Here is a 72,089-nt window from a genome sequence, read left to right as displayed (position 1 = left end):
GGCCTGGGTTCACGCTTCCCATGTAAAACCTATAGAAACTCCCACTCCCCAGAGATCCCTGCTGGACAATACAGAAGACAGACAATCTGCTCAAGCTCAAGATCACTTGACCTTGATCATGATTGTCTGGTGGTGCCCCTAGATTCTGGTTCCTTCCCCCATCTTATGTGCCAGTCTGCCAAACCTGTCACAGTACTCACTGTCTCCCTTCTGTTGGGGTTGGGGGTGGCTGAGACAGTCACTGGGACCTCCACTTTGGTCTTTCAAGGAAAAAATTATGATAGTCTGAGGGCAGCCACTGATTTAGATATAGAGAAAATAGAAACTTCTATCAGTCACCTTCAAGAATCATTGACTTCATTATTAGAAGTAGTACTGCAGAATAGGAGGGCTATGGCCGCCTTAGCTGAGTGGTGTTGCTTTTATATAGGTCATTCCAGGGTTGTTAAAGAGTCAGTGGCCAAGGCGAGGAAAGGGCTAGCCAAGCAGGAGAAAGCAAACAAGCCCAAGGTTGTTTAAATCCTGGTTAAACAATTCTCCTCAGTTTACCACCCTCATTTCCTTCCTGTTATGTCCCTTAATCATCTTGCTTTTACTTTTGACTTCTGGCCCCTATATTTTGAATAGCTTGGTCACTATTGTTGAGAAACACATAGGTTCAGTACAGCTAATGATCTAAAAGCAGAGATACAAAGAACTAGATACAGAAGACCAGAAGTATGAGCTATCAAAATACCAGCAATAGCTTCAGAATTGAAGCATGCACAAAGAAAAGGGGGAAATGACGAAGTCAGGTCAGGGCATTTGGAAAATTCCACCAGACCCCAGCGCATAAACACCTCTCCTTTTCTGGATTACATTCTTCAGAAAAACCATAGGGTGGGCTGACAGTTGGCCCCCTACATACAAGGGAAGTTCTTGCCACTTCATTTTCAAAGGACCAATCAGTTTAAAAGTCACACTGTTCTGCCAACACATTGTGTCTAGTGGCTGTTGCTCTAATTACCCCTGAAAACTGTATAAAAACTGGCTGAATGGGCTGCCTGGGGTCAACACCTCTCCTTCTTGGGCAGGATAACCCCAGCACACGGGAACAATAAATTCCTCTTGCTTTTACATCGATCCCTGGCTCTATGTGGTTCACTCAGAGAGTCCTGGCAGCTAAGGCTTGTCAGAGTCTTACACATTTACTATCTCTGGCATTATTTAACTATTTAGTTACATTTTTGCTCGTGTGCACTGCCTCCATCTGGAATTCCTGCTGAATGTTGAATGAATTCCTTCCATCAGGAATTCCATTCCTGCTGTATGCTCTGTTGACCTAAACACAGCACCTGGCCTCATTATCTTCCCCCCAAGGTCAGTATTTGCTGAGTAATCAGAAAGTTTCAAGGCTACTTTTATGCTGTCATTGTTTAAAGTCTGAGTGAACACGTCTGTCCTGTGCTAAGATGGAGAAGACTCTCTCATGTGGGCTCCAAATGTGGGCTGTTGTGCAGTGAACCAGAAGAGGATGAGACATCAGAGTCCTGGGCGAGCCGAGAGAGGGGAGACCTCAGGGTGGGAAACATTAACATCATAAACTGAGCCTTTAAGTTCTCATAAAGACGATGCTGGAGAAATGCAGTTAGCCTTCTACACGGTGGCTCCCACCTTAGTCTAGTACGTTAGAGTATTTACTTATACACAGTGTCTTTTTGATTAACTCCAAAAATTAAACCCCAATCAATGCAGTGGGAAGAAAGACAGAGTAACGGGAACTGTCATACCGGAGGGCACAGGAATGAAGAAAATGACCTCATGGCAGTGAAGGCCAGAGGCAGAGATGACGATGACAAAAGGCAGACCAGCTCCTGCTGTAAGGGTCCATGATTCGCAGAAGAATGACACCCCAGACTTACACAGTACATAAACGCAGAGTGTTTTATTCTGCAGAAGCCCAGCGTGTTGGGGTCTCCTGTTACCCAGACAGAGAGCTCATGGAAGTGAGTTTGGAGGTTCAATTTAAAGCACCTTTGGGGAATCCTGGGTAGGTGGGCTTTGCCTTACCCTAAGGACATGTTATTCCTGGGGCGTGAGGGCTGGCTGGACACTGCCGACCTGTTGTCCTTGTCTTAGACCAGGTGGTGGGGCAGTTTCTGATTAGCTACCTGAAGCCTGGGTTCGTAAGTCTAGTCTCCTTAACTGTTCAATTGAAGCCTGTTGTGGAATCAGCCTAGCCTTCTGTGTTTGCTGTGGATGCAGCGGGCAGCCCAGTCCTAGGTCAGGTTAGCAGAGGGATGGGAAGGCAAAAACTCACAGCTGCTCGAAATGAGGACAAATGATCTCACAAGCATGTGCCAAATGTTTATGCTAAACAGTTTTCATTTGTTTATTTGTGATGGGGTCTCACACAGCCCAGGATGGCTTCAAATCTGCTATGTATTAGCCAGAGGCCTGAACCTCCTCCTTGGTCTCCTGAGTTCTGGGCATAGAGGCAGATTAACATTTTACATAGAATATCTTCTAACCGCTGATTATTAAATAGGGAGCTTGGGACAACTCCATTAGCCCAAAGGGCTGCTGTTAGTTCTGAGCAGTAACTGGGCTGCTTAACACTGGGGGCCCTGGGCCCTTCCCATGAGCCAACCCAGCTCTCAAGCTGTGGAGCATGGGCCTTCTTTTAGGACTAAGAATGTCTGAGGATACGAATATCAAGTTTCCTGTGTGCTGCACATGCTTCTTAGCACGAGCAGAGACTCTATGTGTATATAAAAAACTGTGTTATAGTCTCAGAGATAAGCAGGAGGGAACCGCAGTCCCCAGCGCAGCTCAGCTGTGGTAGACATACCCCGGGCTGATCTCTCTCAGCTAATGGGTTCCCTTTCTTCTTACACTAATCTGGATAGGCTCCCTGACCGTCCTTCTGAGTGTCCTGCTGATGGTCAGAGAGCATTCTCAGCGCGCAGATCCGCTCACTAAGGGATGAGAGAGTGTGAATCAATGCAGCAGCACAGACACAGCCTGGGTCTGGAACTCAGTGCGGACCGGACCTGTCGCTCTGCAGTTCCACTGCTCGGACAGCGTGGGTCCCCCCACAGCAGGGGGGGTCCCCCCACAGCGGGGTCCGCAGCGGCTGGTTATCTGCATGAGCTGGGTGCTGGGTTCCTTCCTTAGCTCCGTCCTAGCGATCAGATACCTGAGAAGGAGCAGCTCAGGGGAGGAGGGGCTTATTTTGGCTCCGGGTCAGAGGATGCAGCCCCCTGAGGCGGCCAGGACAAGGGAAGAGTGGCCTCCAGCTGCCGCCCCAGGGTCACCTTGCTTCTGTAGGCAGGAGGGGGAGGGGCCACTCACACTGCTCTGCTCAGCTTCCCCCGCCCCCGCCCTTTTGTATTTAGCCTGTGACCCCCGGTCGGTCCTCAGACAGGTGCTGCACTGTTTGGAGGTGGGTCTTTTTTATTAACCCTCTCTGCAAGCCCTCTCCTCCTACACGATTCCAGTCAGGCTGACAGCTCAGGCTGAGGGCAAAGGCGAGCCTTCACCTCGGTCTTTCTTGGTTCTCATCTAAGGAATTCCGTAGGCACATTGTTAAAAAAGATGGGAAATAAACGGATGCTGTCCCGGAAGTGTGAAGGGCTGGGAAAAAACATTTTCCTAGTTGCTTGGCTCCCTGAAAGCTCCTCATGGGCGGGCGTGGGGTCCTCAAGGGTGCCTGTAAGAGCTTTGGGCCACTAACTGGCTCCCTCTCGGGTCTCCTTTCTCTCCCATAGCTTGCCACAGAGCTATAATGAAGTGGCCCGGGTCCTTGAGGCACAGGCGTCTCCTCGCTGCATGGCTTCCTTAGAACAGAGTCAATTACTGGCCTTTATTTCATTCTATCTTTACAGTTAGCAGTGGGATAATGCTTCTCTGGGGAGGGAGAGGGAGTCCCCACATGAGGAGACTAGACTGATGGAGAGCAGAAAACCTAAGTCAACACCTATTTATGATGCAGATGGACACTCAAAGACTTACTGTGGGCTCCACAGCTTGGAGGATTCAGGTGCATCCTTCTAAACCCAGGATTTGGACTGTGGAGGCAAGGAAATCAAGGGCATCCTTCACGACACGAAGAACTTGACCTGGGTTACAAGAGTCCTTGTCACAAAGGTAAACAAACATGAGGCTAAGGCGTGGCTCAGTGGTTAAGAGCACTTGTTGCTCTTGCACCGAGACTCAGGCTTTTGATTTGTATAGGTACCACATGCATGTGGTAAAACATTCATATACCATACCCAGGACACATAATATAAACCAGGTATGCTGACACACATCTGCAATCCCAGCACCCAAGACATGGAGGCAGAAGGATCAGAAGTTCAGGATAGGAGGCTGGAGAGATGGCTCAGTGGTAAGAGCTGGCTGCTCTTCCAGAGGACTCAGGTTCAATCCCCAGCAGCGACAGAGCAGCTCAGAACTGTCTGTGACTTCAGCTCCCAGGGATCTAACACCCGCACACACAGAGACATCCACATGACACACCAATGCATAGAAAATAAAATCACTGACACAGAAGTCCAAGGTCAACACTGACTACATAACAACCTGCAGGCTACCCTGTGTTACTTGAAACCTTGTTTTAAAAAACAAACTAACAAAAAGTTAGTTACTACTACTTTTTCTACTCCCATAGAGTTTTCCTAGGAGTTTTAGAGGTAAGGCAGGGGCAGGGAAGCAGTGGTGGCCATTGGCAGAGGTGATGAAGAAAGCTCATTTTGCAGACAAAGACAGTCTTGTGCCCTTGAGACAGGAAGTGCAAAGCTGTGGGGGGGGGGGCGGCTGTGTTTGCAGGTACGGCACCCACAAACCCCAACCTCAGATCATAAGCACTCAGAAAATGAGCTCAGGCCTGCAGTTCTAGCCACCAGGGAGGCGGAGGCAGGAGGCCCTGTGCTGAGGTTGGCTGATCGACATAGTGAGTGTCAGACTAGCTATACAGCAAGTCCCAGCCACCAAAAACGAACAAACACCGGCAAACAAAAAAAAATCAACCCAGAAAAAGAAAACTATGCTTTTATGTGTAGATCTCCCTCTTCTTATTTTTCCTAAACAAGGCTGCATAGCAAGTACTTGTGTGTTTACCATATGAAGTTGAGTATTGTCCTTTCATGATTTGTAAAGCATTGAATCTGTAGATTGCATTTGATAGGATGGCCATTTTTACTATGTTAATCCTACCAATCCATGAGCATGGGAGATCTTTCCATCTTCTGAGATCTTCTTCGATTTCTTTTTTCAGAGACTTGAAGTTTTTATTGTACAAGTTTTTCACTTGCTTGGTTAGAGTTAGTTACCCTAAATATTTGAGGCTATTGTAAGGGATGCCTTTTTTAAAAATCTTTTTCAGCCTATTTGTTATTTGTATATAGAAGGGCTACTGATTATTATTATTATTTGAGGTAATCTTGTATCCAAGTACTTCACTAAGGTGTCTTCTATCAGCTGTAGGAGTTCTCTGGTAGAATTTTTGGGATCACTTATGTGTACTATCTTATCATCTGCAAATAATGATATATTGACCTCTTCCTTTCCAATCTGCAGCCCTTTGATCCCCTTTAGTTGTGTTATTGTTCTAGCTAGGACTTCAAGTACTATGTTGAATAGACATGGAGAGAGTGGACAGTCTTATCTTATTCTTGATTTTAGTGAAATCACTTTGAGTTTCTTTCCATTTAATTTGATGTTGGCTATTGGCTTGCTGTAATTTGCCTCCTACTATAAATTGCCATGTCCAGCCGTGCAGGCTATGAGGGTCAGTGCTACTCTTATTGTATCTTGTAATAAGATGACTGTATTAAGGGGACATCCCTAGGAGGCCTGACCTTTGTTTGTTTGCTTGGTTTTGAAGGGAAGAGGAGAGGGACTGGGAGGAATGGAGGGAGGGGAAACTGAGGTTGGGATGTGACATATGAGAGAAGAATAAAAGTTCAAAATAATTTTACTTAGCTGGGCGGTGGTGGCAGATGCCTTTAATCCTGGCACTCAGGAGGCAGAGGCAGGCAGATCTCTGACTTCAGGTCAGCCTGTTCTACAGAGTAAGTTCCAGGACAGCAAGACATACATAAAGAAACTCTGTGTCAACAAACAAGCAAAATTATTTATGTAGTGTTTATATTCTGTTCATCATTTTATGTATTCTAGAGATGATTTAGAGAATACAGGAGCGGGGCTGGTAAGATGGCTCAGTAAGTAAAGGCGCTTGCCACCAAGCCTGGCACCCCGAGTTCAGTCCCCAGGTCCCACATGGTGGAAGGAGAGAAGTAACTCCTAAAAGCCATCCATGTGTACCGTGTAACACCCCCCAGCACCCAAACAAAGGGACACAATCCATTTAAGGATACAGGAAGATGTGCATGAGTGACTTACAGACCCTCGGTACCTGTCTGAGGGTCTTGAGATCCCAGATTCTGGCAACCTGGTGTGTGTGGGTGAGGGGGGATGGGGGGAGGGGGGACGGGGACTGGAGGGGGGTTGTTCTAGAACAGAAGCAACTGAGGGCGATGATCCCTTGTGGGATGCTGATCTGCCCTTGAATGTAATACAGACACACACACGGTCTCTTTAAGCTCCCGTGGGACTGAGAATTGTTACAGCACCAGGGAACTGATGTCATCCTAGCAGGACCAAGTGAACAGGCTCTTTAGAAAACCCATCCAGATCGTTTCTTGACCTTTTGGCTAAGATCAAGTGTAGAAAACTCATCCAGGTTCCAAACCTTCAAAGGCTACTTGGGTGGGTCAAAAGGGAAGGTGGGGTGTGGGTGGGCGGGGTCAACACTGAAGGGAAGGTGGGGTATAAGTGTGAGTGTGGGTGTGGGCGGGGTCAACACTGAAGGTGCAGGGCCTCAGCAGTCCCAACAATTCAGCTTCATTCCAGACACAAGCCCACAGGGCTCAGCGTGGGGCTGTGGACACATGTTTGGTTGTTTGTTTTGCTTCCTGTTAAACAGGGTCTCACTATTTATGTGGCCCAGCCTGTCTTGAAATTCACATTGTAGATCAGGCTGGCCTAAACTCAGAGCGCCATTTGCTTGTGCCTCCTGGGATTAAAAGTGTTCAACACCTGACTTGTTTGGTTTCTATTTTGGGGGGTGGGGTTGGGGTGGGCGTGGGGAATAGGTTCCCACTGTATAGCTGAGGCTGGCCTACAATGCTTTATGTAGATACTGCTAGCCTCAAACCTGTGATCCTCCTGTCTCAGTTTCCTGAGTTCTGGGATTGCCTGTACCATGTCAGTAATCACAGCTACATTCAGAGGTTCTTAGGGGATTACCCCATTGATCTAATAGAACAAAAAGGAGGGGGCATTTATTTCACCTTTCCAAACACGAAGTGTAGATGATTTACAGGAGAACCACAGCCAGTCCCCTGTATCAGACACCACAGCTCCAAGCAAAGCCTCCACCCTTGCCATGGCTATTGGCACCTGCTGGAACCATGTGGTTTAATGCCACACGGAACCTTACAGCCAACAGGCAGGGTCAGTGCTAACATCACAAAGTCCGGCACCGAAACATTTTGTGTCTCTAAAAGGCCCAAAGCAGCTCACAGCACCACGTACAAAGTATTTCTCAGAACAGGGCCCCATACCCAGCTCTTGAGAGGAGCTTCAGGCCTGGCCCCTGCTGTGACTTTGCTGCTTCCAAGACTGGTGGTGGAAGGCACTGAAGGCCCCTGGGAAGATGGGCTCAAGGGAGGTGGCTGGATTAAAGTTATCAGAGTGGGACTTCCATGAATGAATCCCAGTGGCTTTATAAAAAACAGACCAGAGGGCACACATACAAACACACACATACACATAAAAAAATACATACATATGCACAAATATGTGTGCACACACAACATATACATACTTGTCATACATACACACTCACATACAACCTCAACACCCTAGGTCACTCTGCTACTGTCAGCCACAAGGCTGTCAATTGTGAGTGCTGAACCTTGGATTAGAACTATACACCTAAGCAAGCCTCTCTCTTTAATAATGCACCCAGCCAGCGGCACTATTTTATTAGTGACAGCAAATTAACTAAGAGAGAAACTTCATGCCAAGGAATGGGGTTGCCGCTCTAACTGTCCCTGCAAACCTGAAGTGGCTGCCCTCCCCACCCTGTCTGTGGGAAGGCCCCTCTGCACCCAGCACGCTCAGTACCTAAACCCATCTCATATTGGAGACCCTTGTTCTCTGATGCACTGTTCCAACCCACAGAGCTGGTAGGGAAGTTCAGTGGTCCTGCCAGGGAGCATGGAGCACAAGAAAGATCTCGAGGCTGTGGTGGCTCCTACAATGGTTTTAAGAGGACATCTTACTGTGGTGTTGGAGCCCATGAGGAGCTGAGACAGAGAGAGAGAGAGAGAGAGAGAGAAGAGCCGGAGCTGCAGGAGCAGGCTATCCACTGCTTCAGAGCATGTAGGGCTGGGGACTTGTGCATTCCAGTCAGAGGGGCTGGAGAGATGGCTCTGGGATAACTCCAGGCCTGTCAAGCTGACACACAAACTAGCCAGTATGGCGCTGTTAGTCTCCAAGGCCAGAAGCTAGACAAACCTGTGATCTTTAATACGTCGTCCAGCTTACCTCAGGTACTTCCTTGTGGTAAAAGGTAAAATAGTGTTGTCTAGGATTTGCGTGGACACTTTCAAGGCAGAGGCGTGTGTAGCAGCTCTGAGGGTAAAGACATCTGCTGCCTGACACTTGGGACTGACTCCCAAACACCACACAGTAGACAGAGACCGACCCTCAAGTTGTTCTCTGCCCTCTATAAGCATATACCTCTCACCACACACCCCATGCACACTGTGGCGTGTGCACCCTCACACATGCCAGATAAAATCAACAAGAACATGTATGCTGGAGATCTGTCAGGCTCAGTGGGCAGTGCTTGCATGTCTGTGTGACCCCAGAGCCCACAGAAGTGCCAGGTTGGCGTGGCAGCCTGCTTGTGACTTCATCGATGGCTCAGAAGATGGAAACGGGGTCCCAGGAGCAAGGCGGCTGGCTGGCCAGAGTAGGTATGCCACTGAGCTCAGGGTTCAAGTGAGAGACTCTGCCTCCAGGAGTGACACTAAAGAGCAACTGAGGAAAACTGTGGATGTTAGCCTGAGGCCTTCACATGTGTTCCCACATATGAGCATACACGCATCCCTCAGACACAAAAATGTTAAGATGTTTCACTAAAACAACAACAACAAAACAAAAAACTACAACAAATAGGTTGGAGGTGTCAGCGGTAGAATGGCTGACTGGTATTTACAAGGTCCTGGGTTCACTCTTTGGCTGGTGGGGGGGGGGGGATGGGGAGGGAGGAAAACAGGACTGAGTATATAGTTTAGTGCCTAAGATTGAGAACCTGAGTTCAAATCCCCAACACATAAAAACCAGGCATGGGGCTGGGGCTGGGGCTGGGGCTGGGTGTGGTGGCAAACTCTTTTAATCTAGTGCTGTGGAGGAACAAGTAGGTGACCTGAGTTTAGTGTCACCCTGATGATCTCTGAGTTTAGTGTCACGCTGGTGATCTCTATAAGGCCTACATAGAGAGTTCCAGGCCAGCCAGGGGCACTGTGAGAGACCTTGTCTCAAGCAAACAAACAAACAAACAACAAACAAAACAGCAAACCACAACCGAAAACCTAGCCAGGTAGTGGTGGTATACACCTATAATCCCAGCACTTGGGAGACAGAGGCAGGGGGATAACTGTCTGTTCACTGCAGGTCAGTCTAGTCTACAAGCGAGTTCTAGGATAGCAGAGTTACACCGAGAAACCCTGTCTCAAAAATTCAACAACAACAACAACAACAATAATACAAAACCTAAAAAACTAGGCAAAGAAGCAAGCACCTGTAAGCCCAGAGACAGGTAGAAACAGGGGCTCTACCAGGGGCTCGCTGGCCTGCCAGCTTCTGACTCATTAAGAGACCCTGTCTCACAGAAAGAAAAAAAGGAGGCGGAGGGGGTTGGAGGAGAGATATCTGGCTTGTACCTGCACAGCACCCACACAAATACACATGCCTCCTCCCTTCTATCACACACACACACACACACACACACACAGACACGCACGAGATGGGAGGGACAGAGCACGAGAATGAGATAACTCATTGTGACTATGGTAGTTGTTTGAGGTTTTGAGAATCTTGGTCATGTAACTTTCTCTAACCCTGCTTTAGTTTTCTGTGAAGTGTTCCCGACCTCGGGGGTGGGGGTTGGGGGGGTGGGGGTGGTGGGGAGGGCAGGGTGGTGCATGTCTTTCTTCATCATGGCGAGTCACACACTTGGCAGAATTCTGTTAGGTCAAGTCTAGGTGGAGCCTGGGATGCTGGGGGTTAACTTCTTGTCCCTGGTAGCCGAGCTTTCCCACAGCTGCCAGCAATTAGGCTAGCTGGCAGCCCCCTAGGAAAATCCTGCTGCCTGATTAGGACTAATTGCTAGCCAGCATCTGAGTCCCCAATCGATAGAAATGGAAATCCATTAGGGAGAGCCTGGGCAGGCAGTGAGGCTGCCTCCAGAGAGTGTGTGGAGGATTCGTGCACCAGTCAACCAGGCTCCTACCCGGCCCGATTCCAAAGGCACCCACCCTGCCAGCTTTGCTGGAGCCAAACTGTGACACACTCTCAAGGTTCCCCTTGACCCCCAATTAGGGTTCGAATAAAGAGGCCTGTTTCTGTCCCCAAATGACACAGTGACCTGTCTTCCCTTAGCCCCTTCATTTAACATTTTATGTGCATGCATTTTTGGTATTTTGTCTACACATGTCTGTGCAGAGACCAAAAGAAGGCATCTGATCCCCTGGGACTGGAGTTACAGATAGTTGTGGGCCATCATGTGGGTGCCGGGAATGACCCAGGGACTCTGGAAGAGTAGCCAGTGCTCTTAACTGCTGAGCCATCGCTCCAGCTCTGTTCCTTTAGTCTTGCTATATGTATATATGTATATATGTATATGTGTATATGTGTATATGTGTATATGTGTATATGTGTATATGTGTATATTTGTATATATGTATGTGTGTATATGTGTGTATATGTATACATGTATATATGTATACATGTATATATGTATATGTGTATATGTGTATGTGTGTATATGTGTATACATGTATACATGTATACATGTATATATGTATATGCATATATGTATATATGTATATGTGTATATATGTATATGCATATATATGTGTATGTGTATATATGTATGTATATGTATGTATATGTATATGTACATGTGTATGCATATGCGTATGCGTATGCATATGTATATGTATATAGCTCAGCTTGTCCTTACACTTGCTGTAATCCTTTTGCCTCAGCTGGAATGTGGCAGGGACAAAGATGGTGCCCCAGTACCATCCCCCTCCCCCTCCTGAGCCCAGACTGGCCTTGAACTCTTGACCTTCCTGTCCCAGCCTATGTGCTAGAATTACAGGTGTGCACTACCACACCAGCCTCATTAAACATAATTTTTGTTAAAATGTACTAATGTGTATTTTCCCCAAGTTAGTACTGTCCACTTTGGACTTGTACCGCCCTGAAGGTGTTGCAGGGACCCTTGGACACCCTGGAGGGCTGCCCCTGCCTGTGTCTGGAAGGTGGTTGGGAGCAGGTGCCTACTGTTCTTCCTACCTGCTGAACTGGACTGAGGATGTGCAAAAGCATGGAAGCAAAAAGACCCAAGAATTAGTGGCTAATCTCAGGATGCTGTCAGGAGAAAAACGTGCCAGCAACTCAACCCCTTCCTTTTTCCTTCCTTCCTTCCTTCCTTCCTTCCTTCCTTCCTTCCTTCCTTCCTTCCTTCCTTCCTTCCTTCCTTCCTTCCTTCCTTCTTCCTTCCTTCCTTCCTTCCTTCCTTTCTTCCTTCCTCCTTCCTTCTTCCTTCCTTCCTTCTTTCCTTCCTTCCTTCCTTCCTCCTTCCTTCCTTCCTTCCTTCCTTCCTTCCTTCCTTCCTTCCTTCCTTCCTTCCTTCCTTCTAGCTGTAGTTTGAATACGAAAGGTTCCCCATGGACCACTGTGTTTGAAAGCCTGCTTCCGGCCTGTGGTACGGTTTTGGGAGAGTGCCTTTAGAACTTTGAGAAGGTAGAGCCAGTCTCAAACAACAACAACAACACAACACAAAAACCTAAACAACTTGGCAGAGAAGCCAACGCCTGTAACCCCAGCACACAGGTAGAAACAGGTGCCTGGCTAAGTGCTGGTCAGGAGGTTTACAGGCGGTTTGCCAGGGTGCGCGCGCCTGCCCGCCCGCCTTCCTCATCGTAGTGGATGGGGCCCCCTCTAACCACGAGCCACAGTGAGCTTCCCTTGTCAGTTGCTTCGTCCAGTCACTGGCCAAGTCTGGAAACCAGCATGTTCTCTTCACCCTGCTGCTTCCTACACTTCTCTTCTCATCTGTTTCCAACATCGCGGATTTCCTGCAGACAAGGTGTAACACCGTTCATTTCCCCCAGCTGGGACCCTAGGTCTCGGGGAACAGCGACAGCAGTGCCAGCCAGGCACCTGAAAGGTAATTGTGCCAGCTTCATCTGTGCTGTGGTGATAAACAATGACTCAGAGCGGCGTGGGGAGGAAAGGGTTTATCAGGGCTGGCAGTTTACAGTCCATCCTTGAGGGAAGTCAAGGTAGGAGCTGATGGAGAGGCCTCAGAGGAAGGCTGGCTTGCCTTAGGCTTGATCAGCCTGTCTTCATACACAGACCAAGGCCGCCAGCCCAGGGGTGGCCCCCACACCAATCATGACAATGCCACTCGCACTTGCCCACAGGCCAGTGTGATGGAGACATTTCCTCAACTGAGGTTCCCTCTTCCCGGACGACTCCAGCTTGTGTCAAGCTGACAGATAACTATCCAGGTCAGAAGCCAGGTCAGGACCCTGGAGCAGAGCCCGCCGAGGGAGGGACTCTGCGCACTGGCTCGCTGTCCGCTCTTCCTCAGCTACTGTTCTCATACAGAGCAGGTCCACCAAGCCCCCCAGTCAGATAGCAATTCAGAAAACACCCTACAGCCGGGCGGTGGCTGCACACACCTGTAATCCCAGCACTCTGGGAGGCAGAAGCAGGCAGATTTCTGAGTTCGAGGCCAGCCTGGTCTACAGAGTGAGTTCCAGGACAGTCAGGGCTACACAGTGAAACCCTGTCTTGAAAAAAAAAAACCAAATCCAAAAAAAGAAAAAGAAAAAGAAAAAGAAAAAGAAAAAGAAAACACCCTACAGACATGCCCACGGGCCTGATGGAGGTGAGGCAGGGCAGCTCAGGGGGCTGGAGTGACAGGTGACCTGATGGCTCCCAGCCTTGCCTCTCCTTGGTGGGACACCGCTGCCTGACTGTTTTCTCACTCTCCTGTGGGGCACGCTCCCCGACTAGTTTTCTGCTCAGCACTGACTCCAGTGAACACAGAATCTTCTTAAAAAACCATGGTTTCAAGCTAGAGAGATGACTGGGTGGCTAAGGGCACTTGTTGCTGGGGCAGAGGGTCAAAGTGCCACTGCGAGCATCCACGTTGCGGCTCACAAGCACTCTCAGCTCCAGTTCCAGGGACTCTGACAACCTCTTCTCTCACCAGGCACAAACATGGCACATATATGCATATACACACGTGCAGGTAGAACACTCATGCACATACAAAAAGAAATGAAACGACACCCAAAAGCCATGGTTTCTTTTGCAGTGAAGTGGGTTCTAGGTTGGAAGATGCTCAACGCACCCCGTGAGGAGAAGTGACACCAGACTGAAGAATGGTAAACAATATTACAAGAGCGGGGGACAGCTCGGTGAACAAAGGCACTTGCCGTGCAAGTGTGGGACCTGAGTTCTAATCTCCAGAGCCCACAGATGCTGGGACAAGAGCATCTGCGATCGCAGTGCTGTTGTGGGGAGATGGGAGTCTGAGGAGAGTCCTTGGAAGACCGGGGCCAGCTTGAAAACAGCCTGTCTCAAACAAAATGGAAGGCTGTCCTTGGGTCTGCACACAAGTGCTATGGCATGTATGCTGCCACATTCACACAGGAATGCGTGTGCGTGCACACACACACATCATGTACACATACTCCTCTCTCTCCATGTACACACACACACACATACACACACACACACATACACACGCACATGCACGCGCATACACACACATCATGTACACATACTACTCTCTCTCCATGTACACACACACACACACACGCACATGCGCATGCATACACAGACATCATGTACACATGCTCCTCTCCATGTATGCACCCACATACACACACATACACACACATCATGTACACATGCTCCTCTCTCTCCATGTACACATGCACACACACACACGTGCGCACACATACACACACATCATGTACACATGCTCCTCTCCATGTATGCACATACACATACACACACACATCATGTATACATGCTTCTCTCTCTCTATGTATGCACATACACATCATGTACACATGCTCCTTTCCATGTATGCACACACACATACATACACACATCACGTACACATGCTCCTCTCCATGTATGCACACACACACATACACACATCATGTACACATATTTCTCTTTCTCCATGTATGCACACACACATACACACACATCATGTACACATGCTCCTCTCCATGTATGCACACACACATACACACACATCATGTACACATGCTTCTCTCTTTTCATGTATGCACACATACATACACACACACACAGTGTACACATGCTCCTTTCTCCATGTATGCACACACACACATCATGTACACATGCTCGTCTCCATATATGCACGCACACACACACACACACAGACAGTGTACACATGCTTCTCTCTCTCCATGTATGCACACACAGACACTATTTATATACACATTTGTTCACACACACCATGTACACACGGACACAGATCCTTGAGAGGCTGAGGCAGGATGATTGCCACAAATCTGAGGCAAGGCTGGGCCACGTAGTAAGTTTCAGGCCATCTTGGACTACAGTGTAATACCTTGTGTAAAAAGGTGGTTGAGGCCAAGGATGTAGAGGACCTGAATTCAGATCCTAGAACTCTTATTAAAAAGCTGGGCATGGTAGTGTGTGATTATAACTCCAGCATTGGTGACACAGGTAGTGGTTGGATCTCTAGCCAGGCAGCCCAGCCTAAATAGTGAGCCCAAGTGAGAGAGACCCTGGTTTTCTCTTAGGGAAAATACACACACACACACACACACACACAAACAAACAAACAAACCTCAGAATTAAACAAACAAGATGAATGGCTGCTGAGAAGACTGACCTGAGCTCTTGGCTCCACCACACACAGGTGCACCTCACCACAGGAACACACACACACACACACACACACACACACACACACACACACACACACACACAGAGAGAGAGAGAGAGAGAGAGAGAGAGAGAGAGAGAGAGAGGTGGTGCTGGGCATACTTAGAGGACTTCATTCTTCCTACCCAGAGGGCAACTTCAAAACAACCTTTTAAATTGTGGCACAGGACTCCTCTACATTTAACTGAAGACAAGTGTTACAGAAATTCCTTCCAGGTCCCCTGTACCTCGCAAAAATTCATTGTGGGCCACCAGTGAGTCCCCTGGGCTTCCTAAAGAAGCACAGGTGAACGTTACTTCCGGGTGTCTGTGTGTCACACTGTAGTCTTTACCCAGCAGGGATAAGGGCTTCCCCACAGCGCATAGACAGGCCCGTGCTGGTGTTTCTAGCCTATGCACTCTAGCCCTTTCCGGAATAAGGTCAATTTGTGTTTTCTTGATTGAGACAGGGTCTTACCCTGTAGTGCGTGTTGTCTTGGAACTAACTATGTAGACCAGGCTTGCCTCATGCTCAGTGATCTGCCTGTATCTGCCTCCGGAATGCTGGGATTAAGGTGTGTACCACCCTTCCCAGCCTTATGATGTGGGTTTTCAACATCTGAGGGAACACTGCTTACTTCATGTGGTCACACCTTCTCCATAACATCGTGTGTTTAGGGTTAGCTCTCACATGTAGGATCTGAATCACCCTCACAATTTCAATCTCAGAAAGGAGGGTGTTTCTTGCTGCAGAAATGTGATTCTCAGTAGGTCATGTGAATCCTTGCCTGTGAAGTGACAGTTAAAAATCAATGCTCACTGGTTTGACTAGTTTCCTTCCTATATCTATCTATCTATCTATCTATCTATCTATCTATCTATCTATCTATCTATCATCTATCTATCTATATATCTACCATCTATCTATCTATCATCTATCTATCTATCTATCATCTATCTATCTATCTATCATCTATCTATCTATTATCTATCTATCTATCTATCTATCTATCTATCTATCTATCTATCTAATCTATCATCTATCAGTTTTTTGAGACAGGGTTTCCCTGTGTAGCCCTGGCTGTCCTGAAACTCACTCTGTAGACCAGGCTGGCCTCAAACTCAGAAATCTGCCTGCCTCTGCCTCCCAAGTGCTGGGATTAAAGGCGTGCACCACCACTGCCAGGCTTCCTTTTTATTTTTAACTATGGATGTGTGTGTGTGCTATGTACGCATGTGTGCAGGTGCTGGCAGAGGTCAGAAGAGAGCGCTGGAGTCCCTGGAACTGGAGTTAAGGGTGGTCACAGTGAGCCTCTCCACATGGGTACTAGGAGCCAAGCCTGGGTCCTCTGCAAAAGCAGTGTTCTTCCACAGTCTCCAGCCCCCAGTTTGACTCATTTCAAATGAGGTGAATTTGTTTCTGCAGAGAAGCTAAGAATCCCTTTTCTAATGGTGATCTGCTTGACCATTACAACACCTTACTATTCTAGAGGAAGGTGGCTGAATCCTATTTTGTGTGGTAAATTAACAGGGCTCCCCCAGCAGGAGAAGGCATAGCAGCCCTGTGGGCTAGCACAGGAATCAAGAGGCATCCCTAGAAGAGATCTCAGAGTCCGGGGCACCACATTCCCCGTGGAATCTTTAGGAGCCATCAGAGCGATTCCAGAGCACCATCCAGGAGCCTGGTCGAAAGGCCGAGTCCCCCTCATCTACAAGGAATCCCTGCTCATCTACAAGGCCACTGAGCTTAGTAAGACTGCTGCAAACCATCAAGACCTGAATCCCACGTGCCCAAGTGGTCATGAGTACTCTGTCCTAGGAAGTACTTGGATAGGGATTCATGGTCATGTAGGACAAGGCAATTCCTTGTGGTCTGTTAGTTCACAGTGACTCTAACTACTCAGTCAAGGGCCACTTAGTGTACTCTTCTGAGCCAGGTTCCAAGACATATGTTACATATATGAAGATGTGTATTTTACCCTTAGTTTCTACGACTGGGTGACAGGCTGGCCTGGAGAGAGGACATGGTTCCAGATACCGTATTGGGCTTGTCCTTCTGTGCTGAAGTTCCGCGCTGTGCTGCCTGCCCGCCCACCCGCCGTGCACCGCCACGCCAGCTTCCCCTGAATGCCGAGGATGGACCCCAGGGCCCCCAGCACCGAGTCATAGCCCGGGCCCCTAATGCTTTAATTTAATATTTAATTTAATAGACCTTATTAGATTTTACCATGAAGAATAGGACATGTTGCTTTAATAAGCCTCTCACTCACCCAAATGTGAAATGCATGTTCTCATATGAAACCAGGTTTGCTCTTTCTCTCCACACACCCTGCTCTTCATTAGATGAGTCCAATTTAAACGGCCCATTGAGCGTTTAGGAACAGTTCCAGAAGCGGCCTGCTAAACAAACGCAGCCACAAAGCTGAGCGGAACGCTTAGCATAGGGGAACAACAGTCACGGCTGTGGACAGCTGAAGACCCTGCTCGGAGGACCCACTCATGACCTCAGGACAAGCTAACGGTGTCACTGGCCAGAAATCCAACCCCCCCCCCCCCACCACACACACACACTGCAGTTGTTTTCTACCTACACTGGCCAGGAACAATTTGCTTCCTAATTCTCCAGTCAACAGCCATTGATTACTGAGCGTCTCCTATGCAATAAAGCAACAAACTCGGTGGCAGCTATAAAAGTATAGGATTGAAAACTAGTTCTAGCTGTGGTGGGGCACGCCTGTAATCTCAGCACTCTGGGAGGCAGAGGCAGGCAGATTTCTGAGTTCGCAGCCAGCCTGGTCTACAGAGTGAGTTCCAGGACAGTCAGGGCTACACAGAGAAACCCTGTCTCGAAAAAACCAAATCCAAAAATCAAAAAAAAAAAAAAAAAAAAAAAAAAAAGGAAAAAAGAAAACTAGTTCTCTGGGAACCAACTGGGAGGTTAGCCAACACAGTATGGCCAAGTCTCAAATGGAGATACTGTAAGTCTGCAGATGTTAGCTCTGGCCAAGGAGGACCAGAGAGGCCTCAAAGGACTTTAAGGATTTGAGCCAGGACGTTTATTTAGTTTTGTTTATTGAGTAGGGTCTCAGATAGCTGGGGCTGGCCCTGAACTTGCTATGTACCAGAGGATGACCCTGAGTACTAGGTCCTCATGCCTCTCTCTCTCAAGTGCTGGGATTCAGCCTTGAACAGCTTAGACTAAGCTAAATACAATCAGAGTCAATGTCAGTCCTGAGGGAGATAGGCTTTCTCAAGGCACCGCTCATGGCCGTCCCCTTAAATGTTTTCTTGTGAGTTCAGGGTATCTGGGACTTGGGTCTGAGGTGGAGATCTGTCACTGTCCTACTCAGGCATTAGCTGCCACATAAGACCCCACGCTTGCGTGCTAAGCTGATCAAGGCTTGGGAGCTTTCTCCACTTCCTGGGGAGATGCTAGTGAATTAGCTCAATGCCTCACCCTGGGCTCCTCCCTCGCGCCTCTGGTCAGGAGGAATGCTAGTTGAAAATGTCCTGGAGGTGTGCTGACCACTCCACAAATCGTCTTGGTTCACTGTGCCCTCTGGGGTTTGCTCTTCCCACAGAGGGAGGGCCTAATGAACACTGCTGGCAGACAGACTATCTAAAGCTATTGAGCAGAGCTCTCTGGCCCATCTTGTTCTAGACTGCCAACAGAATAAATACACAATAGTGACAGATGAAAAATAAAGAAGTAGAGATTCGGGAGCAGCACGGGCATAGTGTAACAGTAGCAGGCTGTGCTCCTGTCCAGCAGCAACCTGACTTGGAAGCAAAAGTTGAAGGAAGGGTAAAAGAATAATTTTGTTGGGGTTTTCCTACTTATTTATTTGAGATAGGGCCTCACTATGAAGCCTTGGCTGTCCTGGGACTGGTCTAGACCATGGCTGCACTCAGACTAATAGGGATCTGGCTTCCTCGGCCTTCTGGGTGCTGGGATTAAAAGCATGTGTCACCACGCCCAGCTAATTTTTTATTTTCAATTTTATGTGTATGGGTGTTTTGCCTGCATGCATGTCTGTCATATGAATGCAGTACCCAGAGGCCAGAGGAGAGCTTTGGGTCCCTAGAACTGGAGTCCCAGATGGCTACAGATCATCTGTGATTTTGAGAATTGAAGCCAGGTCTTTTGCAAGAGCAAGAACTGTTAACCACTAAGCCAACTCCCTAACCTGTTAAGATATTTTAAGATTTTTTTTTAATATTATACATTTAGTGTGTGCCTGTGTGTGTGTGTGTGTGTGTGTGTGACCCACCCACCATCCACGCATGGTGGTCAGAGTGATAGAGTTGGGCCTTGAGGGTCAGACTTGGGGAATCAGGCTTGCCTGTTAAACCACCTTGCAGGCATTTAATATAAGAAAATCTGCATGCAAACCCAAGTGCTCACATGGGGACACAGGAAAGCTGGATGGCTGGGTCAGGCTTGAGTTAGGGAAGCCAGCTCTTTGCAGAAAGGGACTGTAGTGGTTATTCCTGGTTGTCAACTTGACTATATCTGGAATGAACTACAATCGAGAATTGGAAGGTTCACCTATGATCCTAATGTGGAGGCTGAGATACAAGTTTCTGACCTAGATCTTGGCATGGAGATCTTGAAGCATAGTGACTATGGATTCCAGAAGATTAAGACAAGGAGATCTCCGTGTCTTCCGGAAGAAGACTGACTTACTCTCTCTCTCTCCCTTGCCTGTTTGCCTCGTGGGGCTGAGCAACTGCTAGATCCTTGGACTTCCATCCACAGCTGCCGCTCGCTGACTGTTGTCGAGTTGGACTACAGATTGTAAGTCATCAACAAATTCCCTAACTACATAGAGACTGCCCATACGTCTGTGACTCTAGAGAACCCAGACTAATACAGGGACATGCCGGTTGGGTCTAAGGACTCTATACAGGCTTGACTTGAAATCACCCTTAAGGAATGACTGCAAATAGATGAAGGACTGATGTCTGATATTTTTCTCAAAATGATTCCATTTAGATAGAAAAATGCATGCTAACTTACAAGATGTGACAGACTGAGGTGTTTTGTTTGTCTTCTATTTTTTTTATTTTTGACTTAACACAGGGATTCACATAGCCCAGGCTGGCCTGGATTTTACTCTTCTGCTTCCACACCTGCGGAGTGTGGGGCTGCTGCCCTTGCTTTATGCTGTGTTGAAGACGGAATTCAAGCCTGGGCAAGCTAGGAATGAATTCTACCAACTCAGCCACACATGCTTGTCTTAGTCAGGATTTACTGCTGTGAACAAACACCATGACCAAGAGAACTCTTATAATGGACAACATGTCATTGGGGCTGGCTCCCAGTCTCAGAGGTTCGTCCATTCTCATCATGGCGGGAAGCATGGCAGCAGACAGGCAGACATGGCGCTGGAGAAGGAGCTGAGAGTTCTGTATCCTGATCTGCAGGCAGCAGGAAGGGAGGAACTAGACACTGGGACAGGCTTAAGCATCTGAAACTTCAAAGCACACTTCTTCCTTAAGGCCACACTCACTCCAACAAGGCCACACCTCCTGATAGTGCCACTCTTTAAGAGTTTATGGGGGCCATTTTCTTTCTATCACGAACTTGATATAGTATTTTGGAAATTACTTATTTGTGTATGTGTGTGTCGCACATGCGTGAGTACTTTCAGTCTGTCTCCATATTTAACACTGATATAATTCCAGGCTAGTACAAAGCTCCCTGTAACATTAACTAGCACAGAGAAGTGAGCATTCCTACACCAAACAGCTAATGTCCTGTCAGAATATGACAGAACTGGACCTGACCTATTGTTTTGTTCTCTTATGAGAAATTCTGGAAACAGCCAGTGAAATAATTGTTTTTAATGAGTCTAAAAGAGTTATTTTTAATTATGTGGCTGTGGGTAGATTGGTGTGCACGTGTGGGGCGCCTGTGGAGGGCAGTCATGAGCTGCCTGTGTGGGTACTGAAGACTGAGCCTGGGACCTGTGAGAGCAGGGTCACTCTCTCCAACACTCCCCAGAGGGCTTAACCATTATAATGTTTAAGAAAACCGGAAAGATATAACAATAGAGTTAATATCATTTACATTTTTCTTTGTTCTTTAAAATGCCTTCAGTTAACATGCATACAGAGTAGTTACAAGTTGGAAAAAAAAAAGGTCTTGGTTTGTTCATTTAAGAGAGGGTGTCACTGTGTAGCCTGGTCTAGACTGGAATTTGTGTCACCTCCTTATCTCCCCTCCCAAGTGTTGACATTGCAGGCATGTGACACTGTGCCTGGCTAAAATGAGCTTAAGTAGCAGAAACAGTTCTGGGAATTTAATCTAAGGAGTTAAACATGGTTCTATGTAGACATGTTTACATGAGTTGTTCTGACCCGTATCATCCAGAAAATAATACAAGATGCTTCCGGGTGAGCAATGTGGGAAGTGGGAAGTCGTGCGGGAGAAGGGAGACAGCTCCCATGAGCCTCATCCAGGTTCGACCCTGTCCTGTCGGCAAGAAGGGGAGGCAGCCCACCATGTCTGGCCCAGCCTCAAAGGCTTTCTAGAAGCATGGTGCAAACCTCCACAACTCCATAACTTGCAAAGCCAGCACCGTGTGGACGAGGCTGCCACGTCCCGTGGCGAGCTTCAGACATGTTCTAGCTCCCACCCACCACGGCTGGAAAGGCCTTCATGTGCTTTGGTGGCTGAACCTGGGGACACATTCACAAGCAGGGAACACCTTCCGTGGTATTTGAGCTCTCTCTGCCCCATTTAGATGACTGTGCATATTTATAAGTGAGGTCATGGCGGAGGTCCTATGGTCCCGCGCTTGGCTGCCTCTCCCTGTGTACCTCTGGAAGCTCACTCTCCCTTCAGGCTGAGCTGCAGGCTTCCCTCCTCTTTCTGCCCCACCTGCTGCTCTATGGAGACCAGGAAAGCTCGAGTGGGGGCCACACCACAGCCTTCCTTCGCACTGTGCTGTCTTGGGATTTCCTCCCACAAACAAATGAATCCCTCACCTCTGAATTCCGCCTTCCTCGAGTGCTCATGGCTCCGGCAGAATGCAACACCTGAGGCCTCCAGTCCCTGGGGGAGCTCAGGGTCTCCTCCGCTGCCTCTGAGCTGGGAATTCACGAGCTGGGAATTCACGGGCTGCGTTTCTCTTGGCATTCTGGGCTTTCCTTCCCCACCAGGATGGTACTCTTATTTCCTAGCCCTTAGTAAGAATCTGTCAAAATGCCCCTAAAGACCAGCTCAGAGGCCACAGCCACACGAGTGGTCTCATTTCTTGGTCCAACGTGTAGGAGTTACTTTCTCAACCTTGACCAAATACCCCCAAAAATCAACACAAGGACGCCGGTGCAGTGGTGGTGCATGCCTGTAATCCCAGCACTCTGGGAGGCAGAGGCAGGCGGATTTCTGAGTTCGAGGCCAGCCTGGTCTACAGAGTGAGTTCCAGGACAGCCAGGACTATACAGAGAAACCCTGTCTCGAAAAACAAAAACTAAAAACAAAAAATCAAAAAACAAAACAAAAAAATCAACACAAGGGAAGAACGGTTTATTGAATTTATGGTTTGAAGGACTAATCCTTCATAAATAGTGTCTGTCAGTCAGGGGCTGGGGAGAAATGGATGTTCCTGGAGCCAGGTCTCTCCCTCTTTTTGTTTGTTTGTTTGTTTGTTTGTTTTTTCAATTCAGTCCATGCACTGCCCTGGGGTGCCCTGAGGGGTTCACCCCTCAGTTAGAACGCTCTGGAAACATCCCGATAGATACATCCACAGTATCTGAGGTGATTCTAAATTCTTCCAAATGCTGGGATTCCAAATCTTACCAAGTTAGTAATCAAAGCCAACCATTGCATCTACTTTCATCAACAACCTAAATATTTAGGTTGCTTTCAACAGTAGTGATGTGATCATGTTTCTTTATTTGCGACAGGGTCTCACGGGTCCTAAGCTGGACCTGGATTTGTTATGGAGCCAAAGATGACACTGAACTCCTCACGTCCTGTGTCCTACCTCCAGTGTGCTGGGATTACCGGAGTGTAACAGGCTTATGTAAGACTAGAACCCAGGGCTTCGTGCATGGGAGGCATGCAGTTCTGTTCCAGCTGAACTGCATCCCCTACTGAACCTCAGAGCTTTTTACGTTAATTATTAAATACTTGGTGCTGTGAGGTCACAGGGGAAAACTGACTCAAATTTAAACTTATATGTACACATTTGTTACAAATATGTGATTTGGCAAAAACCAATAAAATATGATCAAAGAAGTAGTAGAGATTAGATTAAAATTTCATGGGGAGGAATAGAAATAAAAACCAGAACTAATATAAAATTCTGACTGTTAAACACAAGCTTTACTTTCAAAATTTACTTTGTTTTTTACATGTGTGTTTATTGTGTTAATTATACTAAATGTGGTAAGTACACACACATCATGGTACAGACAACTTAAGACCCTTTTCATCTTGTAAAGCTGGAAACATACACCCACCACACAGTTCCTCATTTGCCCTCCTCCAGTTTGTGGCAATCACCTTTATTTTCCACTTCAAGCTTCAAGGTAGGACTTGAAGGGCATATTTCATAAATATTTTATTTTAAAATGTTAGTATCGGGTCTGGAGGGCGGCTCTGTGGCGAACAGCGCTTGCCTCATAAGCAGCTGAGCTAGAGTGTGGGGTCTGCTCTCTCCCACACCTATAACTGCAGCTCCAAAGAGAAGACAGGCAGGAGGGCTGCTGGGGCGTGCTGGCTCCCAGCCTGGGACACAAAATGCAAGCCCTAGATCCAGGGACAGACCTGGCTAAGCACATGTGGGGAGAGGCAGAGAAGGACCATGGTGCCTTCCGGCTTCCAGGCCATAGAGGCACAGATACACGCACACGCACATGCGCGCACGCACAGAAACACATTCACACAATAAACAAATATGCTACTATGCCAGGAGTTAAGTAACTTGGGAGTGGCACTATTAGGAGGTGTGGTCTTGTTGGAGGAAGTGTGTCACTGTCGGGGTGGGCTTTGAGAGAACTTCCTTCTAGGGACCTAGAACTCAGTCTTCTCCTGTTTGCCTTGGGAACAGGATGTAGAACTCTCAGCAACTCCAGTGCCACGCCTGCCTGGACACTGCCCTGCTTCTCGCCATGATGATAATGGATGACCTCCGAACCTGTGAGCCAGCCCCAGTTAAATATTGTCCTTATAAGAGTTGCCTTGGTCATGGTGCCCCTTCACAGAAAGGAAACCCTAAGACAGGGAGTAATAGATCTCAAGATCTTAACTCGGTTTCTGCTTTACACATGGGATTAAATGATACTCATTGTAGTGCATCAGTAAGAATCAAAGGGTCCTGGTATCAGCCCTGGCTGGCTGACCTCCAACTCAAGGCAATCCTCCTACCTTAGCCTCCCACATGCTGAGATCACAGGCGCCCATCACAGTGTTCAACTCAAGAACGGTACACTACTGATACCCAAGTATGCATTCCAACCATACCCTCCCTTGCCTACAAATCTTATACATGAATCTTAGTGTTCTATTGCTGTGAAGAGACATGAGTACAGCAACTCTTTTTTATAATTATTTATTTATTTAATTAATTTACGTATTTTTAATTTATTCACATTTCAAGTGTTATCTCCTTACCCAGTTTCCCCCCTCCTGGAAACACCTTATCCAATCCCCCCTCCCCCTGCTTCTATGAGGATGTTCCTCCACCCACCCACTCCCACTTCCCCGCCCTATAGTCCTCTATACTGGGGCATCTATCGAACCTTCATAGGACCAAGAACCTCCCTCCCATTGAGGTCTGACATATGCAGCTGGAGCCATGTGTACTCCTTGGTTGATGACTTAGTGCCTGGGAACTCTGGGGCTCTGGTTGGTTGATATTGTTGTTCTTCCTATGCGGTTACAAACCCCTTCAGCTCCTTCAGTCCGTTCTCTAACTCCTCCTTTGGGGACCCCACACTCAGTGCAATGGTTGGCTGCAAGCATCCGACTCTGTATTTGTAAGGCTCTGGCAGGGCCTCTCAGGAGATAGCCATATCAGGTTCCTTTCAGCAAGCCTTTCTTAGCATCCACAATAGTGCCGGGGTTTGGGGGCTGTATCTGGGATGAATTCCCAGGTGGGACAGTCTCAGGATGGCCTTTCCTTCAGTCTTTGCTCTGCAATTTGTTTCCATATTTGCTCCTCTGAGTATTTTGTTCCCCTTTCTAAGAAGGACCGAAGCACCCACACTTAGGTCTTCCTTCTTCTTGAGCTTCATTTGGTCTGTGAGTTGTATCTTGGGTATTCCAAGCTTTTGGGCTAATAACCACTTATCAGTGAGTGCATACCATGTGTGTTCTTTTGTGATTGGGTTACCTCACTAAGGATATTTTCTAGGTCCATCCATTTGCCTAAGAATTTCATGGATTCATCATTTTTAATAGCTGAGCAGTACTCCATTGTGCAAATGTACCACACTTTCTGTATCCATTCATCTGTTGAGGGACATTTGGGTTGCTTCTAGCTTCTGGTTATGATAAACATGGATGCTATGAACATAGTGGAGCATATGTCCTTAGTACATGTTAGAGCATCTTCTGGGTATATGACAAGGAGTCATATAGCTGGGTTTTTAGGTACTACATGTTCAATTTTCTGAGGAATCACCAGACTGATTTCCAGAGTGGTTTTACTAGCTTGTAATGCCACCAACAATAGAGGAGTGTTCCTCTTTCTCCACATCCTTGACAGCATCTGCTGTCACCTGAGTTTTTCATCTTAGTCATTCTGACTGGTGTGAGGTGGAATCTCAGGGTTGTTTTGATTTGCATTTCCTTGATGATGGATGTTGAACATGTCTTTAGTTGCTTCTCAGCCATTTGAGTTTCCTCAGTTGAGAATTCTCTATTTAGCTCTGTACCCCATTTTTTTATAGGGTTATTTGGTTCTCTGGAGTCTACCTCATTAAGTTCTTTGTATATATTGGATATTAGCCCTCTATCAGATGTAGGGTTGTTAAAGATCTTTTCCCAATCTGTTGGTTGCTGTTTTGTCCTATTGACAGTGTCCTTTGTCTTATAGAAGCTTTGCATTTTTATGAGGTTCCATTTGTCCATTCTTGATCTTAGAGCATAAGCCATTGGTGTTCAGCTCGGGAATTTTCCCCTTGTGCCCATGTGTTCGAGACTTTCCCCCACGTTCTCTTTAGTTTTGGTGAATTTGGTTTTATGTGGAGGTCCTTGATCTACCTGGACTTGAACTTTGTACAGATCCTTGATCTACCTGGACTTGAACTTTGTACAGGGAGATAAGAATAGATAAATGTTCATTCTTCTACATGTTGGACACCAGTTGAACCAGCACCATTTGTTGAAAATGCTGTCTTTTTTCCACTGGATGGTTTTAGCTCCTTTGTCAAAGATTCAGTGCCCATAGGTATATAGGTTTGTTGATCTTCCTGCCTGTCTCTGTACCAAGTCCATGCAGTTTTTATCACTATTGCTCTGTAGTATAGCTTGAGGTCAGGGATGGTGATTCCCCCAGAAGTTCTTTTATTGTTGAGAATAGTTTTTGCTATCCTGGGTTTTTTCTTATTCCAAATGAGTTTGAGAATTGCTCTTTCTAGCTCTATGAAGAATCAAGTTGGAATTTTGATAGGGATTGCATTGAATCTGTAGATTGCTTTCGGCAAGATGGCCATTTTTACTATATTAATACTACCAATCCATGAGCATGGGCGATCTTTCTTCTGAGGTCTTCTTTGATTTCTTTCGTCAGAGACTTGAAATTCTTGTCATATAGATCTTTCACTTGTTTGGTTGGAGTCATACCATGACCACAGAAACTTTTATAAAGGAAAACATTTAACTGAGGCTTGCTTACAGTTAGAGAAGTTCAGTTTATCATTGTCATGATGAGGAGCAGGCAGGCAGGCAGACATGGTGCTGGAGAAGTAGCGGAGAGGCCCACATCTGTATCTGTAGGCAGCAGGAAGAGAGCCATACTGGGCCTGGCTTAGGCTATTGAAACCTCAAAGCCCACCCTCCAGTGACATAGTTTCTCCAACAAGGCCACACCTACTCCAACAAGGCCACACCTACCCCAACAAGGCCACACCTACTCCAACAAGGCCACACCTCCTGTTCCACTCTGATGTCTAAGTATGCAAATATATGAGCCTATGGGGCCATTGTTTTTCAAACCACTACAACCTATACTTAGATTTTCTTTTTTTTCCCCCCAAAATTTACTTAACCTTTTATTTTTAACTTAGTTTTAGACTTATTGTGTATGTGGCCATATATAAGTGTGTGTGTGTGTGTGTGTGTGTGTGTGTGTGTAAGCCACAGGTAACACTGGGTATCTTTTATTTTGCCCTTTATTTTTTAATCAATAATCAATTAATCAATAAATTCATTAAATTTATATGTATGAATGTTTTGCCTGCATATTTGTCTAGATGGCATTGGGTCCCTGGAACTGGGGTTATAGCTGGTTGTGAGCTACCATATGTATGCTAGCAGTTGAACCCTGATCCTCTGTAAGGACAACTATTGAGCCATCTCTCTAGCGCCTCTACTTTACTTTAGAGACAAAGTCTCTCACTAAACCCGAGCTCAACATTTTGGCCAGACAACATTTGTCTCCCTCTACTTCCACAGCTGGGATACAGAGGTGTGCCATTGTGCCCAGCTTTGAAGTGGGTGTTGGGCACCAAACTCAGGTCCTTTGCTCGCACGGCAAGTACTTTACCCACGGAGCCTCCTCCCCCAACCTTACTCATTTCGATTTTCAATACTGCATTGATAACCTTATCAGGCATATTATGTACACTATAATTTTTCTGTGGTATGTTAGATTTTTGTACAATGGATTCAAACAGATAAGCCTTACTCAATAATATAACTGCTGTTTTAAGTAAGATAAACTGTATCACTTATAAGTGACACTAATAAGGACTTACAGAGGAAAGGAGTCTTTGGAGGTCATCTAGTCAGAAGAATTGAGAAGAATAACTCAGGGCACAGTAATGACCTTCCAACAAGGCTCCAGGAATTAGGAATTACATTGTAGATGTTAAAGACACAGACTAAACAGCCATTCACAAACATTTCCTTTATCTTTCACAGGGATCCCTTAAGAGTTTCTGAAATAAATTAATGGAACCCAGTAATATAAACCTCAAGTACTGTTATTTCTACATCATCCTGGATTACATGTTCATTTGCTCCTCAGAAGAAAAATCACATTTTCATTTCTTATATTTTATTTATATTAGAGTGGGCACTTTGATATTAATTCAAATATCTACCTACTAAATGCAAAAATGTTAATGTAATATTAAAATAGAAATTTAAATGAAAGCAAGGGAATATTACATTAAGGTTTCCATGGAAACATTTATTATACTTGCCAGCTTCTGAACTGCAATAAGGTAGTTTAGTATTAAACTCATATCAAGTACAATTTTGAAAAAGTTAGAAGATGTATAGGTTAATGTGTATCAACTTGAGACTTCAGATGAAATGTGATATAAAGCATCAGACTGAAGATACGAAAAAATTATCCTGTTTTCTTAATTTAGACAAACTGACCCAGGTCAGAGGCACACTGCTCAAATTCTAAAGGATTTACTGGCTCCACAAAAACCACAGCCGTCCCCATCACAGCAGAAACCAAGCCCTCTCATCTTGAAACATTCACAGAGGTATGGGCAAGTGACTCGCTTCAGGGAGAATTTCAAATCACAAATAACAAATTTTGTTACTCTAGGCAAAAATATAAATTTTCCAGTTCATACAAATGAAATGTCCACAAACAGAACCCTTCAGATTCATGGCTGATACCCAAACTCTACCCTTATGATGGGCTTGTTTGTCTTACAACCTTTAATTGTAGAGATTACTGTATTGAAAACACAAAGCTGCCAACATCCTTTAACTAAGAGTCCCCTTTTTAAATTTAAAAGACATAATTAGATTATCGCTAGGCCATAATTAGAGACTTAGGGAAAATAAAAACAAATTAGGAATCCATTAGTAGGAGTTGAGTAGGCAAAGCAGTGAGCACTGTAAATGGGATCCCAGCGCACAGGAAGTGAGGCAGGAGGACCAGACGTTCCAGGTCATCCTGGTGACTCAAGGATAACCTGGACTACAATACAAAACCCCCAACCCAGGGCTCAGGTGACGGGTAGTACAGTGCAGACAGAGAGCAGGATTCGTGAGTGGGTACTCAGAGCTAGGGAGCGAAGGGCTTGGGGTGACAACCAAGCCTTAGGAGTAGGCTGGCTCTGTGGTTGAGAGTGGTTAAGTTTGTTTCCCAGCAGCCTCATGTTAGTTCACACACACTTTAGCTGCAGTTCTAGAGCACCCGATCCCCTCCCCCCCTCTTCTGGCCTCTGTGAGCACCGCAGTGCACACAAACAGGCACATGCACACACGAACATTAAAAACTTTCTAAAAGAAAATACTCTAAAATAAAATGTTGTATAATGTAGAACACTAAAGCCATCACAGAGCAGACTTACCTTGTTGGTGCCAGGGATTGAGGCCAAGGCCATGTACATGGTAGGTGTGCCTTACCACTGAGTTGCACTGTGACTAGTGAACTTCGAACGCATGAACTTTATGTAGAGGGAATGCTGTCTGTCTCTACAAGGCTGTCAAAAAGTATTTTAGCCAGGTATGGCTGCAGTCCTTCCCCCTCTGTTCTTTTATGGTTTGTTATCATTAGATTTAGATGTTAAATAAAGACGACTTTCATGTTTGAAAACACCTTTCTAGAAGCTAAAACTTTATGGAAAACTTGCCAAGTTTTGTTCAGCTATCAATTTATGTTAACAAACTCCAAGTTACATTTTTTCTAGTATTTTCTCTTTTAAAATTTAAATTTGTTGTTGTTTTTGAGACAAGGTTTCTCTGTGTAGCTCTGGCTATCCTGGAACTTGCTCTGTAGACCAGGCTGGGAAATCCACCAGCCCATGCATTCTGAGTGCTGGGATTAAAGGCATGTGCCACCACTGCCCAACTGTATTTTCTTCTTTAGAAAGAAAACTATTTTTTTCAGATTATAATTACATTATTTCTACATTCCCTTTGACCCTCTAAATTCTCTCATCTCTGTGGGGAGTGGAGGAAGCCGAGGGAAGTCCTTAGTGGGTGCGCACTGTTGACAGGAACATGGCCATGTTGAGGACTCCTAGGCCTTAGTACCATAAAAATTGGTAAAGACATTACACGCAAGGATCAGGCTCAGCAGAAATGACAAAGCTCTCCTTGGGAATGGCTATGGATGATATGTGCAAGGACTTGTGCTGTATCTCGTAAGAAGAATGCTGTTGCTCCCAGCTTCACGGGATCTGTCCTTTCTTCATTCCATCGCCAGAGTCAGGGCTCCAGGATTCAGGCTGCATGGGTGGTGGCGAGTTCCAATCACGTATATAATGTATTTTGATCATATGTGCCACCATCTCCTTCCTTTCGTCCCTTCCCACACCTTCTGAACCCCGTTCTGAACCCTGTTCTCTCCTCCTGTTTCCCCTTTTGGCTTTTATTCACTTTCAAGATTAATTGAACAACCAGTCTCTTCTTTTAGCTCCACCCAGCTGAACTGACAGGGAGTTCTGGATGCAGTAGGATATTGGAAACATTATTTCCAAATTGTTTCACCCATACCACATCAATCCAGGTTTCAGAGTCTGTTTTTGTGGTCTTGCATTCTGCATTTGTTCCAATGGGACTGATATTTGGGGTGCCCATGTAGACCCACATTATCATTGTGGCTAACCTTTGCAAGCTGGAAACTGAATCGGCACACACTGTACATAGCACAGGGGTGATTTTCACATTACTACACAGGCACCAATTTCCAAGTAACCCACAGCCAATAGGAAGCATCTACCATGTTAAAAGCCTACCTTTCAGTGGGAATAGTACAACACGCCTGTAATCCCAGGACTTGGAGACTGATGCAGGGATACTGTAAATTCTAAGCAAGCCTGAGCCAGTCTCAGCCACATAATGAGACTTTGTTTTAAAACAACAAGATATCAGGGCAGGGGAGAAGCTCAGGCTACATACATGCTGCTCTTGTACCTGAGTTCAGTTCCCAGTATCCATATCAGGCAGATCCCAGCTACCTGCAACTTCAGTTCCAGGGGATCCACCAGTACTCACATGGGCATAAACCACCCCCATACTGACACATATACATACATAATTTAAAAATAAAAAAAAATTTTTTAAAAAAGCAATAAAATGTATGTTTCCTACTCTGGAGATTAGTTTGGTCTTCAGGGACAGAAATAGGTTGGGCCAATTTTATTTGTTTTTGATTTTTGAGACAGGGTCTCTCTACATAGCACTTGCTGTCCTGGAACTTCCTATGTAGACCAGGCTTGCTTAAAAATCAGAGATCCACCTGCTCCTGCCTCTCAAGCATTGGATTTAAGGCATGTACCAAAATGCCTGGCAAACTGAGGCAATTTTAAAAGGGACATGCCCAATGACACTTCACTTTTAAATAATGTTTTTACTGTAGGATTTTTTTTGTATGTATGTTTGATAAGTTCTAGAAATTATCTTCAATTTCACAGCAAGTTACCATTTCCTGTCAGTGAGCTATAAACACCTTTTTCTTATCTATTTGAGCAAGGGTCTCAAGAAGATATCCCAAACTGGCCTCTAGCTCTTGATTTTCATGAGTGCAGGGATTATAGGTATGCACTAGTACAACCAAATCTTCTAAGGGGAAAGCTAACAATTTGAGGTCACCTTCATATTAATCAGACTTAAAAGTTAGCAATATTTTGTCATTCCTGTTTCATCTTTCTGTCCCAAACTTTAAAATAAAAAAATAAAAAAATAGTAATAATAGTAGTAGTAGTTGTAGTCATAGTCATAGTCGTAGTAGTAATTGTCAAGGTTTGTGACTCTCCCAGCCAGCAGATGCCAGTTAGAACAGTCTAGGTTATCCTTGACCCCTAGGGCACCACGGTTCAGGGTTCAAAGACAATGAGTGGGCTGTAGGCCATAGCACTTTCCCTCCAGAGTGGTCACATTCATCCCTGTCAAGGGACATCAGACACCTGCCCTCTCCCAGAGCATAATGACCCACTAACTTCAAAGCTCTCTGATGCTTTCAATATAAATGTGTCCCAATTTTACCCCCTCCCCATTTTAGTGAGGTTATCAAAAACTATGTAGTCAAAGCTGGACATGGTGGTACATGACTGTCGCCCAGTATTTGCACAGCATTAAAAACCAAACGATGCCGCCCTCCCAACGCCAAAAAAACCACTACCAACAAACCAAATTGAACAAAACAAACCCAAAAAAACTACATATTCTCTGGCCTGGGCATGGTGACTTACATCTTTAATCCCAAAACTTGAAGGTAGAGGTAGGTGGATCTCTGAGTTTGAGGCCAGGCTACATAGTGAGACCCTGTCTCAAAAAGACAAAGCCAGGCGGTGGTGGTGCATGCCTTTAATCCCAGCACTTGGGAGGCAGAGGCAGAGGCAGGTGGATTTCTGTGTTCGAGGCTAGCCTGGACTACAGAGTGAGTTCCAGGACAGCCAGGGCTATATAGAGAAAAAATATCACACACACACACACACACACACACACACACACAAGACAAAAACAAACCCACATGTACATATTCAGCTATTACAGGAAATACAATTCTCCCTAAACACACATGGGGAAGAGTTCAAAAAAGCAACGTAAGCCTTATAATAATAGCATTGATGGCTGTCAGTGGATATTCTGGGCTAATAGTGGCTGTTTTATCATTAATTTCTTAGTAAGGATGTGCTTTTCATTGGCTTTACTTGTTATTCAACACCTCAGGGTTTCTTGTGTGTTTATGTGTTGCAGGGGCAGGAGCAACCTCAGATAACATCCCTCAAGCGCTGTCACTTGTTTTGAGACAGGATCTTTCTCATGGGCTCAGCCTGTCTCCCCCTTCCCAGTGCTGGGGTTACAAATGTGCACCACCCTACCTAGTGTTTGACACTCAGGCCCTCAGGGCCACACAGCACACAACATACCAAGGCACCAAGACAGCCTTGCCTTCTGGAATCATTTTCCTCCCTCTAGCAAAGCTTGCCTAGCAAGGGTGTATGTGAACGTGGGATTTACAGCTAAGGGCTGAAACCAAGAGATACGGAAGGAAGTGAAAGGGTAAAGTAGCAAATGCCGTGGGAGGCCACCCTGGGCTGCCTGTCACCCACCTCCACCAACAGGCTACGTGCTGTCTCGGTTCTGTAAGTATCTTAAAAGGAAATGTTTGGACCAAACATGCATTCTTATAATTAGGTTCTTACCATGGCCCTTAGGTCTGGTAAGGACTACTCTATCCCTTAATAAATAGGATCAATATTTTAAGACCTGTAACCACTCATATTATTCTTTTGGTCCTATCTAGCACCCTGCATCTGCTACCTATACAATTTATAACACACCTCTTCCTTCTCTTTAAGCTCCCTTTACCCCACAAGCATTGGAATTTCCATGGTGCTCATGAAGTCCCATTAGTAGTATAACTTTAAGTTTAAAAGAAAAAAAATTATCAACAGGTATTCTTAATTTCATCCATCAGGCCAGACAGAAATCTTTTTATGTTAACTAAGTCTTTGGTCTGACACATTAATATACAATTGATAATTCAGGTTACAAGAGAAGCTTGTTTTTTAGTCATGTTCCTGAATAATCCAAAAGGGAAATCCAATCACAGAGGGCAGAACTTTGCTTGGCCTTGCAGAGCTGCTTGTCACACATGTCACCAGCTTAGAGGGTTGAGGGAAGAGACTGCGTTTGCATGTCTTCCATGAGCTAATAGCGCTGTAAAAGTGATAGATTCCACAGGTCATTCAAGCTGACCACAAGGGAGGTTACGAATATTAATAATTACTGCTGTGACACGCAGAGGCGCACATGTGTAGTTCTCACAGGCTGAGTTTGATCCCTGGACCCCACAGGATGGCAGAAGAGGACAATTCCTGAGAACTGTCCTCTGAACTCCACACCCTCGCTGGCACACACGAGAATTATTTTTATTAAAAAAAATGAAAATATGAAATACAGAAATGTTTAAAATTGTATTAATAAACCACTTTATTAAAGCAGCATAATTCCTCTGTGCATTGTAAATATACAAAGATAAGTACAGCTCTCATCCCTCAACAAAGAAACATCTCTTTGCAACAGAAACCATTACAGAGAACCACAGGGATCAGGATAAAGTGAACAAGCAGGCATGTGATGCCCTGCCTGTCCTCCATCGACAGCACACCCTGCACCAAGGCTCAGGGAGCATCTCAGAAGGGGCGGAAGGACTGTAAGAGCAGAGGATGGGATGTCTGCTGTGAGACTCTCCTAGAAATGTCAGAAGAAAGCTCAACAACATGGCTGCCTAAAGAGGACCTGAGCATCGACCGCACTGGCAGACAGGCCCGCACAGAAGGGCTCTCACAGGCCCGGCCGGCCCTGACAGAAATCAACAGGCTACCAGGGAAAGCCGACAGCAGGGGAGATCTTCCCCGGCAAAGTGGTTATCCACAGGAGTCAGCCCTAAGAACATACAAGTAACATTATAAGGACTGAGAAGGCTGTGTATTTAGGAATATATGTGTATTTATATACGATTAAATTATCTGTATATTTATATACAATTAGAAAAACAAGGCAGAAACATGAGTGACTCTGCGACAGCAAGGTGGGTGGTGCACATGGGAGGAATTGTGGGTAGGAAAGGGAAGACAGAAATTGTGGAATTGCATTTTAGTTTCAAACTATTTTTGAATCATATCAATGAGCCAGGCATCTTTAATACCTGTAACTGGGAGGGCAGCCAGAGCTACACAGTGAGACCCTGGGTTTAAAGAAACAAGCCTTCTCACTGATGAACACAAGCCTAGTCTTTGAGGAGAGTTGGCTGAGGGACAGGTTACTGCGAGGGAAGCACTACTGAAGTCCCTGCTGCCCACCTCGCAGTGGCCGAGGAAGTCAGGAGGCCAGCTCCTACCTTCTGAGCCCAGCAGGCTCCCGATAGAGAAGCCAGCCTCAGAAGGCCAGGGCGAGTGCCAGCAGGCCCAGGGGCACAGACAGCAAGTTACATGGCTGTGCCTCCCTCATGAAGACATTTAGTCTCAGCTCCTCTACAGGATGCTTGGTAACTCATAAGCCTCTGGTAATACAAATGAATAAAGGGAAACAAGGTATTTTGTGACACAGGCGTTAACAGGTTAGAGAGGAGCAGTTAGTCTGAACATCACATGTGGGTCTTTCCCTGGTCAGAACACAAAGGGATTTTTAAAGCCACTTTTCTACATGTACTCTGTGTGGCTAGTTTTATGTTAACTTGACACAAACTAGAGTCACCAGAGAGGAGGGAGCTTCAGTTGAGAAATGTCTCCATAAGATCAGGCTGTTGGCACGCCTGCAGAGCATCATGAGGAGTTGGGGAGGAGTCAGCCCACAGTGGGAGGGGCTGCCCCAGGGCTGCTGAGGTCCTGGGCTCTATAACAAAGCACACTGAGCAAACCAGGAAGCAGCACCCTCCATGGGCTTTGCTTTGGCTCCGGCCTCAAAGCTCCTGTCCTGACTTCCTTCACATATGGACTACATACAATACAGAAGTATAAACAAAACCCTTTCCTCTCCAGCATCCTTTGGGTCGGAGTGTTTCGTCACGGCAACAGCAATCTTAACTAGGACACCTTCTGAGCAGTGCAGACTCTTCTTGTGTCTCATGGACTCACAGCACCCAGAGTTTCCCTCCACTCACAGCTGAAATAACAGCCTGGCCCACGGCACCTCTGGCTATTCTAAATAAGGAAGAAAACACTAGTAATATATAATCCTTAACAGTTTCAGAATCTATCAATTAATGAGATGAACATTCTAAAATAAACTCCAGAATCTGAAAATGAGTACATCATTTCCTTGTGTTTGAAAAATTACACAGAACCCCCAAATAATGGAAACATCTTGAATTTAAGTGTAACTTATCAAAATTTGCTGGCCACACGGAGCAACACTGTTAACTTGGCTACCGCAGAGGCAGAAAGTGAAGTCTAGCCTGAGCTAAATGACATCCTTGGAGGAAGGGGAGCAAGTAAAAGAGGAAAATGGAGAGAGGGAGGAGGAAGACTCAAACATTCTACTTTCATCCATCTATCTGTCTGTCTGTCTGTCTGTCTATTGGTTGGCTTTTCTGAAACAGGATCTCATTATGTAGCTCTGGCTATTCTGGAATTCACTATACAGACCAGGCAAGCTTTGAACTCAGAGACCCACCTGCCTCCACACCCAGCTCATTCCAGTTTCCTGAGGGAGGCAGATGAGCAGGTGGCTGGCCCTGGGCTTTGTCCTTTCACTGGACGAAGCTCTGCACAATCTCTTCAGCTGCAGCGGTGACCCTTCCTAAAGCACTCAGAAGGTGACTTAGTCTGAAATGGGTAATCATGTATTGAGCTTCAAACTGAGCTCAGTGGAGTTCAGTATGTTCCGACTGACCTTCCACACCCTGGAGGGGACAGAACAGCTTCGAGGTTTTCTGTACTCTTCATATTAATTTCCCCAGAATTAAAAACTTTAGAATCAAACCACTTTAGTCTATAAAAGACTTTTAAAGACTTGCCTTAGTATAACTAAAAGCCTTTTTGATGATAGAGATCAACAAAACTCCACCCCACTTTCTCTGATCATAAAAATGTGTTTTTTTAAACTGTTACTTTTTACATGACGTGAAACTAATGAGAAGCGGCTGCTCTTGGCCTCGTCCTCCCTGGAGAAGATGACTCTGTGCTTCACGACCCTCTGCCAGGCCTTGCAGAGATAGACTCTGTGCTCCATGTCCCCATCGCATGGGTGCTTGGAGGAAGAAGGCCCTTCTGCTGAGTCGGAGCCTTTCTGCATTAGACTCTGCGTTGTCGCAAACAGCAGCAAGCGGTAGTCGGTGACAAGCCTCTCTAGGAGCTGAGAGCACCTCTTCAGCGTTGCCTCCTGCAGGGCCACACTCTCTCCTCCTCTGACTCGGTCTATCCAGTAAAAAGCCGACAGGCTGTCCACAATGAGAAGGCAGAGAGAAGGGTGACTGCAGAGCAGGGCCTCCAGGGAATGCAGCGTGAGCAGTAACTGCATGCTGCTACTGCAGTACGCCAGGAACAACCTGCCAAGGCAGAGCTTGACGCTCTCCTCGGAGCTCTGCGAGAGTCTGTGTTCAAGAACTGTCACAAGCCGTAACATGTCAAAGTGGTAATCCGTATCGATAAACAAGACTTCTATTTGCAGTCCACCCTCTGATTTTGGAAGTATACATCGGGCTGTTAAATGATAAAGCATTTCTGTTTTCCCCGTTCCTTCTGGACCATGAAATTCAAGAATATCACCTGTGTAAAATTCAAAAAGGTTAGTCAAGGTGCAGCAATGCAACAGTGGGCAACAGAGCAAGCCTTGGAGAGCTTTACAGAGAGGTTTATTGAAATATGACCTAAAAATCTAAATCCACTTGTTAAAGTGGATCTATATAGACAAATGCAAATAAATAAGGAAATTCATATGGCATCTCGGAGAAAGGACCAAGTTTTTTGTTGTCTGTTCTAGTTGGTGCTGAGAATGAAATCCAGGTTCTCAGCTGTGGTAAGAAACAGCTCTACCCTCACTCAGTAGTAAGAGGGTTGAAGTGGTGCAAGGGAAACTCCCTGAGATGGGCCCACATGACTTGGGCATCAGAACCTGCCTTGTAGTGGTTGAACCTGACTGAGTTCAGGTCCCAGAGCCCACATAATGCTGGTGCAGTAGCACTGTGGTGAGAGGGGGTACAGACAGGAGAATCCTACCAGCCTGTTGTAGGTCCAGGATTGTCCTCTGACTACCGTGGGCTGTGGTGTAAGTTGCACACATATATAGATTAATACAAAATGGCTTGAAGGACATAGTTAACCACACAAAAGCATACGATAGAACCTGCCAGCAGGCTTCCTTAGTCTCTCAGGAGCCTAACCCTGGCAGGACAAGCCACTTTAGCAGCTATGTAGCTGATGGCCAATCTTGAGCCTCACTGACTGGAAAAGAAAGTGCCTGGACGGTGAGCAACACCCCAGGTGTCTGAGAGACCTGCTATTGTGACAGGTCAATACCCAATGACCCACACATACGATCTTGGGAAGTGGGAAAGCAGAAGGCGAGAGCTAGCTGGAGGGAGCAAGTCACTGGAGCTGGGTCTCTGTAGCACATCTTGCTCTGGCTGCTTCCTGACCTCAAAAGTCAAGAACAGTCTTTGCGAGTGTTCTTACCATAATGAAACTCCCTGAAACCATGAACCAAAGTGAATGCTTTCTCTTTAGTTGTGTCCTAGTGATGTGACAGTAACTAGTACAAATCTGATTACATTTCCTATTGCTGTCTTGAAGGCTGTTGGTACCGTGTGTTCTAACCCTAGGACTACAAGCCTTCCTAACACACTGGCAGATTGCTCTCCTAAGATCAGGGGTCTCCCTAAAGAAGACAGATCACAACCATCCTTCAGCATACTCATAGACCCGGCACCGGAAAGTACTTCTAAAAGTGGGTTCATAAGGTTCCCTAAGACCATACATTAAGAAAGACCCAGTGCTGGGGATAGAGTGATGGCACAGGAATTAAGAGCACTTCCTGGACTGGCAAAGGACCCAGGTTTGATTCCCAGCACCCACACGGCCACTCAAAACTAGAACTCCAGTCCTAGGTGGTCCAACACACACTTCTGGCCTCCAGGAGTATTGAACATACATAAAGCAGACATTCATGCAGGCAAAATATCCATACACATAAAATAAAAAGGTAATAGAAAAGAGAAACGCAGCTGGCCATGGTGGTGCATGCCTTTATTTTCAGTATTCCAGAGGCAGAGACAAGGAGATCTCTGTGAGTTCAAGGCCACCCTGGTCTCAAGTCTGGAACAGCCAGGGCTATAGAAAGAAACCCTGTGTCAAAAAACCAAAGGAGTGGGTACTGATATAAGTAATACACTGTAAGTATAAAGTAGGACTCTTACTTTGGCACAAATTAAACTGAAAAAAACATTTTTTTAAAAAAGCTTAAAGTTAAATCCTTAATTGAGAGATCAAATTCATGGTTAATGCCACTTCTCTGTTACAGATTAACAATGAAATAGGTAGGCACAGATCAGCCGTTCCTAACAAATATAACATCTGAATGCCGTCACTACAGTCTTCTAACTGCAGTCACTGCTGAAATGTTTTAAGATGAAGTCAGATCAGTTTTACTGATCTTATAAACATGTACCATTTGTTCCTTAATATAAAAAAAATGTTCAAATTGCATCCCTTTAAGTAGAATAGTTCTTGTAAGTTTATATGAAATTATGATCTCATATGTTTGTGAGCTGTTACCACAAAAGCTAGTACCATTGTCCAGCCAAAGTGCTGATTGTGGCGAAGAAGAAAAAAAAGAAAAAAGAGAATAAAGAAAGAGAAGAGAAGAGAAGAGAAGAGAAGAGAAGAGAAGAGAAGAGAAGAGAAGAGAAGAGAAGACAAGACAAGACAAGACAAGACAAGACAAGACTTCTAGAGTTGGGCACTTGAAAAGCTTAAGCTGCCTTGGCTGGGCAAATCTGGACTGTCTGGCCCTGACAGCCCCTCTAAGATGCCGGGAGGAGTTGGAGCTGGCGGACTGAGGCAGGATGTAAGAAAAAGCCAACGCAATCACCTTGGTACCAGCTTAACTGTGTAGCCAACACACTGAATTTACAGATCACAATTTCTAGTTCTAAGGATTTGGAAACTGGGCACTGCATTAAGCAGCCTCCATCTGCAAATGCATTAAAAATGCTTCCACAGCCCAGAGCCCAAGGATCTGACTGCAACTTAAACTTCCTATAATAGATACTGGAAGTGTTATTAACATAGAAACCCATGTCTTGGGTCTATCAACTGAGTTCTTGTTTAGTTTTACAGTAAATGTAAATAAATGTAAGCATATGTTTTTGGTAGTAACTAAACATGATGGTGTTTCTCAAAGTTTCTATAATATTTGAATGCAAAAACCTACTATAAATCTTTTCTCTAATACACAGTGTTTTCCTAAGGCCCAGCTCATCAATACAAACACAGTGAAATGACATGCTTTCTTATAAAGTACAGGGGCAGCTGACCTGCTGTACCTGCAAGCCCAGAGTCCTTCAGGTTGAAGGAAACCACAATAGTTGATGACAAAAGGCAAACGGCCGAAGCAGCACAGGTAATGCCAGCATGCAGGCCACAGAAAGGGCGCAGCCCGTGTGTGCCATCGGACACAGTGACTGTCCAATGTGACTGAGGAGCAGCAGCAGCTGAGCGCCAGGCCGATGAAGCAGTTACAGGATGGCATTAGGGGCCACGAGACAGCCAGACAACAAATCAGCTGTTTCCTTGCCTCAGACATTAAACTATTTTTCTTTTCAGGAAGCTTAGCATCCCTCATTTCTACTTCCATTCACCAACACAATTTTGGACACTGAGACTCCTAACATAAAGTCCCCTTTCAGAGCTGGCAGTGGGGGCGCATGCCTTAATCCCAGCACTTGGGAGGCCGAGGAAGGTGGATCTCTAAGTTTGAGGTCAGCCTGGTCTACAGAGTAAGTTCAGGGACAGCTAGGACTACACAGAGAAACACTCCCCCTGCCAATTATAATAGTCAAGTTCCCTTGAGAAATATCCACATTCAAAAATGAAAGCAACAAACACCCTCAGGCTGGGTGTGGTGACAGACACTTGTCATATCAGCACTCCTGAAGGTTAACCTCAACTACACAGTGAATTTGTGTCCATCTTAGGTTATAAGAGGCCCACACTCAAACAGACAAATGCACACAACCCTAAAACCTGCATTATTATTTCCAATTACTGTTATTCAGTAAAATGAAGTTTTAGTGAACACACAATGCAAAGTTGTAATGGGAAAGAGTACAAAGGGTGAAGACTAACTAGACCTCAACAGCAGTGCAGGCTTAACAAACTGTTCCAAGGAAAGTGATTCAATCCAAACTAGACACCTATAAATTAAGATATTAATTAATGACAAGAAAGAATAGTCTAAAAATTATAGAAGAGAATGGGGAGGGAATGAGAATGGTACAGCAGAGGGGCTGGAGAGAAGGCTCACTAGCTGAGGGCACTGCCCACTCTGCAGAGGACCCAGGACCCAGATGGTGGCTCACAACCACCTGTAACTCCAGCTCCAGGGGAGTCAACACCCGCTTCTGGCCTTCACGGGCACAGACAAAACATATTCACACATATAATATAAAATAAACAAATGTTAGGGAAAGGTATGCCAGAGTACAATCTATTTAAAACAAAACAACCAGAAAAGGAGAACCAGAGAAACAGAAGGTATAAGACACAAGACAGGGCGACAATGGTCAAAGGGACAGGAGAAATAGAAGGAAAGATCCAGGAGCCAACTGACAGCGTCCTGCCATGGACACACCTTATAAAACAAGTGAACACTGTGGGCAGAGCAGCCAAGCAGTTTTTGTGCTCTATGAAGCTAAGGCTAGGCTTGAACTGATCTTCTAGCTTCAGTCTTTCAAGAGTTGAGATTAGGGATTATCACAAGAGGGTTGTAATAGTATCACATACAATGAACTTTTAAAATAAAATTTATTATTTTAGATAGTATGTGTATAGGCTAAAAATATATATGAAATAAATTGACGCGTTGGCTACTTATAATCTCAGAATGCTGAATGCTGAGGCAGGAGGACGGCCACAAGTTCAAGGTCAGCCTGGGCTACATAGTGAATTCCAGGCCTTGCAAAGCTGCTGCTCTGATCCATTTAAGTGCTTTCAATAACCCAGGTAAATAGAATCATTTTTGTCTTAGTCCACTTATCAGTCTCAAGGTTTTTTCAAAAATACTTTATGGGCTGGAGAAATGGCTCAGCAGTTAAGCTGCTCTTTCCCAGGACCTGGGTTCAAATCCCAGCAACCAAATGGCAGCTCACAAGTGTCTGTAACACCAGTGCCAGGGCATTTGATGCCTTCACACAGAAATACATGCAGGCAAAACACCAATTTACATAAAATAAGTAAAAATTGTTTTAAACAAGCTTAGTTTTAATCATGTGTCTGAGTAGGATGTACATTTGAGGGCAAGTGCCTGAAGAAGCCAGAAGTGTAAAGCTCTCCCAGAGCTGAGGTTATGAACTGTCTGATATGGGTTCTGGGAACCAAACTCTGGCCCTCGGGAAGAGCAGTCCAAACTCTTAGCTCTGCTAAGCTGTCTCTCCAGTCCTGGTTCTCAAGTTTTATCTACATTGACAGGATTCTTTTATAAGGCAGAAAAATATTTTGTGTGTATATGCCACATGTGTGTGTGTAAAAGTGTCACTTTGTAGACAGGCTAGCCCCCACGTCTGGTGTCCTCCTCAGCTGTCAATGCTAAGATGGCAGGTGACAGCAGTGCACTGTGCTTAGCCCTCCAGTCAGTCACCGATGGCCACGTGTTCGCTCCCACCTCCCAGCTGCTCACATCACACGGTAGTTCTCGTCCACTAACTTCTGTGGAAGCTCTGTGCTACTCTCAACAACGACTGCACCATCGTCCTGTCTCATCAAAGAGATGTGATAGTTCTAGTTTCTTCACAGCTTTGTTAACACTTAGGATTTTGCTTTTGTTTTAAATAGTGTCATCCTGATGAGTATGAGGGAAAAGAACATTTTAAAATGATGAATGGGTCAGCCAGCAAGAAGACATAACAATAATAAACTTTTATATGCATAATGCTCAAAGCCCTAGGCATAGGAAGCCAGATAGAACTAAAGGGGGACAGAAACAAGCAGAAACGTCAATAGCTTACTCACTCTAGCACACAGGGTAACAGCTAGAACAGGCTCACTCGAGCAAGGAGGCAGCCAGAAGCCAGAGCCATCGAGAGAGCGCTTGCTCCAGGCACGGGAATACAGTCTCTACAGCACAAATGGTGTGCTCTACATTAATAAACCACTGCCCAGGCCCCAGCACAAGCCTCAGTAAATTTAAAAGGCCGGAAATCAAAGCCACACACATTCCCAATCAGAAAAGAACAGGGGAAAAATGACAATCTATAGATCTTTTTGTTTATTTTTGAGACAGGATCTTGCTACATATAACAAGCTGGCCTTAAACTTTGACCTTTCTGCGTCAGTCTCCTGAATGCTGGGACTACCAGAATGAACCAGCATGTCTGGCTATAAATCCTCCTGACCTTGGCTTAGGGAATAAGAGCCTTGTACATGATACTAAAATATGAGCAAAGAAGAGACATTAGGACCTCAACAAAGTTAACAGCTTTCAGAGGAATTAACACGGCCCTGACAACAGTGTGGACAGGCACACTGCAGCTTCATCTACTAGAGAAACATTGTTTATCTAAAGCATGTAAAGCCACTAAATGCAATAAAAAGGGAACTTGGTTTTAAAATTAGCAAATATGACATTTCTTCTAAAAACGCAGGCAAACTGTGAGAGAGCTGAGGCGGAGACGTGCACAGGGAAAGGTAGCACAGGACACAACAGGCTGCTACTCCAGCCCGAGCAGGAGGCTATAAGCACAGAAAGTCCTGGGAGTCGGGGATTGGGAACTGACCCTTCACTGATGGCCATGAGAAACACCAAGCACCTTAGAAATCACTTTGGATGTCTCCAAAATGAACAGCTCACAGCTGCTTATCACCTACAATCTCCCTGTGGGTGTCACCCAAGGACCCCAAGCCCCATCTATCCACAGAAAGACTTGTACTAAATCCATGGTAGCACGGCTCACAGCTCCTGAGTCATGGTGATCTCACACAGTGAGACTAGTCCCCACTACAGAATCAGTTACTGGGCTGGAGCCATGACTGGCAGTTAAGGGTACTTGCTGCTCTTGCAAAGGTTCTATTCCTGGCACCACACTGCAGCTCAAGCCATCTGTAACTCCAGTTCCAAGGGTTCCAATGCCTTTTTCTGGCCATGGCAGGTACCAGGCACCCACATGGTTCATAGACATTTACAGTGGCAAAACATATGCATAAAATAAATAAATCTTAACGGGGGAGGAGTATGCTACTGATACATGCTACAAAGACAGATAGGAAAGTCTACCGTAATTCCTTAAGACCTGCAGAAAGGGCAAGTCTACAGAGAAAGCTGGCTGTGGTTTCCTAGGGCTGACCACTAGTACAGATGGATGGGTTTCTTCCTGGGGTGACAGCTATACATCTGTATGACTATACTAAAAACTCAGTTATAGACCTTAAATTCTATATATTACACTGAAACTAAGCTTAAATAGTCAACCTTCCCTGTAAGTTTTCCTAGTATCACACAAGTTAGTACCTATTTTTCCTGCTGGAGAAATACTAACAGAACAGTTGAGATCCTGAAGACTTCCTTACAGCTATGCAAACTTCTATGGAAAAAGAATGAAAAATAAGCCAAGCAGAATTCCCATGAACAAAGCATGCTGGGAAAGAGGCCAGTGTATGTGCTAAAGATGTCAGACTAAGAAGGCCTGGAGCTCCCTGTGCTAGTGTGCCTCACACACACTGCCTCCTCCTAGGGCATGTGTGGACAAGGCTATGCAGGAGCACAAGTGACTACTCGAGGACAGTCTTACAGAACTCCCTGTCACAGGCTCTTTGCTTAAGTGCTGTATTTTACCTTGCACTGGTGAATCTTCATCAGCAAACAGGTTGGGTTCTAGTTCTTTCAAGGAGCTTCTGCCTTCAAGTCGGGCAAGGAGCTTACAAAAGAGAGAGGGGTGGGGGGGAGATATTACTTAACTGGATACAACGTTCTAGAAATTATTTATGTAAATTTCAAAAATCTTTAACACCATAATTTTGAAGATTTAAAGGAAAATATAAAAAAGAAATACAACTTAGGAGAAATATTGTATTTATGTTTAAAAGATTTTATTGTTTATGTGTCTGTGTGTATGTCATGTGTACAGAGGTACCCGAGGCTGGCAGGGGGTGTTGGAGGCCTAGAGTACTGTGCAGGAACAGCACACACCTTAACTGCTGAGCCAGCTCTCCAGCCCCTGCTCCTCCTCTTCGTTTTTAAAGCTAGGTCTTCTACTATTACAGAGAAATTCTGTCTTGAAAAACAAATAAACAATGACAGGGTCTTCCTATATAGCCCTGGCCTCAGTTTATACATCAGGCTGGTCTCAAAAACCTCACAGAAACCCACCTGCCCTCTGCTTCCCAGGTACTGGTATTAAAGGCACATGCTGCCATGCCCATCCCTGTTCATCTATTTTCAAAATATTTAACTTTTAAAATTAAAGTATATCAGATCTGCTAATGTGAGTGTGAGCCTTTGAAGGAACGGATAGCAACTGTAGGGCATACAGACAAATCGCAAACTATCATTGGTGTATTTTAAAATATTTTTTTTTTGTACTTAGCCAGGTATACAGTGGTCTGATTTAATATGCCCCATTTTATTTAGCTGGGAAAGGGTCCCAGGGGAAAGGCAAGAGCAGACTCCCCAGGGAGCTCCAGGCTTAGTTGTACTTATAAAGTAGGGGTGCAAGCACACAGGCCAGAGGCAGGCGCAGGTCTAGGAGCTGCATGCAGTCGAACAGAAAGCTCAGTGTGCAGGCAAAGCGTAAGCCGATTTGAACTGTGAGGGCTTGTGACATGGGACAGGCAGGAGACTTGACCACTGCTTTAGTGTCATGGCCACTAAGGGCACACACCTCGGGGGCCTCAGTGTGTCCCACAGAGGCTTAACTGAAGAGGAAAGAGCCTTCATTTATGTGTGAGATGCCAAGACTGCGGCTAGGGAAGCAGACTAAACCAGAGTCCTAGTTTCCTCTCGGTGGCTATGATTTTACACTCCGACCAAGAGCAACCGAGAGGAGGAGAGGGTTTAATTGATTCACGCTTCCAGGCCACAGTTCACCACTGACAGAAATCAGGGCTGGGAAGGCAGAAGCCATGAAGGAACACTGCTTGCTGGCTTGCTCTCTGCCTCATATTTAGCTAGCTTTCTTCAACAGCCCAGGACCAGAACCTGTGGATGGTACCATCAGAGTGGGCTGGACCCTACAGGATCAATTAATAAACAAGGCAGTCCTTCACAGATATGCCCCTGGGTCTGTCTGATTGCGGCAATTCCTCAATTGAAGCTTTCCTCTCAGATGATTCTAGACTGTGTCACGTGACAATTAAAGCTCACTAAGGCAAATTCCTTGAATCTTTATTTCCTGACTGAGGATGCAGTATGACAACCATTTCAAACTCTTGCTGTCATGAGGACCCTCTGAAATACGCTTAAGTCAAAATAAGCTCTCTCTTTCCTCTGGTCACAGCCCTGAGGAAAGAAATACAGAGAACAGGAACAGGCCACAGCTGTGATTAGCCTGACCATGCACCTCAGGCTGTGGGACTGGTTTGCAGGAGGAATGTGGAGGAATTTAGAGCTATGGGCGGAAAAGCGCTAGAAAGCTGTATGCAGAGCTAATGGTCATCCTGGCAAGAATGCAGAGAAATGGAGACAGTGAAGGCCCAGTTCCTATTGACCATTCAGGCTATAGTCTAGCAAAGAATTTGACTGTGCTCTGAATTTGGGTAAGGCTGAATGAAAAAGTAATGACTATCTGTTTGGTGGCAGAAATCTCAAGACAGGACTACATCAGGTCATGCCCTGGTTACAGGTATACAAACTACAAGAGTGGAAGGGTCATGGAGTTTTATGCCATAGTTCCAGAAGCTGCCGAGACCAGTCACGTGTGGCAGGTGTGGAGGTCAGTATGTGAAGCTATGACGATGGAGCCCTCAGAAGATGCCAGGCCCATCGGGCATCCTGTGGGGAAATCTCTGGCAGGGAGTAGGGAGCTCAAGAGAGAAGCCCTGTGTGCTGCAGGTCAGAGCTCAAATGGAGGGGATCCCTATGTCCTTTGAAGCTGGAGGGATTCGACATCCAGCCCTAACCTGACGGCACTGTTTTTGTCTGCCCAGGAATGATTCCACTCACTTGAGTGCTCAGACCTGGGTGATAACTTACCCAGACGGCTCGTGGTGACTAGAGGGACTTACTATGGAGGCAGGCGTCCTTAAGGGCCGCTGGGCCTTTTGCTATGGAACACGGGGAGAGAGAGCCTAGCAGCCTGCCTGCAGGTGAGAAAGGATTAGATAACAGCTGAGCATGGTGGCGACATCTTTAATCCCAGCACTTGGGAGGCAGAGGCAGCGGATCTCTGAGTTGGAGGCCAGCCTGGTGTACAGATCCAGGTCTAGGACAGCCAGGGCTACACAGAGAAACCCTGTCTCAAGAGGGGGAAAAAAGAGAATAAGATAATGGGTATTAATAGCTACCTTTGATGCTGTAAAACTTGATTTGTGCCCTGGGGAAAGGATGAAACTGTCTTTTTATTATGACATGGCATAAAGAATGAAATAACTAAGGGAAGTAAAACAGCTGCCCAGCCACGGATCCCATAGACAGCTGTAATGCACACCTTTCTGACGGCCATGGATAGCTATAATGTACACCTCTCTAATGTCTGCTTTAAAATCAACCTCAACCCCCTTCTGCACAGCATGCTGTTTGGCTCTAGCATTGCAGTCCTGCTAATAGTAAGAATAAATTCATTTACTGTAAATTTGAATCAAGCCTGTCTTTGGTTTCCCCCAGAGGATCTGAACCACACCAGAGCCCCATTCCACCGAGAGTGCCAGGTGCTAGAGATGCAGCTACAGGGTTCAACATTGGTGCTGCTGGGTTTTGGTCTTGCTTTGGTTTGATCTTTCCCTGTACTGTTTCCAGACCACAAGAGAATAGATTATGGGCTTCCACATGGTTTCTAATATCAGCACAAACAGGGCTCCTCGTTGCAGTGGGGTCACAGACCCAGATACAGCTGGGCTCATGGGCATAAACCAGGGACATCTGCCTGGCATTCAGTGGCAACATGGGCATCAACACAGACACAGCTGCAGGAAAGCCCCAGACCCAGGCATGGCTCTGTGCAGCAGCACAGATCCAACGTCACCATGTCCCTGGGTGGAGTGCAGGTCACTCAGCTCAGTAGTGCCCATGGCAGCAGCATGGCCCACGGACATCAATATGGCTTCAGGCTGCAGCACAGGCCTTGACATCTGAGTGGCCTTCAGTGGTAACACAGAACACGGACATCAACACAGATGCAGCCACAGTGAGACCTCCAACCTAGGCATGGCTCTCAGCAGCAGCAGCACAGGCCTGAACATCACCATGGTAGCAGCGGTGTGGCCCCTGGCAGCCAGCTAGCATATCTTAACTGGCAAGCTCCAGCTCCCAGTGACAGACCATGTCTCAAACAATGTGGACAGCTCCCGAGGAACAAGTCCTGAAACCAACCTCTTGCAGTGACATGCACATATTTGTGAAAAGAAAGGGAAGGAAGGCTTTAAAAGTAACTTTTATTCTCCTGAAGTAATTGTCCTCTCTGAGGCTTACTGCCTCAGTCTACTAGGCCTTGAAGCTTCCAGTCTCTTTTATATCTAAGCCTAGAATGTTTTCAGCTTCTAAGACTTACTGCAGAATAAGTTCACTGTTTCTTTTCCTTTCTGATCTTGGGCTAGCTAGTTCAACTCAGCTCTGTTCTGGCTCAAATTCCTCTCCAAACTGACTGAATCAATCTGGCTTCTCTTTCTCTGCCACTCCAGGATTGCTCTGCTTGACCTCAAACTAACTCTAGCAATTTGTTACAGTCTCCTGACTCCTCGTCTTCTGGCTCGTTCTGTCTTCATCTATGTCTAGTTTGCTTGTCCTCCATATCCTGTCTCTGTGTGACTGTCCTGGTAAAGCCACGTCCTTTCTTCCTTTCCCTCACTGCACTGCCCATTAAGTAGCTTCCCTTTCCGGTCCCTTCTCTTCAGAGTTGGGCAGATCCTATTCTGTCAGATGTATCTCTGATTCATCACTCTGTCTGCCACTTAATTAGACTGTCAAACATGGGTGTATCTTACTATAAACTAACTTTACCATCAATGTTTGGGATTAAAGGTGTGTGTTAAGGCTGAGCCACACCACAATTAGGAACATCTTTTTTTTTTTTTTTCAGTAAATAACACAATCTTGAGGTTCACAATGTGATATCCTGCAACAGAAGGCAGGCAGCTGCAGTGGACAGTGGGTAAGAGTAAGAAGCATTTGCCCTGATGTGGATATGATCAATGTGGAAGTCTGGTTTTATCACAGATATTCTCTAAAATTAGAGGATGTGTTGGCTAGTTTTTATGTCACCTTGACACAGGCTAGAATCATCTGGGAAAAGGGAACTTCAATTAAGAAAATGTCACCACCAGACTGGCCTGGAAGCAAGCCCGTGGGGCCATTTCCTTAATTAGTAATTGATATGGAGGGCCCAGGCCTTTGTAGAGGGTGCCACCCCTGGGTTGGTGGTCCTATAAGAAAGCAGGCTGAACAAGCCGTGGGTAGGCAGCAAGCCAGGAGCAGCCCGCCTTCGTGACCTCTGCTTTTCCTGTCCTGAGTTCCCTGGATGATGGGTTATATGATGAAACATGAGCTATATGAGGTATAAGATGAAAAAAACACCTTTCTCCCCAAGTTGCTTTTGGTAAGAGTGTTTTATCACAGGACAAGAGACTAGAGCTAGGCATGTGGCCCATGTCTACAGTTTCTGATGCTTGCGAGGTTCAGGCTGGGGATCTTAAGTTTCCAGTGTTGCCTGGACAATACAGTGAAATCCCATCTCAAAAATTTAAAATATAATGTAATAAAATCAGACGACTAATTCTTTCCACATGTGTAATTAGACTCCTCAGCCACTTCCAAAATTCAACTGCCTTCAGGGCACAGACCCAGGCTTGGATCTGAACAAAGCATTTGTCTATACTACACAGAAAGACAACTATTACTCCAATATAATATCACTAAATCCCAGAGCTCTAAATGTATTCCCAGAGGCCTGCTGCTTTATAATTACCTTTTTAAAGCAATCATTTCATAAGGCTAAAAGGAAAGATAAATGCATAAAAGTCAAGTGAAACTATAAGACACACCTATTAAACATTACATTCAAAAGCAATTTAGAGTCTAAAATTTCAACTGAGGTTAGTATTTCATTGGCTATATGATTAAGTTTTAATTGGGAAGGGTACTTCAGTGACAGCTCAGTAGGTACAGTACTTGCTGTTCAAGCATGAGGACCAGACCTATGTAAAGCCAGGCAGGTAGAGCGTTAGCATCTCCACTACCTGCCCTAGCAACCAGCAACAGTGGCTACTCATCACTAGCTACCAAGATGCCACACAACCCCACTGTCACCAGGAGTTGCATACCCTTTTCCCCTGCACAAGGGCTACAAACATCCTCTTATAAAAGGTCAGTCCCTCCTCTTCCCGCTCGCTGTCTTTTTCCCTCCATCCTCACGCAAAGGCAGCCTCTGAATACTTCTCCCTAATAAACTTCCTATGTGAGATCTGTTGCATGGCGTGACTTTATGGTGTGCATAGTTAGATCATAACATACAGAAGTGTACATATGTAACACTTGGGGTGGGAGGGTGAGTAGAAACGAGATCCCTGTAGCTTGCTGGCCCATCAGCCTAAGTAACTGGCTTCTGCATGTGGCATGGAATTTATACATGTACACACAAACACACAGATTTTTATTGGTGAGACTCTGCCGCAATAAAACAAAAACAACAACAAAAAAAAAATGCAAAAGGAAATGGCCAGAGGAATAGCATAGCAACTCCTTTCCGGCCGGGCAGTGCTGGTGCACACCTTTACTCCCTACACTCAGCAGGTGGATCTCTGTGAGTTCGAGACCAGCCTGGTCTACAGAATGAGTTCCAAGACAACCAGGGGTATACAGAGAAACCCTGGATATACAAAAAACCCTGTCTTGAAAACGAAAAATAACAAAAGAAAAATAATGTATTTCAGGGGCTGGAGCAATAGCTCCTGCAGAGGGTCAAGGTTCAAGTCTTACTCCTGTCATGGCAACTGAGAACTGTAACTCATTTCCAGAGGATCTGAGGATCATCTGGGTTCTATGGGCCCAGGCACGTACGAGGTACACACATGTGCTGGCAAAGATGTACATAAATAAAAAAGTTTCTAAGTCTGTGATTACACAAAACTATTTTTAAGTAAATGCTATTTTGTCTTATTATTTGTCTATGACAAGGGGTAGCTCTGGAACTTTTTTTCCCTATGAAAACCAGACACTGTTATCAATATTTCTAGTGTATTATGAAGTTGCTATGTTCGGTGCATTTAGAGAAGAGCCTGGTGGGGGATCTGGGAGGGAAGTGAAAACCAGTGTTGTGGGGTATGTGTGTGCGCGTGGTGTCTCTGTCAGTCTGCTCTTACACTAGGAGACGCATACTCACCTGTTTCTTAGAACTCACTCCCGACCTTCCCTGTGTTCCGACGCAGTGGCTGTCCTAAGTCACTGTCTCTCAGCATTCTTAGTGCGTGGACCCTTGGCACACTTCCTTCGCTTGCACTGATGCCCAACCATAAATTTATTTTTGCTGCTACTTCATAACTGTAATCTAACTACTGTTATGAATTGTAATGTAAATATTTTTTTGAGAGGGAGGCTTGCAAAAGGGCCGGTGACCCTGAGCGGCTGAGAGCTGCTACCCTACATGTTGCCCTTGCTAAATTCAGACCATTCCTGAGCTGCTTCCTCCTCAGCAACAAACCACTGCAGATGGTCCTTCAAATGCCAGTTCAGGGGCAGGGAATTGTAGCTCTGGCAGCAGACCCTGTGCCCAGGCACCATGAAGTCCTGGATTCCATCCTGGGTAGTGGGTACCAGGGCATGGGAACGCACACCCAGCCTTCGGGAGGCAGGATGATCAGAAGTGGAAGGTTAGGGGCCGGCTGGAGAGATGGAGCTCAGTCAAGAATGGGATTTGCTCTTGCAGAGAACGTGAGTCTGGCTCAGGTGACTCGATTGCTAGTAACTCCTGATCATCCCCTGGCCTCCAAATCCATCTGCACACATGAGTACATATCAACCCACAAACACACAGTCATTTACATAGCTTCTATAAATAATTAAGTAAATTGGTTGTCCTCAGCAGCACAGCAAGATCAAGGCCAGCCTGAGCTACCTGGATCCCCTCTGAACACATGCGAGTCATCCCCTCCTACAATTTGTCTTACACACCCTCTTTTGGAGAGGCATGCTTTTACCATATACTGTACATTTTACGGCAGTTCGATTATTACATTCTGTTTGTTTGAGAGAGGGTCTCACTATGCAGCCCTGACTGGCCTGGACCTGCCTAATATAAACCAGGCTAACTCCAAACTCATGGAGACCTGCCTGCCTCCGCCTCTTTAGTGCTAGGATTAAAGACGTGCACCACCATGCCCGGTGATTTTTGTTGTTGTTGTTGATGATGATGATGTTTTTTCTTACTCCCAACTCCTGGCTGACTCGTACTCGAACCAATAACACACGTTAACGGCTAATGGTTCCTGAGTGAAATGGCTTGCGTGGCTCTGGAGAGACAGACCACAGGGGTATCCTGGGACACAGAGGGCCGGATGCCACACGCAGGTTAGTTACAGAGGTGAAGCAAGCCACCTAAATTCAGAAAACGGCTACCGATTTCTCAGCAGGTGGCCCTCCCTTCCCCAGCCGGGCCGCACAGCTCGCCATGGCCGACGGGTTCACTGGTGGCTGTCGCGCCGCCCCACGGTGGCCCTGGGCGCCGCACGGCGACCTCCCTCCCGTCGCCCGGCGGCTCTCACCTCCGTCCCGGATTCCGCCCTGCGAAAGTCGCTGCACATCGCTCCGCCAGCTCCTCTGGTTCAACCTACCCGCCAGCAACGCCATTTAGCAAAAGCACCAGAGACGCAGCCAGTCAGAGCAACGGCCCCGTGTGCGCGTGCGCACTGTGTGGGCTCCGAGCCAGAGAAGCCGGGAGCATGCGCAGTAAAGCCAACTACGGCGCCCTCTCGGTGACGCCGGTATCCTGCGTCTCCTGCAGTATCGACTTGTGTTTGTCGGGCTAAGTTAACATGTACTTGATTTTAAATTTTCACTTAGTTATTTTTTAGAGACGAGCTTCCTCTGTAGCCGTGGCTGTCCTGGAATTCACTATGTAGACCAAGCTGGCCCCAAACTGAGTGCTAGGATTAAAGGCGATCACCACCACTCCCGGTGCTTACTTGTTCTAAAGAAACTTAAAATACATCTTCCTGCCACTGTTGTGTATGCCTGTGATCCTACCGCTTGAGAGGCTGAGGTAGGGGAATCACCCAGAGTCCGATCAGGCTATAGTCTGAGCTATAGTATGAGATGGTGTCTCAGAAATGCTAGGACAAATGTTTACTGGTTTGGGCTTTTGGTGTGTCAGTGGTCCCAACAACTCCTAAAGCTGAAGCCAGATGGTCGTTTGAGCCCCAGGAGACCACCGGGCAGAGCAGCAGAACCGGATTAAAGGGAAAATTAATACCGTTACTGAGCAAGCACTCTCTCTTTTGTCCTTTCTTGAGGCAAAAGCCTATGACTGACTGTGTTATTTATAGATAATTGGGGTACGAAGAGAGAAATATATATTGAATGGAAAAGATCTGTGGAAATATACAGAGCCTGTGAATTTTTCAAGCTTTTGGTTAGGTTGGTTGTTTGCCTTTGTAGTTTGTTTTCTTTGGTTTGTTTTTCGTAAGTTCTAGAAATACAGGCCAGCAGCACTCCTCTGTGTGATTCTAGACATCAACACTTCAGTGCATGCTAGTTAATCACACTTGCAGATGAATTATATTCCCTGGCCCACTTTGTTAAGATCTTGGGTGAAGGAAGGAGTGGAGAGTAGAATAATTTTCTTACTATGGCCTGTCAAATGCCCATTTGCTTAGGGCCTTAGATAGATGCTTAGATAGAATATTTATACTTTATGAGTACAAATCTCATGTGTGCAGTACACATGGATGTCTGAACAGGACATCCTAACACACATCAGATTTGAACTTTTCTAGGAGTATGTCACGGGAGACATGCCTGAATGGAGTTTACAACGTATTAGGTCAGTTATTGGAACTTTCCTGAAAATTCCCTTTCCAACAGATTTGTAGGTTATTTCCTTGAGAAAAGGTGTGAGGTTGGTTCTGTGTCATTTCTCTGTCTTTGGTCATATTCTTGAAGAATTATCTGTGGTGGCTAGCTTTTGTCATCTTGACACAAACTAGAATTTTCTGAAAGTTGGTGCCTTAATTGAGGAAATGCCTCCATAAGATCTGGCTGTAGTGTCTGTCTGTCTGTCTGTCTCATTCTTGTGGGGTTTTTTTTGTTTGTTTATTTGTTTTTTGGTTTTTCGAGACAGGGTTTCTCTGTGTAGCCCTGGCTGTCCTGGAACTCACTCTGTAGACCCGGCTGGCCTCGAACTCAGAAATCCACCTGCCTCTGCCTTCCAAGTGCTGGGATTACAGGCGTGCGCCACCACTGCCTGGCATGTTCTTTTTTTTTTTTTTTTTTTTTTTTTTAAGATAGGTTTTCTCTGTGTAGCCCTACTGTCCTGAAACTCGTTTTGTAAACCAGGCTGGCCTCAGACTCAGAGATCTACCTGTCTCTATCTCCCAACTGCTGGGATAAAAAGACATGTACCACTACCACCAGCAGCTGGGGCATTTCTTAATTAGTGATTGATGGTGGAGGGCTCAGCCCATCATGGGCGGGGCCATCCTTAGGTTGGTGGTTTTGGGTTCTATAAGAAAACAAGCTAAGCAAGCTATGTGGAGCAAGCCAGTAAGCAGCACCCTCCATGGCCTCTGCATCAGCTCTGATGAATTTGAGTAAATTAATTTGGAATCATTTCACACGAATGCAAATATCCTTAGGGAAAAAAATCTCTAAGGTTGTCAGTGTATATTTTCTTCAAGCAAAGACTTCCTCTCACAGTTTTTCTTTTTTCTCTTCCTCTTCCTCTTCTTCTTCCTCCTCCACCTCTTCCTTCTCCTCTTTCTTCTTCTTCTTCTCTTCTTCTTCTTCTTCTTCTTCTTCTTCTTCTTCTTCTTCTTCTTCTTCTTCTTCTTCTTCTTCTTCTTCTTCTTCTTCTTCTTCTTCTTCTTCTCCTCCTCCTCCTCCTCCTCCTCCTCCTCCTCCTGCTCCTCCTCCTCCTCCTCCTCTTCCTCCTCCTCCTCCTCCTCCTCCTCCTCCTCCTCCTCCTCCTCCTCCTCCTCCTCCTTCTCCTTCTTCTTTTTTGAGTCAGGGTTTCTCTGTGTAGCCCTATCTGTCCTGGAACTCAATCTGTAGATTGGGCTGGCCTGAATTCTTCTGCCTCCCAAGTACTAGGATCAAAGGGTTGCAACACCATATTTGACTTTTCCTCTCATAAAATTTAGAAAACATTGACAAAATATTTAAATTTCACACCTAGGTCTGTTGAACTTAGGCCCTGGTTCTTCCTCCCAGCCCCATGCCCTCAGTAATAAGACTCAGACTCAAAATATATTTACAAATGCCTTGGCCATGTAGTTATCCTCTTCTCTGACTAGATATAAGTTAAAATAGCCCATTTATTCCAGCCTACATTCTGCCACATGCTGGTTACCTGTGCTCAGGTACCATATGTCTGTCTGTCTCACACCTTTCCAGCAAATCTACTGCCTGGCTCCATCCCAGAATTCTTTCTACTCTCAGACATCCTACATCCCATTTCCTGCCTAAGCCATAGGCCATAGGCTTTTTAATTGACAGGCATTGCATCCATACAATAAAGATATTCTCTGTACAATTCCCCTTTTTAGTCCAATAAAATTCTTTTCTTTCAAATATAAATTGAATGTAATCCTAACAATTATGAAACTTATGAAAATTAGAAAGTCTGATATAAATTTACAATGTTGAGTCAACAGTATTTGGTAACTTTAAGTATTCTATCATCTATCTTGGTGAGTGTATCTAAATAATTTTCTATCTTGTGTTATTAACCTAAAAACATCATCTTAGACCAGAAAATCTTAAATCTGAAGCAATGTAAACTTATAGTAGTAAGACTATGACTATCTAGTCTTCAACCCCTCAGAGTCCTGAGAAGGAATAAATATTACCTGAGTGTGCAGAAAGTTCAGGGACACAGCTTCCAGAAATTATAGAAATGATAGCGAGAGCCGATTGCCAAGACAGTCCCCAGTACTGTCTCTGTAATATTGGAACATCTGTCTTCAGCCTTCTTGCCCAGAATATCTGACAGATGTTATGCGAAGCAGGATTTATGAAGGACTTGCTTACCTTATCTTGGTAGAGCTTGGCAGTTGACCTCCCTGCATCCATTTGTCTTTTCTGGACAGATTTCTCTGTAGCTGAAGCATGGGTGTTTTCTCTGCCTAGTGGCTAACTTGCCACAATTGAAGCCACTCCATATGGAGGTCACTGATGCACATCATCTTTGAAGTGGAATGGGGGTACTGTCGGGAGCTGACTTGTCTCATAGTCAAAAGATTCTTAGTAATGAAATAATTATAAATGCCATATTATGTGGCTCTCTGAGGTTTTTGAAAACTATTGTATATCTGAAGTTTCTTTTTTGCTTTTGTTTTTGTTTTTTCGAGACAGGGTTTCTCTATGTATCCCTGGCTGTCCTAAAACTCACTCTGTAGACCAGGCTGGCCTCGAACTCAGAAATCCACCTGCCTCTGCCTCCCAAGTGCTTGGATTAAAGGTGTGTGCCACCACCACCTGACATATCTGAAATTTCAAACATAATATATTTGTAGATGTCTACTTTATAAATAATCTTGAAAACATTTTATTATAGTTAACAAAACTAGTACCATGTGGTGGTTGGAATATGCTTGGCCCAAAGGGAGTGGTACTGTTAGGTGGTGTGGCCTTGTTGGAGGAAGTGTCACTGTGGGGCTGGTCTCTGAAGCTCTGCCTAGTACAGAAGAGCCAGTTTTCTCGTGGATGAGTCAGATGATGCAGAACTCTCAGCTCCTCCTGCACCACGCCTGCCTGGAAGCTGCCATCTTCCTGCCTTGATGACAATGGACTGAACCTCTGAACTGTAAGCCAGCCCCAATTAAATGTTTTCCTTATAAAAGTAGCCTTGGTCATGGTTTTCTTCACAGGAATGGAAACCCTAATTAAGATACATCTAGCCTTTCCAACTTGGGCCTGGCGAACTGGCTCCCTCAAAAAAGGGTGGTGAGAAGAAGAATGGCCGTTCTGCCATCAGCGAGGCGGTGACCCGAGAACACACCATCAACATTCACAGGCCCATCCAGGAGTGGGCTTCGAGAAGTGTGCCCCTTGGACACTCAAAGAAATTCAGAAATTTACCATGAAGGAAATGGGGACACCAGATGTACACATTGACACTAGGCTCAATAAAGCCATCTGGACCAAGGGAATAAGGAATATTCCATATCGTATCCAAGTGTGTTTGTCCAGAAAATGTAATGAGGATGAGGATTCACCAAGCAAGCTCTACACATTGGTAACTTAGGTGCCTGTTACGACATTCAAAAATCTACAGATGGTTAATGTGGATGACAACTAACCTGCTGAATGTCAAATAAAGTTGCAGAATGGCCAAAAAAAAAAAGATATATCTAATATGAACATGAGTTTGATTATTGATCAAACATTTCCAATAGTTTTGTAATAACAGCTTTCAAAAGAACTAGAACTTTATATTTCATCCTTAAGAATTAAATAAGTAAAATACCACAAATATACATTATGTGCATGAAAAATAATATTAAATTTGTATCAATATACAAAAGTCTCTACCGATGTAAGCTTATGGCTATAAAATGTGTTGTAGGAGTAGATTCAATCATCTACCCCTATTGTTTAATTTCTTATTTCTATATAAGCCCTTTCCTTTTCAATTCCCTTTCCCTTAACCTATGAAAGAAGGGTAGAGAAGAGGAAAGGAAAGATATAAATCCCTGAGTCTAAGCTCCCTATTTAGTTTCCTCCCTGTCCAAGACCATAATTATTTGTAATCATCCTCTAAAATGACAATTTATAAAATGACCAAAACCATCTTCCCCAACATAAGAAACTGTGACAACAATCTTATAATTAGTTCCTGTTGAATTGGGACAAAGAATTCCTGTTTGGGGTCCCAAGAAAATTAGAAAAATGGTTAGTCTTAAGAAAGCTAGCTGTAGCATTTGTTGTCCAGTGTCTATGTGTTGAGAAAGTTGAGGGCTTACTTAAAGTCCTGACTGGAACAGTCTGAAAGGCTGGATGAACAGAGTTCATCTGGGATTAGCAGTCCTTTCTGAAGCTGTTCCAGAAGCAAGTCTCTGGCAACAGCATCAGTTTGAGGCGGAATCGATTAGGGAGCTGGAACAGCAGGTCTCAGCATCTCAGCATCTTCAATGGTAAATCCTGTCAGGGCTGCCCTCCTGATTTTTTATTCTGTAATATATAAACCTTACAAAGAATATATAGTTCTATAAAGACATTTGTATGGAATGTGCCAGGTGCACATATAAATTAAGGATGATTTATTTCTTCTTCTTTGTTTGTGCAAGTTTGACCATATAGACAAACCGCAATATAAATTTCCATTCATGTCATATGAAAGAATGTTATGTAATAATAAGTCATGAGAATTTTGTAGCCAACAAGATTTATTAGCCATGTAAACAGAGGTTCTGGCTGGAGATTCTCTCTCTCTCTCTCTCTCTCTCTCTCTCTCTCTCTCTCTCTCTCTCTCTCTCTCTCTGTGTGTGTGTGTGTGTGTGTGTGTGTGTGTGTGAGTCACTTTCAGAGTTGTTTTAATAGACTGTTTAGTAATATACATTACCAGTGCATTTGGTCCTTTTGATTTTCTCCTGCCTGTAGCTGAAATCTTAAGTTCTCTTTCCATCAAATCTGATCCTTATTACTTTGGGAGGTCTTTTCCTCTTTCCTATTAACACAAACCTAGAATTTTTCTCCCAAAATAGTGATGTCCTTGATCCAGCAGCCCAAAAATCATCAAAAGTACAGGTTGATTCAGTCTAGCAGCATCTTTTTTATTTAGCTCTCTTCTATTTTGATCTCTCTCATAGAGGATTTGTAATACCATCATAACCATAGAACTTATAACAATCTTCATTTTGAGAATTAAAGCAATTTAAAACTAATTCAATTTTATTAAATTATTAAAATTAAATTAAATTAAATTAAATAAATTAAACTTGATAAAATTTATTAAATTATTAAACTCAATAAATAAAATTATTATTTATTGAGACTGGGTTTCTCTGTGTAGCCCAGACTGATTTGGATTTGTTCTGTAGATTAGGTTGACCTTGAATTCACAAGGAACCTATCTGTTCCTGCCTTTGTCTACCAAGTATTGAGATCAAAGGCCTGAATTTATATATTATCTATGTACCTTTGAAATCGTTTACATTAATTCCCATTTCTTTTTCTCTTTGGATATTAATATCTATGTGGATAAATATACCTATATTCCTTTTCCTCTTTATATAAATCTGAGTGTGTGTACATGTGTATGTGCCCCGCTCGTGTGTGCATGTGTGTGTGTGTGTGTGTGTGTGTTATGCTTGTGAGTGTGGACTTGTATGCTATAGCCCATGTTTCTGTGCCTTCCACTTCATTTGAAGCCACCCACTGCTGTGTATACCCAGCTTAGTGGTCCACAGCTTCTAGGGATTATTCTAGCCCCAACCCTACCTCACGTAGGAGAACTGAGACTGCATCTCTCCAGCTTCACTAGCCCAGAATCAGATTGAGGATCCTGCATTCTGCCTAGGTGCCACACCTCTTCAGTCACTGTCCATTGACAAACACTGGTGAGTGGTATCTGAGGACACACCCCCTCTGGTTAGCCTGCCGGTATCCTAGTGAAGTGAAAAGGCAGGGCATCCAAGGCGACTCTGACAAAAGAAAGCATAGAACAGGGGCTTGCGTAAAGTTCCTTTATCACTACGGCAGACAGAATGTTGGCTCACCAGCAGACATGGTGCTGGAGAAGTAGCTGAGAGTTCTATGTCAAGATCTGCAGGCAGCAGGAAGGAAGGGATTGTGGGCTGGGCATGGGAATTTAAACCCTCCAAGCCCACCCCCAGTGACACATTTCCTCCAACCTACTTCTCAAGTAGTGCCCTCACTGATGACTAACCATGCTAATATGCATCTAAGGGGCCATTTTTGGTCAGCCTCCATTCACACTGACAGAGTTGGTGAAGTATCTGTGGGAGGAAAACCACGTGGGAACGATTTTTTTCTGCTTCTGATGCTGACTTGGATGACTCTAAGGTAGTTAATATTTTTCTGACTATGACAATGATCATATTATAGGACATACATAGAATGCATAGCATTCTGCCACTCTGACCCACTCACTTTAGCATCTGTGGGTGATGGCTTTCCCAAAGTATTACCCTGGGGTCCCCAAACAGTTGTTCTCAGACCCAACATTCTTTCACTGTTTGCAGCTAAAGTTTCATGTAACCCATTTTACTTTATCCTCAGACAAGGTCCTGCTTTGCACTGACCAGGATGTCACATTCCTTCTGTCCCTTTTGTCCAGCTTTGTAATCCAGTCTTGTACTTGTTCAAAACAGTGCTTTACCCCACAGCTCAGATTACCTGTAGTCTATCATGGAGCTGAGGCTGATCTCAAATTCATGGTGATCTTCCTGTCTCAACCCCAAAGTATTGGAATTCTAGTTATGTACTACTAATGATAACACACATTTCACTTTAATAATAGTCATCACTTAAGTTACACTCCTGAATAGCTGGGTGGTGGTGGCGCACGCCTGTAATCCTAGCACTCTGGGAGGCAGAGGCAGGCAGATTTCTGAGTTCGAGGCCAGCCTGGTCTACAGAGTGAGTTCCAGGACAGCCAGAGCTACACAGAGAAACCCTGTCTCGAAAAAACCAAAAAGAAAAAAAAAGTTACATTCCTGTATATCTAGGAATGCATGCAAGGATGGACTATGAAATACAAAAATTAATTAATTTTAATTTTATCAAAATTAAAATTTCATTTTTATACTTTGATATAAAATCCATTTTAACAAAAGAGGAAAGGCAGCAGAAAAGAAATAATCCTTCTAGATGACTTAATGGGATTGAAAGCTGTGAGGGTAGTATACATTCATTGTAAACTTCTCCTAGGAGGGGCAGGGCAGGTTACAATGATGGTATTAGATAGATGGCTTTGAAGCCTTGTTAGTGAGAAGCTCCAAGGCAGAAGAAAGAGGCAGCTGTCAGGCTAGCCCACGGGTCCTGGTGTGGAAAGGCAGGAACAACCCTGTCTGTGGCCATTCTGTCTAACAGGGTCTAAATAGATCCACCTTGCTGCTCAATGGATATGGTCAAGTCCATAAACCTGGTCCTTAACAAAGTGATCTTTGAACATGTGATTTTGGGATATATGATCTTGCAAAGGACACTGAGAATCGGGTTGTAGAATTCTTGGGGGTGAATAAAAAACACAGAATATCCTCTTCTAAAAATCTGCATGAAATCAGAGATGATGAGCCTTCTGTGCATAGTCCACCAAGAGAAGATGATCTCCCAGCAGCACTTTCACTTCTGAGCGCAGAGGTAAGATCGTCACCTTCTTTCCCTCTGGAGGGGACCAGCTAGGAGCACACAGGGCATAAGATCAGTGGAGCAGCTGGGACAGAAGTCTTCCTGCTGCCATCTGCACCAGGAAGCCAGGAAACTCCACAGCATTCTGTGCATAGCCCGCCAGGAGAGAGAGATCACCCAGCAGTGCTTTCACTTCGGAACTCAGAGGAATAAGGACACAGGCTTACAGGCCCACAGGAGGAACAAACTCCAGCCAGAAACAAGAATACCAACTAGCACCAGATGGCAAAAGGCAAGCACAAGAACCCTACCAACAGAAACCAAGGCCACATGGCAACATCAGAACCCAGATCTCCCACCACAGCAAGTCCTGGATACCCCAACACACTGGAAAAGCAAGAGTTGGATTTAAAATCATATCTCATGATGCTGATAGAAGACTTCAAGAAAGACTTAAATAACTCCCTTAAGGAAATATAGGAGAACATCGGTCAACAGGTAAAAGCCCTTAAAGAGGAAACACAAAAAATCCCTTAAAGAAATACAGGAGATCATGGGTCAACAAGCAGAAGCCCTTAAAGAAGAAATACAAAAATCCCTTAAAGAATTACAGGAAAACACAATCAAGTGAAGGAACTGAACAAAACCATCCAGGATCTAAAAGGGGAAGTAGAAACAATAAAGAAATCACAAAATGAGACATCTCTGGAAATAGAAAACCTTAGAAAGAATTCAAGAGTCATAGATGCAAACATCAACAACAGAATACAAGAGATAGAAGAAAGAACCCCGGGTGCTGAAGATACCATAGAAAACATTGACTCAACAAAGAAAATGCAAAATGCATAAATCTGGTAACCCAAAATATCCAGGAACTCCAGGACACAATGAGAAGACCAAACCTAAGCATTATAGGTATAGATGAGAGTGAAGATTTACATCTTAAAGGCCCAGTAAATATCTTCAACAAAATTATAGAAGAAAACTTCTCCAACCTAGAGAAAAAGATGCCCATGAACATACAAGAAGCCTTTAGAACTCCAGACTGGACCAGAACAGAAAGTCCTCCTGGCACATAACAATCAAAACACCAAATCCACTAAACAAAGAAAGAATATTAAAAGCAGTAAGGGGAAAAGGGCAAGTAACTTATAAAGGCAGACCTATCAGAATCACACTAGACTTCTCACCAGAGACGATGAAAGCTAGAAGATCCTGGGCAGACCTCATACAGACCTAAAAGAACACAAATGCCATCCCAAGCTACTATACCCAGCAAAACTCTCAGTCATCATAGATGGAGAAACCAAGATATTCCATGATAAAACCAAATTTACACAATATCTGTCCACAAATTCAGCCCTACAAAGGATAATTGATGGAAAATGTCAACACAAGGAGGGAAACTATACCCTAGAAAAAGCAAGAAAGTAATCTTCTTCCCATAAACCCAAAAGAAGATATACCCACACAAACATAAAAATAACATCAAAAATAACAGGAAGCAACAATCACTATTCCTTAATATCTCTTAACAACAATGGACTCAAAACTCCCCAATAAAAAGACATAGACTAACAAAATATTTCTCATGTAAATCTTCAATTTTATCAGATAATGTTTGTAATTCCCCTTTTAATTAATGTAATAATGTTTTTTATGTCTACCATTTTACCTGCATTATTTTTCATGATAATCTTCAATTTTAATGTCTTTCTATATACTCCCTCTATTTTATCAGAAATGTTTTCAATGTAAATCTTTGATTTTATCACAAATGTTTCTAATTCCACCTTCAATTACTTTAGAAAGAGTTTTTATATCTATCATTTTATATGTAAAATTTTCCATGAAATAGTCAATTTTAATGTGTTTGTCTATATATTTCTTGAATTTTACCAGAAATATTTTCCATGTAAATCTTCAATTTTATCTGAAAATGTTTATAATTCCACCTTCAATCAACTTACAATTATCTTTATGGCTATCATTTTATCTGTATAATTTTCATGATAATCTTTAATTTTAACATGTTTTTCTATATATTTCTTCAATTTTATCAGAAATATTTTCCATGTAAATCTTCAAGTTTATCAGAAAATGTTTATAATTCTACTTTCAATCAACTTAGAAATACTTTTATGCCTACCATTATTATATCTATATAAAATTTTCCATGATAATCTTCAATTCTAACATGTTTTTCTACATTTTTCTACAATTTTATCATAAATACTTTCCACATAAATCTTCAGTTCTATTATAAAATGTTTCTATTCCATATTTCAATTAATTTAGCAATGTTTACATGTCTACCACTTTACTCTTTAATTTTCCATGAAATTGTCAATTTTAACGTGTTTATCTGAAATATTTTCCATGTAAATCTTTAATTTTATCATAAAGTGTTTTTACTTCCCTTTTCAATAGAAAGAAAGAAAGAAAAAAAGAAAGAAAGAAAGAAAGAAAGAGAAAAAAAGAAAGAAAGAAAGAAAGAAAGAAAGAAAGAAAGAAAGAAATCAGAGATGATTAGTGCCAGTGAATGGCTCGGCAGATAATGGGACCTAAGTCGGTGGAGAGAGAGATTTGACTTCCAAAGGTGTCTTCTGACCTCTACACACATGCTCTTTCTCAACCATAGCACTTCTCTATGCCTATTACAGGATGGAATGACCAAGATGACTTGTAAAAGAAAGCATTTATTGGGCTTACAAAGTAAGAGGGTTAGAGTGCATGATGGCAGAGCAAGGATATGGTGGCAGGAACAGCCTACATCCTGATACTCAAGCCGGAGCAGGGAGCACTCTGGGAATGATCTCAAAAACCCATCCTCAGTGAAGGCTTCACCTTCAAAGAGGCCACGCCTCCAAAAAGAGGCCACGCCCCCCAATGAGGCCACACCTCCTAATCTCCCAAACATCACCTCTCCCTCTCTCCCTCTCCCGCCCCCCTCCCCACGCACATGCACTTGCACACGATGTGTATTAGACCTTTTACGGGCCCAAAAACAAGTTAAAAAGAAAGATAGATTGTGACAAGATGGCTCAGCTGGTAAAGGGCACCTGCTGTCCAGGCAGCCCGAAGACCTAAATTGAATCTGTTGAACCCACACGGTGGCGGGAGAGAAGGAGTCTTCTGACTTTCACATGCTTGCTGCACTTGAACGTACTAACAAACAAACAAATGATAAATAAATAAATGTAATTTAAAAATTTAAAGCCAAATATCCATGAGTTGTTGATTGGCTTTCTTACTATTGTGCGGGGACTATGTGTCTCTGGATACAGCTACTCTAGCCCTCAGTGTGGAAGGCAGATTGGTGGAGCTGAGAACGAAAAGCAGCACTGTTCAATAAAACAAATACTCACCTGAGCGTGGCGCAGCCAGAGGACGGAGAGCTGAGACCTGCAGCAGAGACCACGCCCTATGACGCCTCAGGTTAAAGGGTGTGGTTGTGTCAGAGGAGTCTTGGGTCTGAGGCAGACAAAGGTTGGCACCACAAAGGCTCAGAGGCAATCTGGTGACCTCTGAAACTGAGGCGCAGACGAAGCAGTGCCTGAACCTTAGCTCTTACACAAGCTCTGCTTTTAATTGTAAGCCAAAATTAAAAGAAAAATTTAGGCTAAGTATGGTAATGCGTGCCTCTAGAGTCCCAGACCTGGGAGGGAAAGGCAGAAGGATACAGGAGTTCGTCCTTGGCTATACACTGTGTTTGAAGTAAGACCCTGTCTACAAGGAACAAGAAACAAAAGACCACAACCAAACAATACATAAGGGTCGTAAGGGCCCTGGCTCCTGAAAACCTGAATTTGATCTCTGAAGCCCACTCCCATGCCCACACATTTACATAGGCGCGAAAACACACATACAAACAAATCAATTGATGCATAAAATTTTAAAACATATGGAGGGACCCATGGCTCCAGCTACATATGTAGTAGAGGATGGCCATTTCAGACATCAATGAGAGGAGAGGCCATTGGTCCTGTGAAGGCTTGATGCCCCAGAATAGGGGAATGAAAGTCCAGAAATTGGGGGGGGGGATGGTGAGCAGGGGAAGGGGGATAGGATAGGGAGTTTGGGGGGGGGGGTAAACTTGTAAAGAGGATACCATTTGAAATGTAAATAAAGCAAATATTTAATAAAAATTACAATACAATACATATATACACATATGCTTTGTTTTTAATTTATAGATAATGACTATGCATGTTATAGGGTATGGTGCAGTTTGCCAATAGATGTATACGATATGAAAAAAACTCAGGCTGGGTACCGTTAGGCACACCTTTAATCTCAATACTCATGAAGCAGAGGCAGATGGATCTCTGAGAGTGCCAGGTCAGCCAGGGCTACTTTGTAAGCTCCTGTCTCAAAAGCAAAACACACCCCTCAATACACATGTGTCCATCCTGTAGTCTCTGTCCTTATCTGCCTGCTTGCATATGCTATAGCTGGGCCTGAATGTCGATGAAGGACCCAGCTCCTCCTGAGCTAAACTCTAATTTCCTCTTTAACAATTTACTGGCAGGCCCTCAGAACTGTGATTCAGGGAAGTTTTTTGTTTTACAACGTGATGAATGTAGTTAATAAAGATGAAGCCAGTCTTGTATGATTTACAGACTATGCCAGGAAATATACAAAAGGAGCTCAAAGCATCTTCCTGTAATAAAATTCAATAAAGTGCTTAAAACAGAACAAGTCAACAACCAAAGCTTCGCATGAATGGAAGTATAGCCTCAGCACACAGGAGCCAATGGACGTGGCCCCAAGTGCTGGAGCCTGGATGATTGGATCAGCATGAGTGTGCTGGATTATGACCCTACATGATATCATACTCACCCATGGAAATGACTGAATAAAGGAATAATTGGGGTGATAGAGAAATCTCCACACAAGGCTTTCAGACAGTTGATGTAGAGTCTCACCGTGGAGAGTAGCTCCCTTCTCCTTCTGTGTGAGGTACACATCATGCCTTCTTTTCACAGAATTCAGTGCAGAATGAAGGAAGAAGAAAAAGCAGCATTACAGAGGAAACCTCATGTGTTAGTTACTATTCTGTTGCTAAAAACAAAACAAAACAAAACAAAAAACCCACATTGACCAAAGGCATTTTATAGATGACAGAGATTATCTTGACTTAGATAATAGACAGGGCATCTTGCTGGGGAAGACAATGCCTGGCAGGAGGAGGCTGAGTGATCACATTTTCATCCATACAGGAAGCAGAGAGGGCAGGAAGTGGGTGGGACGAAGCAGTGATCCTTAAGGGCTACGGGCTTACGTCCTCCAGCAAAGTACTGCATGGACTAAAGGTTCCATAACACCTCAAACAGCACCACCAACGGGGGACAGAGTGTTTAAATACATGAGTCCTTGGACATGTCTCACTGAAACCACCACACCTGAAGAGATTACCACAAGGTTTAACACAAGGTAAACCATGCTGTGTGTGGATCCTGGATAAGATGGGATGGGGCTTCGGCCTAACCTCCGTGGGTTCCCTTTCCATACCCATGAACCCATTCTAATCATGAGAAAAAACTTCAGGCAAATCCCAGGGAAGGGGATTCTACAAGACACCTGATAGCACTGTGAAGACTCCAGGTAAAGGGAAATCAGCCAGGACAATGTCCTCCTGCAACCCCAGGATTCACGACTTGACTTCTGAACCCACTCTAGCTAGCTGCATTGCAAATGTCAGGTCAGTCTGAATAAAACCTATCTCAAAACAAACAAAACCAAAAAGTCAAGGAAGGTCTTTGCATACATCACAGCGAGAGAAGACCAAGAAGAGTGTAACACAACTGGGCATGGGTTCCCGGCTAGGAACCTGTAGCAGACTTGGAGACATTAGGAGAAGACCAAAGGAATCAGAATAAAACCAGACTTTGAGAACAGAGATGGGGTAGGTGTGGCAGTGCACACAGTAGGTTGAGACAGGAGCCTTGTCAGCTTGGGCTATATAGTAAGACTTTGTCTCAAGGAAAAAGTATTAACATTTGTGTATTAAATTAAACAAATAGATCATATAAAGATGCATATATATGAAACTGGCTGATACATGGGAATGCTTTGAGCTGTTTTCTAAGTTTTTCTTTGAATATAATTTGCTTTTAATATTTATTTTTAGTTTTTAACCTTTATTTTTATTTTATATGTGTGGGTATTTTGCCTTTATGTAAGTATGTGCACCATGAGGCCAGAAGAGGACATTGGATTCCCTAGGACAGGAGTTATAGATGGTTGTAATCTGCCACGTGGGTACTTGGAATAGAGCCTGGGTCTTCTGCAAGATACTTCTAAGTACTGAGCCATCTTAGCAGCCCCATAATATTCCTCTTTAAGTGAAGTCTATAGAAAGATTTAGGTTTGATTGAGATGCTAGCTCAGTGAATAAGGTAGAAGGACACTGAAGGGTTGTTCTCAACAACCACCCTCGGCCATTATGTGCACTCCCCCGTGTGTGTGCACACATATGCATTAGAACATCACACACACACATGAACAATAAAGTCTGTTAGGATGTATACACATAAGCAACACTAATTCCAGCCCTAGGGATGCAGACGTAAGAGGAGGTAGGCTATTCATAGCTGCAGAACAATTTTAAGGTCAGCCTTTGCTATATAATGCCCTGCCTTGAAAAGCCAAGAATAAAAACAAAGTATCTGGACGTGGTGAAGTCCCCTCTAATCCCAGAATCTGAGCATCCTGACAAGAGAATCAATCGTAGCTCAGGCTATTCTTGGCTGCACAGTGATGTCATGGCCTGCCTGAGCAACAGGAAATGCTGTAAGAAGAAAAGGGAAGGTGACTCTGTGCTTACCATTGAGTATTGCTTTTGCAGAGGACCTGAGTTCAGTTCTCAGCACCCACATGGGGGAAGCTCACGACTGCCTGTAACTCCAGCCTACTTTTGTAAAATAAGAAAATAAACAAAGCTTTAAAAGCACTGAGTGAAGCAAAAAATAACAACTTGTCCAAATAGTGTATATACAATATAGGAAGTTTAAGGATATAAAGATGCTATGTATATGGTAATTTAGTATTTTTCATCCTTTATATTAGACAGGAGTTGGGCACACTTGTGACAGAGACCATAGTACATTTATGGCCGGCTGTGTTGGAGACGCTAGGTGATGTTCCTGTTAAACAAGTAAAGTGTTCCATATGAATTATAAAATCCTTATACATTATACATATTTAACCCCTGGCAGCAAAGGACTCGTTTTTACCCATTTAACTCACTTTAGATTTGAGAGTTTGTAGTCGATGCTAGTCTCCCCGATCTCTTGTCAAGTTGAAATAGGTAACTTCTCCCCCTGTTTGATCTTAGCATTTTAGATGGATAAATAATTGATCAACATAGAAATTGTAGCAATATATTTAGCTTCTGCTCAGCACTATACTATTTTTAAATGTCCTCAGGCATCAACCCAGAATGTTCATCCCAAGGCTGTCAGCTGGGAACTGAGGAATGAAGCGACAGGCCTGCACTGGGATTGTGAGTCTAGACACACCGGGAGAGCAACAGCAGCTGTCGGTCTCACTCCTGCTTAGAGAGGCCATCTGTAACTTTAATTTTTTCAAACACCTATTTTAAGGATGGTTCTTAATTGCTTTTTTCTCCCCCTCTGAGACAGGGTTTCTCTGTGTAGCCCTGGCTGTGCCAGAACTCTGCCTCCCAAGTGCTGGGATTAAAGGCACAGGCCGCCACTGCTTGGCTTCTTAATTGCTTTAATCTCCCTTTTAACACATCACCCACCAGAGGTAGTGGGAAAGAAAGGATGCAGGGAAAGTGGACCTGTTTAGAAAGGTTCTTTGGAGCAACCCCTATCTGTGTCGTCTGGAAATAGGCAGTTCAGCTCGCAGGCTAGCAGCGGCAGCTCGATCCACCCGCAAACATTTCATGGATACACCAGCCGTCCAGTTTGGTAGAGTTGGGATAGCAAACAGGAATCAGCAGCAGCAGTGGCAGGACCTAGCAGAGACAGCCAAGCCTCGGCAGGAGAGAACGGAGGGATCCCAGGAGAAGTTCTCAGCCATGCCTCTCTCAGGGAAATGAAGGTCAGTGAAGACTCCAGACATCATGTGCAGTCCGCAGGTCTTGCCTCAGCATGAGTGTCTGTCTCAGCTCCAGCACTTTGCCAATCAGCCCAAGTCTGAGGAAGCTGCAAGAAACTACCAGAAGCCATTAGAATGTAGCTCAAATATGCAATGTAAGGCAGACCAATACATGTGTGTTGTTAGCAGAGGAACCTTCCTCACGTGTCCTTTCATATGCTTGCGTTAGCAGAACATCCTTCCTTCTTCTGTTTGCTTCAGCAAGGTGTTTCTTCACAAGTCTGCCTGCGCCTTTCCCCTGTATCTACTTCAGGAAAACACGCCTTCACGTGTTTGCCCCCAGCAAAACACCATCCAACTGAATTTCCAAAGAACCATTAAGTTTCCACTTCATATCCCCCTTTCCATTTAAGAATTGTCCTTTTCCCTAATATTAACAATCTATACACAATAGAAAGAACCACTGTATTTTCAATAAATGGATTATGTACAATATAGTCTAACAACACTCTAACAAAACAACCTTAAATTTCTATTAATATACAATGAACAAAAAACTTAAATTTCTATCAATATACACAATGATTAAACAAAAATCTTACATTTCTATTAATATAAAATAATTAAACAGTCAGGGAACACCTGAGTGTCAGACACGGTTGGCCAGGGTTCCACCTGCACCTAGTTGCTGGGCAGTGCAACAGCCATTTGTGCACCTATCCTGCCAGGGGACATCTGCCCTGCAGGGAATTCTACATTTAGAGGGAGTTCCTCATTTAGAGGTGAGGCTGCCATCTTTGCTTCTGAGACTGAGCAGGTAGGTACAGCCAGGAACTCAGGGAACACCTGAGTGTTAGAGCAGCTGGAGCAGGGTCCACCAGAGCCCTACCTGCACTCAGGAGCTGGGCAACATCACAGCACTCTGTCCAGGGGAGAGCTGGTCACCCAGGGGTGCTGAGACATTCATGCAGGCACACAGGAAGGACAAGCACCAGCCAGAGACAGCAAGACCAACTAACACCAGAGATAACCAGATGTCAAAAGGCAAACAGGAATGTTACTAATAGAAATCAAGGCTACATGGCACCATATGAACCCAATTCTCCTACAACAGCAAGTCCTGGATACCCAATATACTGGAAAAGCAAGATTTGGATTTAAAATCACAGCTCATGATGTGGAGAGAGGGCTTCAAGAAGGACATAAATAACTCCCTTAAAGAAATACAGGAGAACACAGGTAAACAGGCAGAAGCCCTTAAAGAATTACAGGAAAGCACAACCAAACAGGTGAAAGAATTGAACAAAACCATCCAGGATCTAAAAATAGAGGTAGAAACAACAAAGAAATCACAAAGGGAAACAGCTCTGGTCTTAGAAAACCTAGGAAAGAAGTCAGGAGTCATGGATATAAGCATCAACAACAGAATACAAGAGATAGAAGAAAGAATCTCAGATGCAAATGATACCATAGAAAGCATTGACACAACAGTCAAAGAAAATGCAAAATGCAAAAAGCTCCTGACCCAACACATCCAGGAAATCCAGGATACAATGAGAAGACCAAACCTAAGGATTATAAGTATAGAAGAGAGTGAAAATTTCCAACTTAAAGGGCCAGTAAATGTCTTCAAAAAATTGTAGAAGAAAACTTCCCTAACCTAAAGAGATTCCCATGAACATATAAGAAGCCTACAGAACTCCAAATAGATTTGACCAGAAAAGAAATTCCTCCCATTTCATAATAAAACACCAAATGCACTAAACAAAGCAAGAATATTAAAAGCAGGAAGGGAGAAAGGTCAAGTAACATATAAAGAAGACCTATCAGAATTACACCAGGCTTCTCACCAGAGACTATGAAAGCCAGAGGATCCTGGGCAGATGTTATACAGACCCTAAGGGAATACAAATGCCAGCCCAGGCTACTATACCCAGCAAAACTCTCAATCACCATAGATGGAGAAACCAAGGTATTCCGTGACAAAAACAAATTTACACAGTATCTTTCCACAAATCCAGCTCTTCAAAGGATAATGAATGAAAAACAACAACAAAAGGAGGGAAACTACACACTAGAAAAAGCAAGAAATTAATCTTCTTTCAACAAACCTAAAAGAGGAAAACAATGCAAACATAAAGATTACATCAAAAATAACAGGAAGCAAGAATCACTATTCCTTAATATCTCTTAACATCAATGGACTCAATTCCCCAATAAAAAGACATACACTAACAGACTAATAGACTGGATA

General features: G+C 44.6%; 1 protein-coding gene and 1 pseudogene across 2 annotated transcripts; one reads left to right on the top strand and one right to left on the bottom strand.

Annotated features, from left to right (window-relative positions):
• Positions 1–34,353: 34,353 nt before the first annotated feature.
• Xrcc2 (X-ray repair cross complementing 2) lies at positions 34,354–53,147 on the bottom strand. Of its 2 annotated transcripts, XM_052172975.1 has the most exons (3): positions 53,005–53,147; positions 44,933–45,014; positions 34,354–37,656 (listed from the first exon to the last, which is right to left on the bottom strand). In XM_052172975.1, exons 1-3 carry the CDS (start codon positions 53,041–53,043, stop codon positions 36,941–36,943), a joined length of 837 nt encoding a protein of 278 aa, XP_052028935.1. In that variant the 5' UTR covers positions 53,044–53,147; the 3' UTR covers positions 34,354–36,940. The 2 variants fall into 2 exon arrangements, with proteins under 2 accessions (XP_052028935.1, XP_052028936.1); XM_052172976.1 differs by lacking the exon at positions 44,933–45,014.
• Positions 53,148–53,181: 34 nt separating this feature from the next.
• On the top strand, positions 53,182–57,755 carry LOC127677225 (60S ribosomal protein L31-like; annotated as a pseudogene).
• Positions 57,756–72,089: the final 14,334 nt, after the last annotated feature.

This window comes from Apodemus sylvaticus, chromosome 2, assembly GCF_947179515.1.
Source record: "Apodemus sylvaticus chromosome 2, mApoSyl1.1, whole genome shotgun sequence".
NCBI classification, from domain to species: domain Eukaryota; kingdom Metazoa; phylum Chordata; class Mammalia; order Rodentia; family Muridae; genus Apodemus; species Apodemus sylvaticus.
The sequence above is the reverse complement of the archived record's forward strand: the minus strand, read 5'-3'. Positions and strand labels throughout refer to the sequence as shown.

Bases quoted from the DNA above. Each gene is read 5' to 3' on its own strand.
- Xrcc2 (XM_052172975.1), bottom strand. From the start codon at position 53,043: ATGTGCAGCGACTTTCGCAGGGCGGAATCCGGGACGGAG. The intron at 45,015-53,004 runs GTGAGAGCCGCC...CTCTTTTGTAAG, and splicing joins GGGCGGAATCCGGGACGGAG to CTCCTTGCCCGACTTGAAGG. The intron at 37,657-44,932 runs GTAAAATACAGC...AATTTTACACAG, and splicing joins TGAAGATTCACCAGTGCAAG to GTGATATTCTTGAATTTCAT.